This window comes from Tachypleus tridentatus, chromosome 1 (assembly GCF_004210375.1).
Source record: "Tachypleus tridentatus isolate NWPU-2018 chromosome 1, ASM421037v1, whole genome shotgun sequence".
Classification (NCBI taxonomy): Eukaryota; Metazoa; Arthropoda; class Merostomata; order Xiphosura; family Limulidae; genus Tachypleus; species Tachypleus tridentatus.
The window spans coordinates 90,485,021-90,552,541 of NC_134825.1; the positions used below are offsets into that span (position 1 = coordinate 90,485,021).

General features: G+C 33.6%; 1 protein-coding gene across 2 annotated transcripts; it reads right to left on the reverse strand.

Annotated features, from left to right (window-relative positions):
• Positions 1 to 21,771: 21,771 nt before the first annotated feature.
• On the reverse strand, positions 21,772 to 54,220 carry LOC143255348 (zinc transporter ZIP9-like). 2 transcript variants are annotated; one of them, XM_076510863.1, is made up of 7 exons: positions 53,901 to 54,211; positions 51,726 to 51,831; positions 45,280 to 45,489; positions 30,802 to 30,873; positions 26,163 to 26,248; positions 24,206 to 24,340; positions 21,772 to 22,952 (listed from the first exon to the last, which is right to left on the reverse strand). In XM_076510863.1, the coding sequence occupies exons 1-7, from the start codon at positions 53,994 to 53,996 to the stop codon at positions 22,710 to 22,712; spliced, it is 948 nt and encodes a 315-aa protein (XP_076366978.1). In that variant the 5' UTR covers positions 53,997 to 54,211; the 3' UTR covers positions 21,772 to 22,709. The 2 variants fall into 2 exon arrangements, with proteins under 2 accessions (XP_076366978.1, XP_076366985.1); XM_076510870.1 differs by lacking the exon at positions 51,726 to 51,831 and having other exon boundaries at positions 53,901 to 54,220.
• Between the last annotated feature and the right edge of the window lie 13,301 nt (positions 54,221 to 67,521).

Here is a 67,521-nt window from a genome sequence, read left to right on the forward strand (position 1 = left end):
TTTTAGGTCTGACCTATGATTCAAAACTAACTTGGATCAATCATGTGAACGAAATTAAAAATAAAGTCTGGCGAAGAACTAACTATGCTAGGAGTCTAACTGGTAAAAACAGTGGAGCATCTACAGATAACATACTAAAAATCTATAAAACATATATCAAACCTGTAATAGATTATGCAGCTCCAGCATGGATAACTGTAAGCAATAAAATAATGAAAACCAAACTACAAACAATCCAAAACACACTACTCACAACTGCATACAGAGTTCCAAGAACGATATCATCTCAGTTCATTCACAAATACTCGAGCATACAAACCATACCAGATAGACTCCTACATATTACAATAATGTACTTTAATAAGAATTGGATGAAAAACGAATTACTATGCGAAGTAGACATGTACCTCATACATGATGAAGCTAGTCCTAAATATCTTTCCCCAGTTAACTTATATTTTAAATATAAAAATAAATAAAAAATATGTATTAAATAATAAAAAATAATAAAAATATATATACATATACATATATATATATATGTATTAAACAATAAAAAAATGCCACCAACAAACTTGATATTCTGCTGATAGAATAAAATAATCACTATATATGAGCCACAATACATGGACATTGCCCTGAAAATGATCAAAATAATATTCAGTTCTACAATTATAAATACCAATCCGAAAAGAACATAAGTACGGGGAGGAGGAAGAGGTCATAGAGAACCTGACCATCCAGGGTATGAACTTTTCTTACCCAAACACCGACAGAAATTTGATATTCGTCTTACTCTCTATGTCTGTGGTCCTTGAATACATACTACTTAAATTTATTTAGGGGCATTTCGCCTCAAGTGATTCTTTAAATCATGGCCATTGTTTTCAGTATTTTTCAAACGCAACTTCCCTAATTTAGTTGTGACAAACTACAAGGTAAGCAGCTATTCAACAACACCAGCCGCCAACTCTTGGGCTACTCTTTATCAACAAATAGTCTGTTGGTCATCACATTATAACGCCCCCATGGCTGAAAGGATGAAATATTCGGTGATGGGGATTCGAGTTTGTAATCCAAGTCGAGCACTCTAACTACCAGATTAGCCCAGGTTTTAACAAGCTCAAATAATGTGTGTTGATGATTATTTGAAATGGTGTTTATCGTACTCTATAATTACCATCATTTTTATTTTTTTAGTTACTTTGTATTCAAACATGCGACACGTTTTTCATTTCTCTAGGAAGTATTTTCATTAATGTATTCACTCTGTAACCATGGTTATATACGATATGATCTCAGTTGTTGCTTCTCTTTTTACTACTTTTCATTTTCTGTGTTTTCTTAAAACATACAAACAAGGTAAAATGTATCACCATATCATGTAGAAGATAATATATGTGTATGGGGTTGATTAGAATGATATATCTATTAACAAATAAAATGTGTGGAAACTATACGAAAACGTTTATATTTAAAGTTCCGTATGAAACAGATAATTTTTTAATGATTTTCTTGGTATTTAAGTCATATTAATAATATATCTACAACAGTATTGATTTCAGTCCTTTACCGGATGTACAATCTGTGTGAATTACAGGTTTTACTGATATACAGGTTTTAAATGTTTTATCTTTCACAGAACGCTATCCACATGACAAATGACTTTTGTTAAGCAGTATAGTATCATACCTGAAGAACCACAAGCAATCTACAAAACTGCTTGTTCAGACAATCAAAATAATACATATCTTGTAATTATTTCATTGCATGACTAGAGTGCACGTGCAGTCAAGTTTTATTTTACATGACAGCATTAAAAATAATCACAACAAAACAGTAGTTATATTTCCGATCTATAGAAGTATGTATATGGTAAACTTTTAAAACAGTTCCATTAATAAAGAATATGTATGTACTTACAGAAAGCCTATATTTTAATATTTTTACGTATAAGTATAGTGCACTTTTCTTTACATTTAACATTCGTATTTAATAAACAAAACACTGCTTTCAAATAGTAATGTGACCAGAGAACAAATGAATCGCCAGTATGAAAGGTTATTTTACTAGAGAATTGTTAACGTACTAAAATAATAAAGGCATTTTTAATAACTACATGAGCAAAATAGAAAAATTAAATAGTTAGTTCGGGAGCTTTTTATGTCATTTCATTCTAGCCTAGGGACCAGAGGGTTATTGGGGTATTGCACACACCACTCCTTGACCAAGATTCGTATTAAGATTGACGAATAATATCACCTAATAGACGTACAAAAGGATCAGCCAACAGAGGAAGACAAGGTGTGGATGATGTTATGATTTGGTGCTAAAGTTTATCTGAGTGACAGAAATAGAAGAAGTGCGAAAACTTTAAAAAAATAATAATTGTATAGCAATCTAGATAAGTATATTTGTATAAGTTTGGCCTTAGAAAACCTACGATATTAAAATCACCGATTGCAAGTAACATAAAAGTTTATTAAATGATCAATTGGAGAAAACAGATGAACATTCGGAGTAAGAATACCAGAAAAATAGTTCATTTTAATAAAGAAAACATTTTTGAACACATCTGTTGCGACCTTTGCGTATTTTCCTTCAGAAAAGTGATTCGATCATACATCTCCTTACCAGGACTAGGAAGTTTAAAATTAACAGTGAGGTGTGTTGCTCCAAAATTTGAAGTAGAATTAGAAATACAGGCGGCAACGACCATATGCAATACATGGTCTGACAAAAGACTTATATGCAACATAGAATATTTTGTCTGTTTTATTTTCTATCATTAATATAATCTTGTAACATTTTCATTTCTATATGCATTTGAAAACCCACTGATGAGTTTCATCTAAAGTTTCATTCAATTTGGAATAATTGTATTTAAAAAATACGCTTTCCATTAAAGTCGCGATGAGAATAGCACAGAAACGTTCGCAAGAATACTAGTTTTTTACTTAATACTCTTTCAGTCATTTCTTTTTATTTGAATCGCAATTATTTATTTTTATAGAAATTATTTGTCTGTTTGCCTATCCGACTTTTAAATTTTGATTTTTATTCCATTTTAAATATCTTATATAATCTCCGTTAACTTCTTTGTTTTTAATCACAAAACTACACAATGGGCTACGTATGAGCTGTTCGTTGTGATTATCGAAACCCGATTTTTATAGCATTTTAAGCCGTCAGAATTACCGCTGAGTCACCTGGAAGTTTTCATTAATTGTCTTGTTTATTGTCTTTCCATATATTCGTAGTTTATCTAATGTCTACATATTGCTTTGTTTTACTCTTAATCAATTTCACTAATTCGTTGCTGTTCTTTATGTTTTAATTTACTTCGATCGCAGCTCAGACGTATCTAGATTCGTGGTTTGTGTCCAGTTTCTGCAGTATTGCGCTCAGCACTTTGGAGTCATGAAAGCGTTATAAAAGTAACGATAAAATTCCGGATATAATTGAGGAAGAATACTACTGACTAGCCTTTTATCGTCCACTAAAATTTAAATGGTGATTGTAGATAATAATCCTTATGAATCTTTGCGCCAAAACAAAGTAAGCCTCGCTTTTTCGTTCGCGTTTTGAAGATGTGGTTAAATCATTGAAATTTAGTTCTCAGCTAACACTAAACATTGGAGAGTACACTAATATTTTCTATGTAGGAATCACACGTATTAAAGCAACACGAAATACATGTATTTATAAGCCTAAGGCCTGCTAAGAATGACTTTTATGTATGCTTTTAATTTCCGGGTGTCTGTGTTATTAAAATATAATAAAAACGTTTTTTTTTTCAACAAAAGTTTTCAAGACTAGTCTCCATATAACGATGTAGCACTAAAACACGCAATAAACATGTTTGCAAATGTTTCTTTTTGTGTTTTTAATAGGTTTGCTGTGTAACTTTCTAAAATTTCGTTTACAAATTCAGTGTTGTGTTAAGTTGCAATAATTTGTTTAACAACTGCAAAAACATGAATAGCTAATTCGAACTTTTGAAGGTGAGATGTTCTTAAGTTTTTCTGCTGTTAACAAGTGCATAAACATGGATGGCTAAAACCTTTAAAAAGTTGATTAGGTACCAACAGTGTTAACACTGATGGTGATGGTTTTTAAGCTTTAAAAGGTATTTTCGAAAGAGAATATCTTAATGACCAAATATTTCTACACTCTTCATTTCTTCTCTTTCTCTCTAGATAGGTAGGTTGAAAAAGAGAAAGAAAGATTTATACATAAATACACAGAAAGAAATAGGAGAGAAGAAAATTTACACATTTATATATAAATACGCAGAGAAAAAGAGAAGGAAAGAGGAGTGTTGACGACAGACATTTACATATCTATGTATAAATATACAAAGAGGAAGAGAAGGAACGAAAAATGTAGACGGAAAAAGATTTGCGCATTTGGATATAAGTACACAGAAATAAACTGTGTTTTTTATAGCAAAACTACAATAGACTATCCACTTTTAGCATCTTAAATATGAAGGCTTACCGGTGTTCCAACGGCGGAACAGAGTGAAAGGGAAACGCATTATAAATATACCTTGGATTTATTCACTTGCCAGATTAAACAATAGAACAAATAGTGTCAACAAAATCTGTTAAAGTGTATTACTTCTGTGCAAACACCTGAAACTCAATGGGTTTCGCTTATTAATGTTTTTGCTCCCTGGTGGCTCAGTAGCAAGCCTGAACGCTGGTAACGTTAAAAATCGGGTTTCGATACACATAGTAGGTAGTGTTACCACATTATGTAGGTTTATACTAATAAAAAAAAATATTAGTTTCCACCTTCTTGCGAAAAGAGAAAGTATTTCCTCGAGTGTATGACGTCATGTGTTTCTTTGTATACGTGCGTATTGAGCATTGTTTTGTCTTTTGGTCTGCAATAAAAATATCACAGTTGAATCTTGGAAGAAACTGGGATTCTGTGTATATCTTTTTACTTTCAGATTTTACTTTCAAAATTCTATATACAAAAGAATAGAGTTGTTTAGATTCTGTGTGTGAAATAAGCATAGTGGAGACTTCATGATAATGAAGAATAAATGTGTTCAGACATATACGTTCATAACAAAACATCTTTTTTTATTTACACATCAAGAGTCTGAATAGAAAATAGTAATATAAGAAGGTCTTTCCATCTGTTAATTCACTCATAGCTTGAATTAATATGAATATTTAAGTTCGATAGACTGTAATGAACCACAAGTTTGAACTTAAAGCTCTTCAGTGCTAACATTGTATGCCATTGAATATCTTATAATATCATTTTATTCACGATTAAAAGTCTATAGAGTTATAACAAACGTGAAACACATCACTAATGTTTTACGTATCTAACCGATTTCTAACCTTTCAACTTTCTTTCACATTTTATGAGAAGTAATATATTAAAGTAATAAACGTTGTTGGCTCATTGTTTCTTAATTAGGTGATGCCTCGACCGAACGTGAGTTTTAAAAAAAAAAGATTCAATAGATTTCGATCTTTCTTAATTACTTCACTTTGATATTTACTGTTAATTACGCAAAGTATTAATTTATTGTGAAGTAAACTTTTCTTTATTCTTAAGAGTTTTTCTCGCAAACGAACTGTAAACATACAACATTTATTTATAAAAGGCGTGTGCACATTTCACCATTAGGTATAGCATTAAACGAATATATATGTATAGTACGCGTATCTGAATAAGTAGGTAGCATTTTGCAGTATAAACTAAGTCTCTAATGCGATTTTTTTTTTTCGTTTTTATTGCTATAAAAAGATTATTATATTTTTATTAATCATAAAATAGTTTTCAAGTCACGAGTAAAATAGTTTGTGAATTCAATTTACCAATGTATGAAGAACTGAACTAAATGTGTGTATAAATGAAGGTACAGTGTAGTATTAAAATATATATGTAAAGCCGGCTGGTATGGTATTAAATTCTTACCGTAAGTCAGTATTTTTCATTTTTCTCTCTCAATAAATACTTTTATTTCTCTGCCGGTCATTTATGTCGAAGCATACAACCTACGTGAATTACATTTTTATAACTACTATTAATACAAAGCACCAGCATGTACCTACTACGAACATAATGTTTGGTCGTTTCTAATTAGATATGCTTGCCACAAAATGACTTAAGATGCTGTAATGCATCTAGAAATGGTATGTACAAACAGCTTACAGGTGTTCTTGAATATTTAATAATAAACAGTGACATAAGAAAAGCACGTGATATCAAATGATTGTTCGTATTATGTGCGTTTCTATCAAAATAGTTTACTTGAAATATATCGTCTAGGACAAAACATATTAACATATACTTGAAATACGCTGTTTATGATAAAACATTTTATCGTAAACCTAAGATACGTCCAGGATAAAACATGTTAACGTATACCTGAAATACACTGTATAGGATGAAATGTATTAATATACACTTGAAATACACCGTTTAAGATAAAACGTGTAAACATAAGTCTGAAATACTTCATCTAGGATAAGACATATTAATAAACATTTGAAATAGGTCTAGGATAGAACATGTTAACCTATGCCCGAAACACACCGTCTTGAATAAAATATGGTAACGTATTCCTCAAATATAAACATATGTTAACACAACTATATATTTCCCTTTTTTAATGAAACGGAAAATAATTTAAATTAACTAATGACACTTTGGTATAAATAAGTCAATTTTAATTAACATGTATATAAACACTTACCGCTAACAATACGTATGTGAATTTATAACTCCAAAAATCGAGTTTTGATACTCTTTGTGGCCACAGCACAAATAGACCATTGCATAGCTTTCTGCTTAACTACAAACAAACAAACTAATTTTTCTGTCGTAAGATTAAAAAATCTAAAAAAAACGCAGTTCACTGGAATGTATTCAAGAGGTCTGTTCAAATATGTTTTGCTTATTTATTAAATAAACACTGTGATGTTTCGAGTTTATTTTAGCGTAAAAGCACACAATGTAATGTTTGTGCTCTGCCCACTCTGGAGAATCGAATCACATATTTTTAGCGTTGTACGTCTGTAAGCTTACTACTGATGTACAGAAGGACAGGATGCTTGGAACTTGTCATGGTTCTAATTACCATATAATGTGGAATTTTAAATAATTAGGAAGATATGTAACTAACACAATTTGTAGAGTATTTTATACATCGTTTTCAGCATTTCTAATCATGTGACCGGAGCAGTTAGAAATTTATCTATTATTCCAAGTTTATTCTCGTGGGAAATTTTTTTTTCACATCAAACCAAATTGTCCATTGTATGTAATCTCATGTGGTATGACGACTATGGCAACGAATCATTTGAAATCTAGGCTTTCTATTGGTTATAAATTTAATGGGACTTGGCTCAGAAAAATGTATTATCAAATTATAAATTAGAACATGTCATAGGTAGGCGTAGAAAGTGGTTTCATAATTTTCATTGATTACTCTTTAGCCCCATAAGTTGAAGAATATAAACATGTAGTTTCAGAATATGGGTGACGAAATTAGAGAGAATATTTTACGTTACACTTCCTAGTTTGCAAAAAAAGAGAAATCCAGAAGATTCAAGATTCAATACGGTTCAAGAACAAATACCCAAATTCTAACACTAGGGGAATTTGAGGTTGATTTTAAATATTTGCTGATACAACTTAACACTTGCCCACCAGTCACCCAGTGATATGTCTGCGGACTTACAACGCTAGAAACTGGATTTTCATACCCATGATAGGCAAAGTACAGATAGCACATTGTGTAGCTTTGTGTCTAACTACAAACAAACTTAACACTTAATATAATATGGTTTATTATCTGTGGTATACGATGTCAACTTCGTTCATATACTATGATAATTAATTAGTTTAATTAAATCTTAAATGTAACTCATTAAAACGTCGGGCCTTCGTAGTTTGACCAACGCACACACGCACCTATCATCGTGGGAGTCACCAATTTTCCATATTTCATTTTATTGCCGATTTTCATGCTGAGATTCGCTTATCAACTGAAGTGTTAACTCAAAACTACCATATCAAACATTTATGATTCTGTAAAAAACGAAGCTGAAATACAAGAAGAGACATTTGGTTCAAACTCCGAAGAAGGGACATGTAATAACAAACATTATTTTATCAATATATAATATTCTATAAACGAGTATGGGTACTGAAATGTACTGGACGTTCAGCCGAATACTACTGGAACCGGTAGTGACTCCAAACCCTGGTAAGAATTAAGAAAAATGGTTTCTTCTTGATGTTGGTATTCGGAGGGATACAAAATTAACTATAGTGACAAACTGTCTCTTTATTTTTATGTGTCCATTAAAATAGAGGAGTAGATACAGCGCTGAAAGAGATATTGTCATTTCTCCTGGTTTTATAATCTCTATAGTTAGTGTTAACTTAAAAATCACCGTTTATATTTGCTCTGTTCTTAAGTTTCTCTAGAAATATTTGGTTTCTTGTGATATTAAAGATAATTCAGAGAATCCTTGAACTATCTGACGAATTATTCTGATCAACAGAGAGACGTGATTAATATAAATATATTTGATATTATTTTCCTTTTGTTGCCAGGAATTTATACTTTTATTCTTAACTTTAGATAAACATTATTTAGTGCTTTTAGTACGTTCACTCTTATGGATCTGCGTCTCAACAAATCTCGTGAAGACACTCCAATAAAAATTGAAGTTTTACATCAATTAAGTGAACAATGTCTTGACTTGTCATTACCGTATACTAGTTTGGATATTTCAATTAATTTCAATTATGAATATATCAACTTCATTGCATGATATCGATTTATTATAGTTCCAACTGGTCACAAAGTGTCATAAACACTACGTTAATGCGATATTATAGTAAAGATTAACTATTCCAATAAAGGTAATGTATCTGAGCCCTTCATATTGCACTTGCTTATATAAGTCTCTAAAACAAAAAAAAAAAAGTTTTATTTTTATTATTTATTTACACTAAAGGCTAAAATGTTTAAAATGCATAGTTTCCAAATTGAAATTAGTAGATACTTTAGGGTCAATATGTATTTATAAGACATTATGAATGAAAGTAAACAAGAGTGTATGACAACAAGTTAACCACACAATATCTGTTATGTTTTGTCCACTATCAACAGTCAACGGCCCGGCTGGAATACAAGAGAGTCAGTAGCGATTATGTATGTTATCAAATTACATGAAGAACAACAACTGTTATATTTATCTACCAGAAGCTTGGTGTTTTAATAGAATATCAGCTTTCCTTTAGCTAATTTTACAACACTATAACAATTTTAGAATAAAGTAACATTTTACTATAGAAACTTCTATTTCTTTTGCCAGTAACGTAAGGATTTTATTTTTCATGTAAAGTTGAGACAGCTTAGTCTGCTAATGTGATTATTAGCCGATAAAGTGATGTGCTCCCTTCCATCCCTATCTTGTTTAGTTCTATTTGTTCCCAAGTTCAAAAGCCACTTTTCCATAGTTGCTTGCTTATCAATAAATGTTTTACTTATAATTACTTCTTGTTTACTTTTTAAATAGATCATGTGGGTTATTAGGATATAAAGTGTATTATAAATCTTTATTAATTTTGCATAGAATAATAATAAAATAGGTATTCAAAGATCGTGAGGACGGTTTTATTCTATCAAATGATAATAAAATTATAGCTTCTGCTGGAACTGGGTAGTTGTTAGGCCTAAATAAGAAATCTCAGTTTTGGCTATTTACCGGTTTTATACTTTGGGACGTTTTTTATCACTGAAAAGTGGCATATACAATAAGGATAGAGCGAACTTGCCACATAGATCTTCATATTGTCTTCTAACACCTGTAGAGAAAATAATCCAGATGTACATGTACCTTAATACTAGAGACCTATGTTTGAAACTGTAATTTTTCCTTGTATGTTATTTATATTTGGACCATATATATTTTGTTTTATAAGTGCGGCTTGAATTAAAATATATTAATATGGTATAATTTACAATGCGTCTTGACCTTGGACATTGTTTGAGAAAACAGTACCAATTCCTGATATTTCCACACATATGGCGCAAACAAAGGGCCACTCTTGTAACTTCTCACAGTACAATTGCTAGTGCAATAATAGCTCTCACTGTTTCAATTTATTTTAAAAGAAGCAAAAAAACAACAGTTATGGACTACAGGCAAGTATGTAATAGAGAATGAATCATCATTAAATAAAATTTTAATTCATTTGCATTCTATTTTTACACCATTAAACTAATTAGTGTACCAGTTTGAAAAGTTATTGTCTTCACCATTTGTGTTTAACCTTTAATAATAATCGATCAGTTACTGAAACGTCTAACGTTACACTATTTGTTAATGAAACTGTTCTTTGTGAATAACTTATTTCTATGAAGATTAACTCAGAGATAATAACAACAGTTCAGGTTGTACTTATTTAACAAGCTCTATGAGCTTTGACTTGTTTCAGCAGACACCAAAATGAAACGCAAGAGGAACTTTTGTGTGTTTGGGTCTGAATGAATTTTAATTTATTTAAAATATTAAGTATTGCTTTTAAATATATCACACAGGCGCTGTATACAAACTATAGTAGTTGACTGATCATATCACTGTGGTACGAATGAAATAAACAAGGCTGAGATCAGCAAACTACTATACCACTTTTCTAGTACCTCATAAATACTTTGCATTGTTTTTGTCCCACAAATCGTGTACATAAATCTACGAGCATGCTTCAAATTTAAATATATTTATCAATGAATGAATGTTTAGCAAATTTGAAAATATAAGTAATTTATAACAGAATAACAGAACAATAACACAAACGGAGAGTGCTACAAGAACTTATGTGAACTTATGTCCAATAGATCATAAAATTTGTGGAATTACGAAATATTTAAATACCTGGTGAAAATGTTTGATTTAGTTTGGATTAATGCAATTAATTATATGAGATAAGAAATATTAGAAGTATTCGGAATGCTTTTTCTTTTTCATGCAAGTTCTAATTTGTTCTACTGACGTGCCATTAAACTTAAACATGGAAAGCTGATAAAAATGTGCAAACATTGCATTTAACTCCATTAAACTTAGTAGACATAAACATGTAATATTCACACTATGTATGTTTAAACTACAATGCTCGCTCTCATACAGTTTGCTAAATATGACTTACGTCAATAGGCCAAAGTTATTTTTAAATAAAATAGCCTACTAAACTAAGAAACTTTCCGAAAGGGCATATAAATGTTTTATTTATCAACAATCAATCGATTTTAATCTCTACAGGCGTCTTTTCGGTAAAACAAGCAAATATTAAGTTCATTGAATTAAAAGGAAAGTTTTGTGGCTGATTTATAAACATCGAAATTATATATTAAAATATTAAATGGTTATTAAAGCACCTAAATATAACGTTAATATAACAATGCTTAGTTATAAACGCGAATGTATGTTATTCTTTCTTCTTTTAATTCTAGCATTAACAGTGTGTTGCATTAAGATTATTATTTTTACAATTCAATAGTTAAAAGGTGTCTCAACACACTAAAGATCACAAATAAAAATCAACTACTATTGTACAGCAATGACCTTCAAGCGGTGTCGGGGTCGGTGTGTTTTTTCTTTTAGCAAAGCCACATTGGGTTATCTGCTGTGTCCACCGAGGGGAATCAAACCTCTGATTTTATCGTTGTAAATCCGTAGACTTGTCGCTGTCCCAGCGTGGAATGTCTGGATCGGAATTTGGTGCTTTTATCGTAACTTGAGAGGATCAGGCTGATTCAAACCTCTTCCACTCTGTACAATAATAGTTTTGTTTGTTTGTTTGTTTTGCATTTCACACAAAACTACTCAAGAGATACCTGTAATTTAGAAGCGATAGATTAGAGGAAAAGCAGCTAACTAATACCAATCATCGCTAACTCTTTAGATACTATTTACCGATGAAGTAACATCTTCGTGAACACAAAGGAAATACTGCAGATCTTAAGCACCTAAACATGAAGCTAGAATATAATATTTAGAAAATATGTTAAAAGAACATATTAAAACAAAATAATTTGAAACAAAGGTTTCAACGTACGCACACTGTGATTTTTATTACGTGTTATAACACTTTTCTAATTCTGTTTCATTTTCTGTTTTCCACAAAGCGAAGTACCTGGATATATAACTTTCCTTCAATATACAACAAAAACCGCCACAATCTTCATTTACTGAGGTTTTGTACGCAATTATGCTTTAAATAAGATTTATAAAATTACTGATATATATATACCTTAAATTGATGTTGTGTATTTGTTGTTATCGCAAAGTTATAAAAAAAATTGCTATCTGCTGAGACTGAACATCGAATCTGAGCATTGCAAGTCGTTAAAGTCAGTGCTTACCCGCAAGAATACTCTACGTGAAGTAAATGAAATGCATCTGCTAAATCTGCGGACTTACAACGCTCGAAACCCCTTGTGGACAGAGCACAGACAGCCCTGTCAGTAGATTTGTGCTTAACTCCAAACAAACAAAGCATCCACAATAACAAATGGCATAGCTCGAGAAAGAATTCAATTTCCTGTATAATCTCGGCGTCAGAGGCGTGTTACTACTTTTTCCACAGGTGTGAAATAATATAAATTTTAAGCTTTATCCGCACAAATATTTTGAGAAAAAAAAACACTTAGCAGTTAACATTAAATAAATGCAAGCATATTATCCATCCAATAACACTATGTAACAAAATTTTTACTTGCTCTTGTTCCTGTGTAGAAAGTGTTATATCCCAAAATGCTTATGCCTAAAATAAATGGAAAAGACCTATTTTTCTCTTGAAACTTTGCTTTTGTGACCTGGGTAATGAAATTTTCAAATTTACCCATTTTCCAGAACATTCCAGGTAGATGCAGTGCTGAGTGGCTGATAGAAAGTTTTCAAGAACTTTCTAGAATGTTGTAGAACTTACGAGAATTTTCTAGAACTTTCCATAGTAATATATATATACAGAGGCCCACCACTCACCACTTCAGTTCAGTTCTAGCTGCCTAAATGAATGCATAAGACCTATCTGATTTTATCAGAAATGACATAAAGAAGCTGCAAGCATTCTACAGACGTATTTTGCTATGTATGTGGCCAATTTATCAAGAAAAGAGCGAAAAGTACTCTGTGACAGCATCTGCTAATATGTGTGAAGCCTACAAGGTATATTTCTGCATGACTATCGAGGATCAAGACAAACCATAGACACCTCATTTTACCTGAGAACACTGTAAAAAAAAAACTCTAGAAGATAAGACGAACAATTTTTTCTTGCTTGAATAGTAAGATTTTATATTATACAAATTGTAGACCTTTTAAAATTTAAATATCTTTTTTTTAATTTCCAATAGTATAGAAAAAATATCACATATAAAATATTTTGCGTGAGCCTCTTACACATTAGTTCTGGATGAAATAAATCTATACTTCATAATAATTTTATTTTGCTCCTTTGCAGGATGGCACAAGGGGAATAAAAAAGAGGTTTGGTTTGGTTTTTGGAATTTCGCACAAAGCTACTTGAGGGCTATCTGTGCTAGCCGTCCCTAATTAAGCAGTGTAAGACTAGAGGGAAGGCAGCTAGTCATCACCACCCACCGCCAACTCTTGGGCTACTCTTTTACCAACGAATAGTGGGATTGACCGTAACATTATACACCCCCACGGCTGGGAGGGCGAGCATGTTTGGCGCGACTCGGGCGCGAACCCGCGACCCTCAGATTACGAAGCGCACGCCTTAACGCGCTAGGCCATGCCAGGCCCAAATAAAAAAAAAAGAGCCATGAAGTTCGCTTTGTGTATTTGGTGTAAGCCCACTGACCACTCAAGCAATTGCTACTTCTGCATGGTGGACCCTCCCAAACGTCGAGCTGGCAAGAATGCATTTGCTATTATGTATCCGGACCTTTTATCATCCATCGTCCCAGTGCCACACTGCCCTGAGCTCCCTACCCACTTCGCCAGAGAGAAAGCAGCCACCCTTAGAAGAGAGCAGCAAATCAGAAGAGGATATCCAGGTTACAATTTCAGAGGTGCAGCTGGTGAGAGAAACCCATACTACGCCAACCAAAGAGACCTCAATGACTTGATCAGAGATCTTGGTGTAACAAAGTGGAATGCCGAGCTTTTGACATTTAGAGTCAAGGAGTGGGAGTTGTTAGATGAAAGTGTACAATTGCAAGTCAGAGGAAGCGTCACCGACATTTTTCAAGCTTCTTCACTCAACAAGATGGGCTCTACTTCTGCCCCAATGTACCGGTCTGTGCTAAGCAATTGGAATTGCCTGTAACCCGAACAAGTGGCGCCTCTTAATTGATAGCTCATCTAGAAGCCTCAAAATTGTGCTGCTCCATAAAAGAAAAAAAGTATCCTCTTCCCCTGGCTCATTCGGTGCACCTCAAAGAGAAATACAGCAGCGTCAAGATCTTGCTAGAGCCTTGAAGTATGATGAGTATGACTGGGAGGTTATCGGAGACTTCAAAATGGTGGCATTTCTGATGGATCTTCAAGGAGACTTTACCAAGTTCCCTGTTATATTTGCCTTTGGAACAGCAGATACACCACAGCACACCATAACAGGAAGCACTGGCCACAACGGGCCGAGTTCCCTGTAAGGAAGCGCAATGTCAAGTGTGAGCCACTAGTGGACCTCCAGAAGGTGTTGTTCCCACCATTGCACATAAAATTGGGTCTTATGAAACAATTTGTCACAGTTCCTGATAAGGAGTCTGCAGCCTTCAAGTATCTTCGAGACTTCTTCGCAAAGCTGTCTGAGGCAAAGGTCAAAGCTGGCGTCTTCGTTGGATCACAAATAAAGAAGATCCTGGAGTGCATAGAATTCCCCAAGAAGCTCAGTAGGAAGAGAAAAAAAAGCTTGGAGCAGCTTTGTCGCAGTGATTCAGGGCTTCTTGGGCAATCACAAGTCCGAAGATTATGTGGAACTGGTTGAGACTCTGGTGGAGAACTACGACAAAATGGGCTGCAGGATGTCCCTGAAAGTCCATATCCTTGACACTCATCTTGATAAATTCGAGGGGAACATGGAAGTCTACTCAGAAGAGCAAGGCGAGCGTTTCGACCAAGATATATTGGACTTTGAACGCCGCCACCAAGGAGCGTATAACAAAAAGATGATGAGAGACTATATTTGGAGGCTGAAAGTGATTTACATTACAGTTGCAAATCTCTAAACACTACTCACTTCTAAACATTTTTGTATAACTTTAGTACAAATACATATAAATTTTGATTCATGTGTTGTTTTATTTAGACCTTATGTAAATGTGCAAATTTGTCCGTTTTTACATAGAAAATATGTTAATTGTGTGTTTTCTTATAGCAAAGTCACATTAGGCTATCTACTGAGCCCACCAAGGGGAATCGAACCCCTGATTGTAGCGTTGCAAATCCGTAGACTTACCGCTACACTAGCGGGGGCGTATGTTAATTTCTAAAATTCATTATCCAGGTCACAAAAGCAAAGTTTGAAGAGAATAATGGCCATTTTCTATACTTTTACAACATAAGCAATTAAGAAATAACACGTACTATCCAGGAACAAAATTTGTGTTACATAGTGTAATCTATAATCATAAAAATATTTTAACCTTAACAATGAAATTAAATGTTTATATTCATGTATGTGTGTGTTGGTTTTCATAGAGTTTGGAACAAAGTTTTGGTATGTATTATCAAGCAGAGAAGTTTTTTATTTGTGTAATTTAGTTGAAAAACTGGAAAAGAAAGCATCCGTTTTTTTAAACATCCCTGTAAACATGAGGTACGAGAAACATATCAGATGTGTTTTATCTTTCTCTCCCTTTTGTTTGTTTGTTTGTTGTGAATTTCGTGCATAGGTATAAGAGGGTTATCTGCGTTAGCTGTCCCTAATTTAGCAGCGTAAGACTAGAGGAAAGGCAAATAGTCATCACCACCCACCGCCAACTCTTTTATCAACAAATAGTGGGACTGACCGTAACGTTATAACGCCCGTACGGCTGAAAAGTTGATCATATTTAGTGAGACGAGAATTCGAACCTGTGACCCTCGGATTACGAATCGAGTGCCTTAACCACCTGGCTATGCCGGGTCGTTATGCTAGGAGCCATTCAACATTAACACACTGTAAAATCCCCCATTGGTACAGCAGTAAGTTTACGGATTTAAAACGCTAAAATGAGGGGTACATTTCCAGTCGGTAGATTCAATAGATAGTTGTATGTGGCTTTACCATAAGAAAACCAGTTACTGTAAATTTACGTTTTTATCGTTTACGTTATGTCACATTTGAAAACGTGAACAATAATGTGATTAATTCCTATCAACTTAGTGTGGAATATCTTTCTTACCAAATAAATCTAGCATAAACACTGCTCTCCCGTCACTTCAAAAATGAATGTGGAAATGCGATATGTATTTTATTTTTTATTTTCACATGTAAATGATGCTGTTTGCTGGTTATTGTTCATTTGTCTTTTTGATGAACATTTTCCATAAAGCCAATAAGACACTGTAATCGTTCAAAGAGTTTAATAATATTATTTTATTTCTTCACAAAGCATTGTACGATAATAAATTATATAATCTCTAAAATATTGAAGTTTTAACAGTTTCATGGCGGCATGAGAAAAAAAATTAACATAGCTTAAAGGGACTTGTTGGTTTAATAAAGATAAAATCCCACTATTCGTTGGTAAAAAAGTATCCAGAGTTGGCGGTGGGTGGTGATGAATAGCTGCCTTCCCTCTAGCCTTACACTACCAAATTAAGGACAGCTAATTCAGATAGCCCTCGTGTAGCTTTGCGCAAAATTAAAAAACAAACAAAATCTGAATTTAGTTGTTTTTTTCACTGGCATGGAATTGTGTATTTACCTACTACTGTGTTAGAAAATCAAGTTTGCACATAAATCGTACACATTCAATATCTGTGTCTACTGAGAATTAAGTTCCAGGATGGAACTACCGTTGACACTTATCTGATTCACTGACAAAAAAAACAACAAATTCTGTATATGACGTCATGCTATATCTTCCCTGCATGAAAGTTGGTAAATTGTCGACTATCAATCCCATATCTTGTTTGTTTTCATAACAAAGAATGTTAGTGTTACTTGAGCAAATCTCGGCGTTCAAACTGTGAACGGAAAAACACAATAATTTTGAAAAAACATTACATATTAATTGTTTTTTTTGGAATTTCGCACAAAGCTACTCGAGGGCTATCTGTGCTAGCCGTCCCTAATTTAGCAGTGTAAGACTAGAGGGAAGGCAGCTAGTCATCACCACCCACCGCCAACTCTTGGGCTACTCTTTTACCAACGAATAGTGGGATTGACCGTAACATTATACACCCCCACGGCTGGGAGGGCGAGCATGTTTGGCGCGACGCGGGCGCGAACCCGCGACCCTCGGACTACGAGTCGCACGCCTTACGCGCTTGGCCATGCCAGGCCCTACATATTAATTAAGTGGGTAGTAGACATACAGCACCATCCTATGTAAAATATGTTTAAAAGCCTGGGAGTTCTGGCGCTCGATTCTCAATCTGTGAGTCGCGAGTTTGAATCCCTCTTACTGAACATGCATGCCCTTTCAGCGATGAAGGCATTAAAATGTGACAGTCAATACCAATATTCGTTGGTAAAAGAGCAATACAAAATTGACAGTAATGAGTGCTGACTAGCTGCCTTCACTCTAATCTGTCACTGCTAAATTGGGGTCGGCTAGAGCAGATAGCCTTCATTTAGCTTTGCACGAAATTAAAAAACAACAACAAATAAACAAACTGACGTGATACATGGTCTAAATGTTTAGTTCTTAGGATAAGAGTCAATACGTTTCATAATATGAATAGTTGGTTTTGGAAAACAGTATAACTATGTGGTTGGTATTGTTATCCTGAGGTAACCATGGGGATGTAAAAATATTTAGAAAACATTTCAATCGTTGTTGTTGTTTTTGGTCTTGAATTGCAAGATTCATGTTCTATAATATAATAGCAACATAAAGACTGGAATAAGGCACCTTCGCAATTCACAGAGACCCTAATGTACTGATCAAATTCCTCCATTATCCCCAGTTGGATCTGTAGATACCCCCTTGAATGGTCCATACAAGAAAAAAATCAGGACACAGGCCCATGGTACCTGAGTACGTGAGCCAGGTTTGGTCCTGCTAGTTTATGAATGGAGGTATGAACATTTTCAATCACGGCACTCCAAGGATCCAAAGGGAGACAAGAACACAAACTTCCATATCAAATTCGGGTTGGCTAAACAACCCTGAAAAATTACTCAGGAACCCCCGTCATACCCAAGTGAATTTCTTGTACTCCAAATAGACAAGGATTATGCTAGAGGAGTTAGTTTGATATACATACCCGGCTAAAAGATGAATATATAGTTTAATGAACTTTAGGCCTGTGCAGATTCGAAACCCCATCAAAATACTCACCCTTTCAGCCGTAGTGTTGTTGTAATGTGACGATTAATCCCACGATTCTTTGGTAGAAGAATAGGTAAAATGTTTGACAATGAATAGGGATAACTAAGTGCCTTTCCTTTAGTGTGTCACTATTAAATTAGGGACGGCTAGCATACTCAGCCTGCGAGTATTTTTGCCCAAAAAATCAACAAACAATTGTAATCAAGGAACATTTGCTAGCTATGTCATTGTCCGAGCCAATAAATTACCTCAATTTATTACAGTCATATTGCTTATCTGTAGATAAATTACAGTTATTATATAAAAGTTCATTTTTGCTAGCCAAATCTTGTTTTCTAACCTGGTAATATGTCCTGTATTTCGCATTAAAAACATCAAATAGTAATAATTCATATTATTTTAGAAACAGTTAACCAAAGATAAACCAAATAACGTTATTATACTGCCTTATAGCTGTGCACAATTTAATGCACATTATTCTTGTTAATATATTAGGTTGAGGAATAATTCGTGAGCGTTTTTAAATAATTTCATTCAAGCATTACATGCAAGACTATACAATACTTTAATGCATGAACACATTACACCCAAAACATTTATTATGATACTTTATTTCATGTAATACCTAGGTATATAGTATGCATTGTTTTAAACGAAATTGCAAGAAATTAAATGCGAAAAGCAGATGGTGTCGAAAATGCTCGATTTTGTCCACTTGACATTCCATTTAATGAGCTGAAAATAAAAGCAAAAATTAAAGACATATGAAAATCAAACACACCATCCATTAGAGCAAAAAATTATCTACCAAATGACATGAAATATTTTGCGAAAGCGTTTCATTTATGAATATATTTTGTTAACTTGAAAAAAACGCTCACGAATTATTCCTCAACCCAATACAATTATGCTTGATGTTTCAAGTGAACTTATATACTTCTGATGAATGGTAGTTTATATTTCTCGTTTATGGTGTTATAATTTCTGTAATTAGGCCGTTTTTTTCTGTGAATAAATGTAAATTCGAGTCCACTTAACGAAAAATAAAACTTATTCTACCACAAGTTCTACGAGCTCACTATAATAAAAGTAAACAGTCGCACACGTTTTAAATTTTTTCTGTTATTTACATCACGAACTCAAAACTGGTTGACTAACACATTCCACTAAACTCGATAACAAATCAATAATACTGTAACAAGTTTAGTCATCAACAAGTTAATTTTGTTTTTATATTACAGTATTTTCCCCAGTTCTGTAGAAAATACGACACGTCATGTTAACATCACCTGAAGTCTAGACACTCGAGAAATATTTAGGTGTCACATATTATCATTACATCATGCCAAAATTCTCCTTGTGGCAAAATTAGTTTTTCAATGTAGTATTTTTACTACAGATTTGTCAGTAAATATGTCGTCTTTTTTTTCTTTTTTTTTTTACCAGTATGCATGTTAAAATGAGTTTCATGTTAAGACGAAAAATGCTTTTCTTTATCTCAAAAGTCTCAAAGGTCATTCACGTAATCTCTTATATTAATATTAAAATTACGTGAATATATATTAATAGTAATATATGATATATTATTTGATAGATGAAAACCTTGGATTTCTATTGGTTAAAATAAAATAAAATTGGTTTATAATAATATTAAGTGTAAGAGCAAGTCATAAACTCTTTAAATACGAGCTCAGTCCTAACGACCAGCACGTGACCATTCTTACTTGTCTGTACTATATAATAATGGTTACTAACAGTAATGGAGTGGTAAATAAATTACGTAATGTTGCCTTATAAAATTAAAATCTTAAGTACTAAAATATGCATTATTAGGTACGATTTTATAATATACTAATTGGTATAACATGAACAAAAAGTACTTTAATTAAATTTTCAAAGTACCTCGCTACAATTCTTGTGATATACACAGTGAAGGATGCCCGTGACGAGAAGGTCGCCAGGTTAACGTTTCAAACATGAAGTGTTAAGGGTTTGAGATATTATGCTAGTGAGCATACTCTCTATACTTTCAGCTGTAAACTCATTAGAATACTGACAGTTAAACATTCACCGTACTTTGATCAAAATCCTTGTAGCAGAGAGACGGAATTTTCAATATGAACAATATATGTGCGCACTTGCGCAGAATAAAGACTTGTATTTTCAGGTTCATTCGTTTATGTGCCTGGCATTACCAGGTGGTTAAGATACTCGACTCGTAATCTGAGGGTCGCGGGTTCGAATTCCCGTCACATCAAAGATGCTCGCCCTTTCAGCCATGGGAGTGTTATAATATTACGGTCTATCCCACTATTCGTTGGTAAAAGAGTAGCCCAAGAGTTGACGGTGGGTGGTGATAACTAGCTGTCTTCACTAGTGTCTTACACTGCAAAATTTGGGACGACTAGCGCAGATAGCCCTAGTGTAGCTTTGCGCGAAATTCAAAACAAACCAAACCATTCGTTTTTAATTCTGAACTATTGACCAGAGAGAGGTCAACCAGTTCTGGCACCCTTATCTTATGCTGCTACTTTTGATTGGATAGTGGAAATGGCTGTCACAGCTTTAACACCCACATATTTTAAAGTGAAGAGTGTTTTTAAGTGATATACTGCGACTGGAACCTTGGGCCATTCCAAGTTTTGCTTACATTTTTTAAGCTATTTATTTGTGGAGATTGTCATGATAAAGTGAGCATAGTATTTAGTAAGATATATAAATATATTGTAAGTCTATAAGATATTTAAAATTTAGAGTTCTTTAAATTATATTTCGAATTTCGCGCAAATCTGCATGAGGGTTATCTGCGCTTGCCGCTTCTAATTCAGCAGTGAAAGACTAGAGGGAAGGCACCTAGTAATCACCACCCATCGTCAAATCTTTCACCTATTCTTCTATCAAATCGTGGGCCATTTTAATCTAATAGTATGGTAATAGTATCGCTTATATAATGGTAACCACTGGACAGATCCTTGATTCCTAGGTATAATTAATAGCACATGTTACAATATCAACAAACCTTATGACGTCAAATTTATTTTATATTAAATATAAATTTCAACGACTACAGATCAGAGTTTGTTCACTTTTGTCATCAAACTTTATCATCAAAGCAATTAATCTATCCAAATTTGAAATATCTAATGAAAAATAGATCTAATTAATTCAATTGGAAGATTTTTTATCGAGTTGATGATATAATACTGAGAAATTACGTTTTTTTATGGTATATATCTATCATGATTTGGATTTTAAAAAAGTTTAATTACTTGTTTAAATAAAAGGGAAGAAACACAACATCTTGTCTTTTATTAATTTTTTTAAACTCAAGATGTACAAGAATGTTATATGAAATTGAGAGAAGTCAATATGAAAATGTGTATTTTACAAGAATTGGAAAAATCAGCAACCCACATGCCCAAAAGACCTCTTTTCCATGCCGCCATCAAGTAACCAAAAACCAATGTTTTAATTGTTTAAGTTATAACGGGTTATGCCTAACTAGATGGAAAAAATCGTTTGGTTTTTAACTACTGGTTGGCGCTCACAAACAAACTTTTTTTTCCATGAATTCAGTTTTGTCAAGATCTCCTACATTAGGCACAACTCGTTACAATTTAGACCAATAATAAATAGTGTAACAACAATGTTTACACCTTCTTAAAAATGAATTACTTGATATAATTCAAAGAAAAGTTTCAATTTTAATAACTATGCTATTTTCAATAACAAAATAATTTGAATCATTCATTTAAAAGCTTTCACCAAAGAGCTTGTCCCTTAAATTAAAAACAAATATTTAATGTTTTAAAAACTCGTACTATTTCTTATAACAAATACCTATTTAATGCCATAGTCAGGAATCAGCAAATTTCATTTTCTTTAGTTGTCCATCTCCTAGGTAGTTTTTAATCTTACCTTTATATATATCAACACAGATGTAGATAAGCAAAACTCTTGTAACTAGTAAGGCAAACAAACAGGGCAAAATTTCTTTTAAAGTTAAAAATAAATAAACTTAAACTAATACATGTGTCATTTAAATAAAATGTTGTACATTTTTTTATTCTGACAATTATTCAATACACTTATAATCAGTTATTCTAAACCAGCCATTTATTTAACTGATATGTATAAGTATACACACATTAAATGCATATGTACAAAGCTGAAGGACTCAAATTTACATCATCCCCTTTCTTTCATGCACTTAGTGATGATGTCCAACAGACAACAGCATAGGAAAAATTGCACCCCCAACTAGTACAAGCAGTTCCATCTTACGGAATCCTTTATGTTCAGAATGCACAGTGTCTGAACCTACAGCATGGCTGTGGGACTGGCTGACCACCTCTGGCAACACATGGACTGTTGCAACATATAAAAATGTTCCTGCACTGAACAACATGGCAGTCCCAGTGCCACTGAATGTTGACAAAACTTCTTTTGTAGACTGGAAAATAACAAATAGCAGAATGTAATAGTTTCAATAAAGTGGTACATGTATGTTGTAAAAAGAAAACAGGTATATCATACCACAGAAAAATTTAGTTTTAATGGTACACACATATATCATAACAAGGTTTTTGTTAGTTGATAGACAATAATAGAAATGAGCATCAAAATAACACAAGCTTCACTTATACTGCATGTTAACAAGACTTCTTAAAAGACTGAAATAAATAAAAGTTGCATGTCAAAATAATTAAGCAGTTTCATTAACTATATATGTTTGATTACACGTCTTTTTAGTAAAACACTAAACACTGCAGCAATATAGATGCTTTACAAATATTTGAGAAAATCAATTATAATTGTTCAAGTAACAGTTACACAGCTAGACCATTAAACAATCGATTCTTTTTTCAGATTTCTAAACCACATATTTCTACAAATTGCTAGGTTTATCTAAACTTTTCTCTCATTTTTTCCATATACTGTTACAAAGCTGAAAGGTTAGAATAGAATAAATTTTATCAATAATGTTTCTCCACTATAACCGTTCAACTGCAGTAATTCTTAAGCCAATAAAAAAGTGTAGCTTCATATATAACAATACATATACAAAATATATACATACAATGCTGCTACAATCTTTACCAAAAGATAAACAGCTCACTGCTACTACACCTTTTTGTAGCTCTTAACAAACTTTTATTACTTTTCTTCAACTATACAAACAGTAAATGTACATTTTGAAAGACGTTCAGAATATGCTGTTACAATTATGTTGTATGGTCATCTTATCCACACATTAAAATAGAAAAGAATACAACTGATACCTAAATTGACAGGACATTAGGTAAAACACTATTAAAACTTGGCAAAACAAAAATACTAGTAGGTACTAGTCACTTACAAGCTCATTTAAACCAATACTTTTTTAATAAGCAACAATTTAGACTGATGCCTTTTCTGAAGCTTTTACACTTAACAGTAGTGCTGTGTTAAGAAACATCAATTATTATAAATAAAAGATAAATTAACATGTTTGAACTGCATATGTGCTCACTTCTCTTAGCCTAAATGTATTTCACCATACTCAGTCTTACGATTATATATCTTCCACATTTTACAGAACATAAAACACTGTGAGGATTAAGATTATGTCAATACACAATAATCTACAAGGTTACAATATCTCCAATAATGCAAGTAACACAAGTTTAAGAACAACTTTCTAATTTCTTGGTTCTGTTCACTTACTTGACTTATACTAAAGTACGTAATTACAGCTAACAGTGGAGCAGCTAAAGCAAATATAAGAAGATGTTTTCTTATTCTGTTCCTATCCAAGCCTTCATGCAAGAGAAAAGTCACAAGACCAAATGCTGCTGGTGCCTATATAGTAATACAACTCTGTTACATCATACACAGAAAAGATTCAACATTATAATCTTCATAATTGATTTTAACAACAGTGTTCTTTCAAATAATATGGAAATAAAGCAACAAGTGATCTAAATTTACACAACATAATTTTGTTTAAAAGGTTTCAGTAATTTTCAACAAGCACCAAACACAAATGTAATACCATAGATTTTGCATTCCAGTTCTGTTTTAGCATAATCAAAACATACATGTAAAATAATTTCAAACTGCGAGAAGAATGTGAATGTAACAGATTTACTGTTCTACACTTGCTTTAGTACCTACCCTTGTTTTTGTGTAGTTTTCTTTTTGCATGTGACGTACATTCTTAACTGTGTATTGCACAAGTCCAGCCTATTCTAGAAATTTGTAGAAAGTTCTTGAGAGTAAGAATCAACAATGAACTAGAAGTGCATGTAATACTAGTGGTTGACAGTACTGTTGCCAAGCAAACTTTGGTGAATGTTCTAGAGTCTTGTGTGATAGGTACACATAAACCAACACACTGAGAGACAAATAGTATTATTATTATTATTATTGGACAGATACAGTCAGTGTGCTATAGGCCTAGAAAGATATAATTGTGATTAAAGCCTATTATACTGAAACCTACAGAATTTGATAATGAACAAATTAAAGATTTCTAACATTACAAACTGTTCAACTTCAGTGAATTAACTTTAGATGTCAGTACTTCTATGCCAACATCAAACATCATTATCGGTAAAAGTCAGCAGTGTGGGGCCAATCAAGGTAGCAAGCTTAAGCAAGGCACAACAATATCAACTCAGAATTAATTTGCTTATTGTGGACCTGGATCATCAATAAAATATTCAGTTCTAGGCCAGATATAAGACTCAGTATAGTCTGTAAGTTTGTAGAAACTCTTATATATAAACCATCATTTGTAATAACTATGAGTAATAACAATTATATATATATATATATTTTTTTTTTTTTTTTTGTATATTAAAATATATTTGCATGTGTTTGAATCTTGTTGGAAAATATGATACATTTGATACATATTAACATTTAATTAAGTTCTAAATTAAAATTTCCAATTATTTGAAATAGTAATTTATTAACATACATAACATAATATATCAGAGACTCATCCAAAGTAAATTATATAATACATAACAATAAAAATATTAAAATTTGCAAAAATCACAAATAAACCATTTCATTCATGACAGTCTTTTTTCTAATGCTGTCTGCAGAAAACAGTTTATTAAAATAAAAAATTAGAAGTAAGATTTAAATCTATTTACACCTTTTATTTCATTGTTTCATATATCTTGTGATATTACAATAATTGTCTAATATCTGACTTGAAAACGTTTTAGTTTATTCTGAGTTACAGTTTCTTATAGACTTCCATCTATAAATATACCTACTGTAGCACCTGGTAAAAGTGATGTAACCTAAAAGTAATAACAAAGCAAACAACTGGCAATGCTACCTGGCTGTTCTAATATAGCAGCAACAAACAAGGATAAAGGGAAATCAGTTTTGTTTGTGTGCCTGTTGGGCTTTATGCACAAGAAATGCCATCAATTTTAGAATAAAAGTTGGATCTTTTTTCAACTATTGTTAATTCAAACTACTCATAATGAAAAAATGAAATCTATATTCTTTTAATAATCTCATTCAGAAAACAGGAAATATTAAACAACATTTAACAAATACACAAAAACTGCAAATGTAAGCATTTTAAAATTATTTATACATTACGGTTTTTAAAACCACAATATTTTGTAAGCACAAAAAATGAAAACTGTTATCTAACCTTGTGCAGCATAATTGCTAAGAAAACTATCATTTCTATATCTGTATGTGAGGTAGTAACTGCAGCTCCAAGAGCTATCCCATCAGCTAAACAAACAAACAAAATTTTTGTTAGTACAAAAAAATATTCTCTGTCATAGTGTGTAAATATCATCCTTAACCATGTTAAATTATTGATAAAAGTATAAGGCTGAAAACAGTGGTAGCAATAAGACATCTGACAATCATTAACATAGTATGAAACACATCAACTTAGTATGGAATGTTTTTGATACAGTATTGACTCATTTTATATAATTGGTATTTAACATTAATAACATGAAAGGGAGCACAAGATATATTTTTACTTTAGAAGTTTTTTTCACACTAGATACAAACTTCTACAATTTCAAAGAAGAGCTGACTAATGAAAGACTGCTGTATCTTTATTCTACAAATTATATAAAAACTAGTATTTTGTTTTTAAATGCATGGAGTTTTGTTTATATGTGAAATAAGTAATAAATAATCTACTTTATATTCTAGAATCATAAGTCTAATCACTGATAACCTTGCTATCTGTCAAAAAAACAACACATTTTTAATTGATGCCAGAAAAATATTATCCAAAAATTCTATTGAACAGCAGTTTCAATTCTAGACAGTCTAAAATTTTAAATTTTGAAAAGGTATAAATAACCAGAAATTACATCAGTTTTAAATGGCTTATCTTGGCACCCTGAAAGAGCAAGTTTACACATATCAGATATTTGGTATATTACTCAAAATGTTTTTGATAATTATTACCAATTAATAAATCTTTCCAAGTCTATCAACTCAATGCTCAACCAAAGTCCACATCAGTACAATTAATGAAATTATTTTTTTGTTCCTCTTAGAAATTAGAAATAGTAAACCTCCATGCATTTTTAGAGTCAACTTTGGTATATGATTTCCATCAAGGTACTCCTTAAGACCTACTCTTGAAAAATTAAGTTGCACACACATATAAACAGTTCTAAGAAAAAGTTTCAGAGAAATTGTTTCTTTCGGTCAATCCTTGTAGATAGATAATAAACGTTTTACTTCTGGCATTTATTACTTGTTATTTTCTCATTAATGTATTTCTTTTTTAACACCCTAATTTGTTTTTCTTTTATTAACATATTATTTTATAACTGGCTAAGTGGATTGTTTTAAAATATGTTTCAATGATGGTCAAGTCAGTTTGGCAACAACTTGAACACAAAGAGAACTAGATATATAAATGATGACTGATTTAACCCTTTTGAAAAGAGCTTGGTAAAATATATACAAGTTGATATACATATTTGCACACATTAAGTATTTACACTAACTTTTGATACAGTAAGTGTACCTTCACAAAACTTGGCAGACTTAGTATATATTACAAGTTTTTGTCTAAAAAAAATCAATTTTTTTAATGAAACATATTTACTACAGATTTGTTTCTGAAAATATCAAGTCTTTTGGATTACTAGTTTGAGTACAAAGTGATTTCATATTCTGATTCAAAAAATATTCTTCATCCAAAAAATCTCAAATATTATTAGTGTAACCTCTAAAACCTATTAAGTACATTTCAAATGTTTGTTTTTAGTAAGTCTTTATATTTTGTGTAATCTTCTATATCCTCTGTGGAGTATCAATTGACCAACCATGTAACCATCATAAAAAAGTTAGGAAATAAATACAAATTATGTTTTTTTTCATGCTACAATGACTATATATTATAACATGAAAATACAAATGTTTAGTCTAAGTAGCTTAAGTCTCATAACTTTATATATTTATTATTTTTTATTATACTGACCTTATAGTTGTGCCAAGCTAATATTACATAACTTGCATTGACATGGTGCATATGCACTCATGTTACCATATTCAATAACGTAAAAGAGATGTAGTCTTGGCTGTGTTTTAGTGGACAAGTATTTTGTATTACACAGTAACATTTAAATTATTATACATTATATGCAAATAGATTGTTACTATTTAAAAACAAGCTAAGAAATTTATTAATCTTAAAATATAGAGCAATAAATAAATAATTAAACAATTATATCTTGAAACTAAGAATCAACAATAATTGTTTAATCAAAACTCTAGCTCATTTACGAACAATGCTGAAACTTCTAGAAACTTGCGTGATTGATATAAAAGCAGTTAGCCAGGAAACAGTTACAAGATGAATATCAGTCAGCTACAGTCAGTGTGCTATGGGCCTTGGAAGCTAGAACTGTAATGCCTATTAATCTGAAAACTGATGAAATTGACCAAAAACATTTATAGATTTCAAATATTACAAACCTTTCAACTTCTGTGAATTAACCTCAGACATCAGTAGTTTTACAAGGACATTATATATTGTCACCAGCAAAAACGTACAAGTTCTTCAGGCTTGATCAGGTATCAAAAAAGTGTTCAGGTGTATCAACAAAATATTAATTTGCTCTCTGTTAATGTTGATAAGAGATTCAGTTCCAGACCTGATATAAGACTCACTATTGTTTGTAAGTTTGTAAAACTATTGTACATAAACAATCTTTTGTAATAACTATAAGTAATAACCATTATTATAAATTATTTGTTTTTTGTTTATACATTAAAGTATATTTGTGTTAAAAACATTGTGTGTATCAAAATTGTTCACAAATACCATAAATTAATATATATTAACACTTAATTAACTTCTAAATTCAAATTCAAATTTCCAGTTATTTGAAATAGTAATAATGTAAGTATTATAATAAATAAGCATATCATCTGAAGTAAATGATGGTTTATGTCTGCATGTAACAGACATCCCAAACATCTAATTTTAACCAGTGCTGCATTCAACATATCATGACTTACAAAAATCTATATTTAGGTGTGTTCTTTAAATATTTACTTTTAAATTAAGAAATAACTCATACATAATATTAAGGTTTGAATTGTAATCTACAATTTGATTTCAAATGTATTTAGATAAATTTATAAAATAGTAATTCAATAAAATTTTGAATGAAAGTAAACAAATGTAATGACATGGCTTGTCATGAAAGAGTTAATATTAAATTTAAAACATTAGTTAAGACTTAATCTTTGCTAACTTGTGGGAACTACTTCATAAAAGCTCAAAATGACCAATGTACATGTACATAAATTTAAAAAATTTAACTATACATTTTGTGCAATATGAAACTTGCTTGCTCAAACAAGATAAGCATTTTATGTCATGATAAGCAGGCAGCTATATAGTAATAATAAGAAAGCAAATAGTATAAAATTCATAACCCCAGTGACCATTTCAGTAAAATAAATCAAGATGTTCAAAACAAAACAAAAATAAAGGAGTAAATGATTAATGAAAATGAATTTTTTTTATGTATCTAGTAACCATTATCATGTTTTTAGATTTATATCAGAATCTGATCCATACAAAAGTTTTAGATCAATGCTATAGTTAACATAATTAACTTAGTTTGGTTTATATATTAGGGGAATTTAGCACAGGCCAGCACTTCTGCCACTGTGCAGTTCAAACATCAAGGCACTGTCTCTAATACCAAACTACCAATCACACAAAAGTAAAAAGCAGCAAGTAAACATTTTACTTTTAATTTTATTATTATTTGTTACTGTGTATCATTCTTTTTTAACACAAAGTACTCAATATAAAGATCATGCAAAAACTATTAAATCTAATTCTGTTTTACACTTTAGAAGTGGTACCAGCTTTTCAGAGACTTTGTTCTTCTCAGCAATCTCTTAAATGTTCTTATAATAATAGTGACCAATAACTTTAATTTAAGTAGTATCTGTCCTTTCCACTTTCCAAAATACATGGTAAATTCACCAAGCCAAACTTCTTGTCTATATTAACTCATGCTATGTTATACATTAAAATACTGGCTAAAACAAATAACAATTTTTATAATATACAGTACATCTTTAAAAATTTTAAGGATTGTTTAGTTGGTTCATTTCCAATATACATGGAAAATTTATCCAAGCCAAAATTCTTCCCTCTATTAACTCAATACTGTAATAAATAAAAGTTCTATAACATACAGTACATGATAAAAAATTTAAAGATTGTTTAGTTTGTCTGTTTAATGAAGCGACTGTCATTCAAGAAAGCTAAATATATAAAATGTGGAAGTGTTTTTGCATTGCTAGGCCTAATGCTGCCACTTTAGACCTAGGTGTGTCTACTTGGATGTCATAAACCTGGAAACCTTAAAAAAAATGAAATTCAATTTAAATTTGGTCAAAATACTGTGATATACTTATTCCTTTTAAACATATTAAAAATACTTAAGTGTATAAAACTTTATGATATTCCAGGCTTTAGTAATAGCTGAATAAAATACTTTTGTTTTAATGTCCCCTTTCTTTGGTAATTACCACTGAGATCAATTTCAATAAATGCCAGATTAGAATTTAAATTCACTAACATTTTATAGTAATGGTCAAAAAATTAAAAACTGATGTGACTAGTTATATATGAAATTAAAAAAAATTGTCTAATATTTTGATATTTTTTTCACTACATGATATTACATGTTTTAAGATATTTTTTTAAATTTTATTCAAAAGTATTTTTACATGCCAGTAACTTATGTAAGACATGCTAATATCATTAGTTTACTTACCTGCTGCATGTACTACAAGACCAAGTGTGGCTGTTATTTTGTATCTATCTTGCTTAGGTCCTGCTTCTGCATCTACAAAAGAGTAAATTATATTATCATTATTTTTCTATAAAGAAAGCTGTAAACAATAAAGAAGCAAAGATACATTTAATTGACTTAAACAAATTCTCTTAATTTAGTCTCTCTAAATATTTTGAACCTACTCAATCTAATATATAAAGCTAAGTTTGTGTCTATTTGTTTGCACCTTTTGGGCATCTATTAATTAAAAATTTCCACATTTCTTAATCAATCAGCACCAAACTTGACACTACGATATAGAATGGCATGAGGAAGGTCATGAATGAGAGGGAGCTTGGATTGGTGAATGGTTGGTTGATTTGGTGTTTTATGGCACAAAACAGCTAGGCTACCTACACCAAACATTCAGTAAAAAATTAAAGTAAATTTAATAAAATTCATGAAAGCAAATTAAGGTAAAACAAAGCATTAAAGTTTTAAAAAATATAAAAAGCATAAAACCAATGTTTACTTCTAGTCTAAAATGTCAAGAGAAAATCTACAGTAATACAAGTTGTAAAGGACTTTCTGTAGCATAATTGTAATTATCATAACTCACCAGGAAGACTAACAGGTAAGTACAAAAACCACTGTCAGTCACCTGAAGTTGGCCTTTCCAGTCCTGGTTCCGAGTATTTTGACGTTATGGCCATTTTCAAAAAGTAAAGTAATAAAGTTTTAAAAGACTTGTAGCAAAATTTTAATAACTCACCAGAATGAATAACAGGTAAGTTCAAACAGCAGTATTAGTCACCTGAAGTTGGCCTTTTCAGTCCTGGTTTTGAGTCATTTGATGTTACGGCCGTTTTCTAATTTCAAATCAAACTAGATGAACTGTGATTCTTAAAAGGGAATCACATTAAAAAGATCTAATGTATAAATTAAAAAAACTTAAATGGCATTAAAAAGATTAATGGCTTTAAAACACTAAAAACATTTCCAAGGTGGACAGTGTCACCATCACCAATAACACTGTCTAACGTTATGGACAAACCTTGGGACAGAAGATGTTTAAAATGGTGCTGTTCCTGAGAGTCGTAATGACGGAAAAAATGTAGTATATGGCTTATTGTGACCTGAGCGTTATACAGACTACACATTGGTGCATCAGTTCCAGATAAAAGAAAATGATGAGTTAAAAAATTGTGACCAATACATAGTCTAGTTAGAACAACTTCCTCTGTCCAATATAGTTTTATATGGAAAAGCTCACTCCAAGTCAACTGCCAGCTGGCACGGAGATGAGCCTTGAATACATACCCATAGTCCATGTATGGAACAAGCACACCTGTGATAGTGTCAGAGCAGATAGATCTAGCTGCAGTGTTGGCAAGCTCACTCCTGCGAATACCAAGGTTGCTCGGTATCCAGAAAAACTGGAGAAAAGTAGATGTTAAAGAGAAATGGGCCAGTCGATTTTGAGTATCAGCAAGAACAGGGTGTGAACTAACATGAAGTGATTCCAGAACCAGTAGAGAACTAAGCGAGTCAGTATAAATAGTGCAGTTTCAGTACTGCTTAGCTTCTGTGTGATCCAGAGCAGGTGAAATGGCATACAGTTCAGCAGTGAATGCAGAAGGTGTAGAGAAGATTCTGCGCACAACCACCAAACCACAACAAACCATGGCAAACTCGCACATTCACCTGATTTTGAACCATCTGTACAAATAGGAATGGATGAATGGTTCGAAAGATGTTCAGCAAATAACGGACAGTATTTCCAATCGGGAGTGTCTATTTTCTCAGATAACTTAAAGATAGGTGACATTTCGGGACTGTAAGAAGCCATGGTGGGATGGGCTGACCAGTGGACATAGCAATGTTATCCAAGAACAGAACCAATTTATCCAACTGCACCTGGATATGATGGCCATAAGGAGCAATGGCAGATCGTCTGCTCTGAAAAAATATGGCCCACCGAGGAAGGAAAACACAACTCCAGGTGGGATGCTTTGGTAAGGAAAAAAGTTTCAAAACATGTAGAAAAGAAATTTGCAAACAGTGGAGGTGCAAAGAAGGTTCATAAGACTATGTATAAGCTCTGAACTGGGGAAGTGCAGAAAGCCCCAGTGCAAAGCCAAAGTCCTTGATGATGAATGGGGTTCAGCACCTTTAAGGCTGAGGTTCTGGCAGAGCCACAGACCAGTGATCCATAGTCGAATTTCAATCAAATAAGAGCACAATATATCTTTAGTACAGAACGTCGATCAGCTCCCCAAGTGGTGGAACAGAGGACACAGATGATGTTAAGTGCTCTTGTATATTTTACCCGTAGCTGCTTGATGTGTGGTATAAAGGTCAGCATACGGTTATAGATAAGCCCCAAGAACTCTGTCTCAGAGACCACAGGCAGCACAGCTTCACTGATACAGAGTTCAGGATCAGGGTTAATGCTCCGTTGGCTGCAAAAGTACATGCAAATGATTTTTGGGAGAGAAAAGTTAAAGCCATTTGCTGTGGTCCACTTCAGTAAACGATTAACGGCAGTCTGTAGCTGCTGCTGAATATACCTCATGTTCCACGACTGACATGAGATGTGAAAGTCGTCGACATAGAGCCAATTTGCAACAGTGAGATGGAGTTGTTCAGTGATGGCATTAATATTTATACTGAATTGTGTGACACTCAAAACACAGCCCTGATGGACTCCAAGTTCCTGGAGAAAAGAACAGGAAAGTGTTGAGCCCACATGAACTTGGAATCTCCTGTCCATTAACATTTTTAATAAAAATGGGCAAATAGCCATGTAAAACATATATATGGAGATCTTGCAAAATGCCATACCTCCATGTTATATCATAAGTCATCTCAATGTCAAAGAATATTGATGCAAGATGTTGTCCTTTTAGAAAGGCTTTGCTGATTGACATTTAAAGTAAAATAAGGTGGTCCATGCTGGTGCACTGTCTTTGGAACCCACACTGGGTGGGCAAGAGGAGGTTGTTTGATTAGAGGAGCCAAATAAGACAAGCATTAACCATCCTCTCTAAGGTCTTACAGAGACAGCTCTTCAAAGCAATTAGACAGTAATTTCAAGAAATCTTGGGATCTTTCCCAGGCTTAGAGAAAGGTAGGGCATCAGGAAAAACATTCTTCCATCAGATCCATTGAAAACAATCAGAAGAATAGCAAGAGAAGAAGGAGATAGATGGTGCAGCATTCCATAGCGTACATCATCAGGTCCAACTGATGTAGTGCCAGACCGATGAAGGGCTAGTTTGAGTTCCACCAGTGTAAAGAGAAGATTATAGTCATAGAGACAATCAGCTTAAAAGATGGCCAAGAAGTTGGAGGAAGAAGCAGAAGTGCTAAATACCAGGCAAAAGCTTTCACCTAGAGTATCAGCAATGCTCCAGGTATCAGCTACTTACTGACCATCAGAGAGCAAGATCAAGAGGGAGACAGAATTAGATTTCCTACTGACCTTTCAAATCTTGTCCCATATGACTTTGAAACTGGTGGTAAAAGATATGCTGGTTGTGAACTAAATCCAAGATTCCTTCTGGCTTTGACATCTTACCCACTGAGCATCTAACCCACTCAAGAAAGCGATGCAATTCAAGAGTGAGGGATATCTACAGAAAGTATCCCTGGCCTGTTTTTGAGCCTTCCACGCCATGTGACAGGCGGGATTCCACCACGGACGAGGATATCATGTAGAAATTTTAGGAATACACTGAGCAGCTGCTTGTATAATACAGTAAGTTACTGCTGCCACACAGTTGTCTATTGATGGCTTACAGGTGATGGCAGGATCAAGTTCTGCAAGAGCAGTGAAAGAGGGCCAATTTGTGTAATTCAGCTTCCACCAGGGAACATGGGTTGGGTGGCATTGACCATGGCTACTCTCTCTTAAAATTATAGGAAAATAATTTCTGCCTCATGGATTATTGTCAACCCTCCATGAAAAATGGGAGTATTGTGAAGGGGAGCAAACTGAGAGATCATTAACAGTACAAGACTGACTAGGTGCATGAAAATAAGTAGAAGAACCACTGTTGGAAAGAGAAAGGTTGTGATCAGAGAACATACACAAAATGGGGCAACCCCTCCTATCAATATCAGCACTTCCCCAGAGGAGAGGATATCCATTAAAGTCCCCCAGGATTAGAAAGGGAGATGAAAACTGTTCAATGAGAGAGCATCAAGGTCTGATTGATCATACGTTTCTTCAGACAACAGGTTGAGAGAACAAACAGTGATGGTGAGATCAAAGAAAACACAGATGGCAACAGCCTCCAAGGGTGTGTTGAGTGGCAAAGACAGAGTGGGCACATGCTGATAAACCAACAATGCCACCCCTCCCTGCACTCATCCATCACACTGCCTGTCATTTCTGTACAAAGAAAACTGTCAAAAGGTGACTGTGTGAACAGGTTTCAGAAATGTTTTCTGTAAGGAAAGACATACAGGATGGTAAGAAGCAATCAGTGTTTTGATGTCATCCAGATTAGAACGTAAACTTTGACATTTCCATTGTATCAAGGTAGCCATTTTTTTTATGTGTAGGCAAATTGGGTGAAGAACCCTTCTCTTTATGACCATGTCTTTTTCCTTTACTGTCTTTATTCGATGGAGGTCCATCGACCTCCATGGATCCTGCCCTGGGTCGATTTGGCAGATCTTTGCTGTTGAAAAAGGATTTCAGTGAATGAGGATGCACATATATGATCATTTTGCATCTTGGGGTAAGAGAAAAAGATGTATCCGAGGAGATGCCTGTACCAGGAACCAAAAGAAGTAGATCTTGGGATTTGTTGGAATGTACGTAAGGGACAGAGATGGGTGTTGAAGTTTATTCATTAACTTTTTTAACCGTGAAGGTCAAAATACTTTTCATTTGTATTGAGAACGATTCTTTTGAAAGCACAGAGAGATCTGTCTGCATTCTCACTGTAATAATGGAATAAAGTGCAGCAGCATACGTCTGAGATGAAGTGGTGGACAGCAACTTTCAAGCCTCAGGATAAGTAATGTTATGAATCATTTTCAAATGCTGCACCACTTTTTCTTCCAACCCTTTAGAGCAAGAACAAAAGTAGAATGGGTGAAAGCCATTGCAACTGACGCAATGAAAGTCCATTTCACACTTGTAGGCATCATGGTCCTTGCCATCACAATGAGCACATGTCAAGGAACCATGACATGACGTCTTTGAGTGACAGAACCCCTGACACTGGAAACATCTCAGAAGGTTTGGAATGTATAACTGTACCCTGCAATTAAGATAGCCTGCCTTTAAGGTACACCTCACTGCAGAAACTCCTTGAGTGGAGAAACCAGCAAGAATCTCTGACTCAGGGATGTTCTTCAAATCTCTCTCAACAATAACTCCTTGCAACAAATTCAAAGTAGCATGAGGTGTAACCTCAATAGGTATATCCCCAATTGCCTTTGATTGTAAGAGGAGTTCACTGTGTTGAGATGTAGATGTTTCCACCAATATGTCATCAGATCAAAGCTTCTTTACTGACTTTGGAGAGCCAGCAAGTCCCTCTAGTCCCTTCTGAATGAAAAAGGGAGACATTTGCCCTTAAGGTTTATCTGAAAAAGAATGTAGGAGAAGAAAATGAGGTACAACAGATGTTACAGATGTTTAGATTGCTGCTCAGAATCTTCAAGATGTGGTCATTTACCTATGGACTGTTTTTCATTATTATATTTAAGTTTTTATTTGGAGTATCCACAATAAAAAAAGGAAAATTTCGATGCCCACTGACCCCAGCCACAATGGAGCCCTATGCAGGGATGCACTTCAATGTCAAACAAGGAAACTGTAGCTATGCCAAGGTTTCATGAGCACTATACTCAAGCGTCAGCATCAGCTACAATGTCCACAACACCTGTTCAGAACATTCAACACTGGTACTTGGTTGACCCTTCCCCAAGTGGACCAGCCGATTAACCCAAGGGAGCCACACCAAAACTGCCCATGTACAGGAATTCAAGGCTAAAGTTGTGTGTTAGAAGTTGGACCACTCAACCACTCCTCCCCTTCATGGGTCACCTCACACAGCAAACACATGGGTGGATGTTTAGATCCCAGAGGAAGTAAATTGAAAGAACAGAACCTTACCTGGGAAGTCCCCTCACCATGTACAGGAATCCACACTGAGGGGGGGGGGAGCTTGGATCTCCCTGCCCATCATTTTCAAATCTCATTTTGAAAAAACACTACCAAATCAATACAACTTGACATTGAAATGGAATTCTTGAAAACAGTCTTTCTTTTCAGTATTGGAATTTTTATGCATAATTATTGCATTTAACATTTATTATGCTAAGAAAAATACAGAAGTATAATTTCCTATCCTTTATTACCAACACGTTTTTGTTGCACCTGTCCAATGGGCAGGTACTGCAACTAGCAGAATATAACAGACAAACAGAAAAAATAAACAATAGTAAAATTACAGTAGGTTTAAAATAAATGGGATGGGGTTAAAATAGATAAGTCTAAGCTACTAAAATTTATTTTATCTATTATGAAGCATATTTTTACTAAACAAACAAAATTACTATATCAGAAAATACTATAAAAGCATAACTGATTACTTCTGATTTCTGGTCAAATGTAATTATGTGTGTTATTATAACTCATTTTCTAGTCAACACTATTAATATATGTTAATATAACTCAGTGTCTGGTAAATCATATTAGAATGTGATAATAATATTACTCCTGATTTCTAGTTGTTTGCACTACTTTGTTCCACTCAATTTTTGATAATTTAAATAAGCATGCATCAGGAATGAAATTCATACACAAAAAAAGTAGAGTTGAAGTTGACCTTTTCGGGGGGGTGGGGTGTTTAATGGTAAATATAAAAATACATCAAAGTAAGTCACATAAGTTCCAGTATTCAGTATTGGTTAGTACTGGCAGAATTTCACACTTTGCATGTGTTATGTTTATAATTCAATTTATCTGGTTGTTTGAATTAAATTCCTTTGATGAGCTTCAATTATTTATACAGAAAAATCACAATTTTCCACTTTACAGTATTGTTTCATTGTGTCTGAATGACTTCAGTAGCAGCACAAAACTTTTTTATAGCATGAATTTCATGTTGGATAACAAAAAAGTACAAGTTATCCAGCAAATAATGAACATTCTAAGAAACTATGTACTATTCAGAAATTATTCATTACCTGATTTTACAATAATAAAGTCCATAAATATTTTAAATATTGTATCTCCACTAAGCACAACTAACCCACAAAAAATTTAAAATTGCTACATTCAAAACTCTAAATTTGTTCTATTGATGCTGGAAGATGATATACATTGTATAGACTTTTTCTGAATGAAAATGAAACGAAGTTATTTTTCACCATATTAACTTGACCAACCCTGGATGTGTGATGCAATGCATATTAATTGATATTTTAGAATTGAATTCACTAAATTTATCTTTTACAAAACATGACTATATTTCAAGTACATAAAACAAGACTGTTGTATGCAAAAACCCCAAAGTTTCTAATAAAAAGTTCTTACACAAATTTGTCTTTAAATTTCTAGTCTTTACCGAGTCAGTCCGAGTGGAAGGTGATTTTCATGCTAAATAAAAATATTTCTTTTCATCTTACAATTTTCATATTTCATTTACATAACCTCTAGAGCAGGGGTAAGCAACATATTTTTCATAGTGGCCACAACTGTGGCTAATGAAAACAATGTTGGCCACACCATTCAAAAAAAAATTGACAGATGTTAGTTTAATTAAAACAAATTTTAACTAACCTTCAATGTGAAAATTGATGGGATTTTCATCAACAAGTTTTGTGAAATTTGGCTTAATGTCTATGCTCAATGAGCATCTTAGATCTGCCTCTTAATTTACGTCAGTACTCCAAGATCTGTATCTGGACTTGACAAAATCCAGCATGGAAAATGTTGTCTCACACACCTATGTGGATTCAAACATGGAAAATAATTTTGAAATTGCTATCTTTAAATTTGGAAGACTCTCATTTATCAGAATAGTGAGCCACATCTCTTAGATAGAACATTTTTGTTTACCTTTTATGTGTTCTACATTTTGCAGGGCAAGCATCTTGTCTTCAAATCCACACTTATCCAAAGACAAAAATGATGTAATTTCCTTAATGAAAGTCAAATTGAAATGGATCATGCAAAAATTCAAATATCAATTTCAAATTTTTAAATTTGGAGAAACGTGATTCAAATTCTTGAGATAGATTTTTGATCTAGTTTACATACAGATCAACTTTGACATCAGAGAAATCATAGTTGTTATTTTTTTCTAGAATCATTCTTTTATAATTGTTCTGCAAGGAAGTTCAGCCTTAATTGAAATACATGAATAGACTGTGATTGGTCGCTTATTATTTTACATCTTCTCTGAAGCTTCATATTCAAATTATTCAAGTGAGCCATCATGTTGCACAGAAAGTGCAAATCACACTGCCATGACAAAGTTTCAATTTCAGGAAAATTTTCAATCTTACCTTTTCAACAAGATACTCCTTTATTTGAGGAAATAAAGTAAATTGTTCCAAGACTTTTCCTCTACTTAACCATCTTACATTTCCAAAATCAGTAAGATCATCACAAGTATAGTCACTGTGTTTCTTCAAAGACTCAACAAACTGTTGATGGATTAGAGAGCTTCTACTTCTAATATAATTCACAATTTCTACAACAATGTTCATCAAATTTTTCAATTCGTCACTTTCAGACATCTGAACACAAATTTTTCTCATGCAAAATGCAATGAAAAGATGGCAGCGTGGACTTCACATTATTTTCAATTAAATGCTGCTTCAAAAGAGAAACAAATCCTAATTTCTCCCCAGTCATGGCAGAAGCACTATCTGTTGTGACAGAAACCAGTTTTTTTTAAATCCAGATTGAATGTTTTTGAGATTTCAAGAAAGTTTTCAAAAATGTTTTTTCCACATGTTCAACCTCGTAATCCACAAAGGCCAAGCATTTTTCCCTCACTTAAAGATCTGAAGTTACATATAAAACCCAAAATACCAACTGTGCAGTGTCACTAACATCTGTTCACTCATCTAGTGCTAAAGAAAAATACAAATAGTCTTTTAGTTGTCCAAGCAACTGAATTTTATGTCTTTTGCAAACTCTAGCATTCTGCAATTGTTCTTTGACTTAATTGCAAATTATTTACCTTTTGAAAAATATCTTTTATTTTTGAATCATAATTCTCCAACAGAGTTTCAACGACCACAATCAATATTTCGTTTACTAGTTCAGCATCAGAAAATGATTTCTTTTTTTGAGCTAAAATCCAAAATACTTTATAGCTAGCTGATGTAACTAGTTCTATTGATGATAAAAATCTTTTTAAGTCTCCCTTTTTGTTCATGAAGTTGTGCTTCCAGACAGCTAATTTCATTCATATGACTTTTGCTATCAACTGGAAATTTTATATCAAATTCACCTGAAAACTGTTTAAGTGTTGCTTAAGGTTGAATACTTTAGTATTCCTAAAAACTCTGTTACACAAAAGACACACTGACTTATTGTCTGCTTCAATCACTTCAAATTTCAACTCCCAACTTTCATTAAATTCTCGTTTCACATTTTTCCAGTCACGCGCCATTCTCTTTTTGGTAGTAATGCCAGAATCAAATAAATTGCCTTTATTTTCTGAGTGTTCACCATTATCTAGATTCCTTCATTTTCGAATTTTCCACTTATACATATTAATGGATTAAAAACAAAATATATTTAAACACTTGAAAGTTGCACAATAAAAATATGCTTTCAAGTGCATGCAAAACAATACATACTTGATAACAAACATCAAAACCAGAGTGATGTTACAAAATGAGCAGAGTCTGTGGCAGTGATGAAGTGCATGATATTAGCAATGATGTAAGGCAGTTGCAGTTGCTGATTATCAAACTTGCGATAAAAAAAATGATGGAAAAGTTGATTCCTACATTCGAGCTGGCCACAACTGTGCTATCCACTGACCACAGTGGAGTTGCCCACACCTGCTCTTGAGCCTTCTAAATGAATATCAAGTTCTTTTGGTAAAACTTAACATTTTATCTCTTATTTCATCTACCCTAATATTAACAGTTTATTAATGTATAATGAAGCAAAAAGTTAAAAATATTAAGTAAAATTAATTATGCATTTTTTTAAACTCTGCACTGGCTGCAATATTAATTAAAAAGTTCCAAGTTACTTAACAGTTTTAACTTTTAATCTTTTCACATCAATATTCTTTTAATTTGATGGTTTCATTGTTGTACTTTGTACCCACTGGAGCAGTAATCCTGGCATCAGAAGAAATCACATCCAATTAAATTACAATACTTTATAAAGACTATTGCACACAACTGCTACTACAGTTATATTAAAGATTCTTTGTACCCACTGGAGCAGTAATCCTAGCATCACATCCAATTAAATTACAATACTTTATAAAGACTATTGCACACAACTGCTACTACAGTTATATTAAAGATTCTTTGTACCCACTGGAGCAGTAATCCTAGCATCAGAAAAAATCACACCCAATTAAATTACAATACTTTATAAAGACTATTGCACGTAACTACTACTACAGTTACATTAAAGATTCTTTGAAATTTTAAATCCATACAATCACCAGGTGTGTTATGCCAAATTATATTTATATTAAAAATCAGATAAACACAGTAATAATATCAAACTCATTTTCCACACATCTGTTGTTTTATTTGTAACATTTGTGAATAAGAAAAAAGAGTGATAAAAATAGGACACAAGTTGTAAATGTAATCGCATCTGCTACCAGCTGCAATCTACACAAGGTGACATCTATTTTTATCATTGAATTCAACTTTGTAATCAAGTCTAAAAGCAGAATCTCCTAGGTGCAACAAGATAACACCTGGTTTTTGTAGATGACTAAAATCATTTTTATATTACACCATATATTATAAGAACAAAAGTACAGTAGAAGATATGTTGTTAATTAGAGAATGATTTATAACTCTTCTAACTCAAGCTTGACTCTTAAACATTAATTTAAAAATTATATTAACACTGAATACATTTCAGATAATTATAAAACAATATTTTAAACAGTCATTTCATCCTGGAAGGAAAATGTAAATAAACAACATGTTTTGCATCATACCATTAAAAATATTTTTGTTGTTTTCCAAAATTATGACTAAATAAAAATAATACTTTTTCATCATTAGTCTGTAGAATAATTTAGCAAAGTTTCATATAAACTTTATAGGACAGTAGAAGCTATGATTTTTATTTTAAATTGGTGAAGCATAAATGCAAATATCATAATTCCATCTACAAAATATAAAAACTAAAACTCGTAAGATTCATTTTCAAAATTATTGACAACTCTGACAGGCTAGCTGTAGATTAGTTTGGTTTGTTTTGAATTTTGCACAAAGCTACTCGAGGGCTATCTGTGTTAGCCATCCCTAATTTTGCAGTGTAAGACTAGAGAAAAGGCAGCTAGTCATCACCACCCATCGCCAACTCTTGGGCTACTCTTTTACCAACGAACAGTGGGATTGACTGTCATATTATAATGCCCCCAGGGCTGAAAGGGCAAGCATATTTGGTGTGATGGGAATTCAAACCCACAACCCTCAGATTACAAGTTGAGTGCCTTAACCACCTGCCCATGCCAGGTCCCTAAGCTGTAGAAAAAAAGTATATACATGTTTAAATTATGAGTACACTAAACAAGCAGTGCACAATCCAAAATATATGTGCAATAAGTATATTTTTCAAATATTAAGTTGAAAATTTGTATTTAATCAAATATTACTCCTCTCTTAAGATATAATTCTTTCATCAATTTTGATGATGATTTGAATATCTATTATAACCTAAATGTATACTTATTTCTAAAGAAATTTAAAGGTAAACAGTTGCACCAATATTTTTATTTAAATAATGTCAAAATACAGTGGAGCTCTTTTTAAAACAAATCATGTGAGAAAATACACTTTCACATTGAACATGGAAAGAGTAACAAAAGAATGTACTACAGGCATGTGACATTAAAAAGTCTAAACTGTAAGATGCCAGAAAACTGAAAGATGGTTGATATTAGACATATTTGTAAGGGTGAACACAATAATTGCATAATTTCTAACTTGTCAAGAACTTTAAATGGAATTGTAACTTTATGTCACAATATATATATCACAAATTAACAAAATATGTTTAAATGCAAATGGATCAGTTGTTTATTCAAAAGCCTGCCTAATTTCAATAATACCATGATAAGTATTAGCTAAACAGTTTTCTGACCTCCTGTGCTCTGAAGAGAATTTGAAATTTCTAGCTTTTCCTACTATAAAACTGTGAAATTGAACAGAATGCATGATCTTTCAAAACTAACTCTGATATCAACACTTCTGACATTTTTGTTACATTTGCAGTGGTTTTTCACTAACCATGCTACCATAAGAATCATATGTTTTACTACAGTAAGTGAAATTTGTTGAGATCATAATGATACAACAGGTATTAAATCATTACAGTAGAATACTGAATACAAATATTGTAAATATTCGTTTGATTAAACTATTTCCTCTCAAAAAATGAATTACTGAGTAAAATTTCCCCTTTCTTTCACTAACTAGGGACTTATGATTATAAGTCAATTGGTGTTACTTCTGTGCTGGTGAAAAGTTTAGAAAGCCCAATTAAAGATGCTTTGTAAACTCTCCTAAGAAGCCTACAATTTTGTTGGATAGCTAACACTGTTTCACAAAGAGAAAATCTTCTCACAAGTCTTTTGAACTTTTTTTGAAATATGTTTTTGCTCATGTTGATGAGAATAAAGACGTGAATTTTGTGTACCTGGATTTTCATAAGATATTCCACAATATGCCACAAAACATTACGAAAGAAATTATATATGTGGGTAGAACTTGAACATTTACCAGACTAATCAACATAATCATTAATCTACAAGCTTGGATTATATCAATTGGTATCCTATAAAATAACCAATTCATCAAAACTACAATTAAATCTATTAATTATTTTCATTAACAATATTGATTATACTATTTATTATATCAAATGTCATTACTTTTTAATTTTATTGGTATACTGTTTGATCATTAATTACTGATCATTTAAACTATCCAAGTAATCAAAATATCATCAGGCTGATTTCTCACTGCTATTCTCAATTAATTCAGTTATTCAGTTTAATTGACTAGTGGCACAAGCAACTAAAATAACCAACTAATTAATACTACTATTTTAATAATTCCATCTAAGTTTCACATAAGAATAACTGATTCATTAAATGTCATTGATTAACGAGCCTGAAAATTAATTATCAATTGCTCTTAACTGCCCAGCTCTAACTATACGTATGGAAGAAAAGTTGGTTCAATGAATTAACAGAGTTCAGTAAAACTAAACTAGAGTTACAAGTGGAGTACCACAAAACTGAAATGAAAACATTGTTACAAGTGGAGTACCATAAGACTGTAATGAAAACATTGTTACAAGTGGAGTACCATAAGACTGTAATGAAAACATTACTTTTTTTTTTTTTTTATAAAAACATTAATTGCATTAATAAGGGAATAGCCAACAATATGATCAAATGTATTGATGATACTACTGTGTTGGTGTAATTGGATGTGAGGATGCTGCTGCTGTTCTGAAAAGGGGTTTGGATAATTTTGGTCAATTTGATCAACAAACAGTAGATTTCATTTAATTACCTACATGCAAGGTTACTCATGAAAGTTAGCTTAATTTGAACTATAATTATTTCTTTTGATGGAAATCAACTCACTAGTGCAACATTTCTCAAACATTTTCAACTGCAGAACACTTCCAAGCTCAAACTATTGATGGAATCCTTAAGAAACATTCTTATATTAAGAACTTAAATCTTTAAAATTTATTGTCAGATGAACTTATTACTTTTTACTTTATAGTTCTGTCCTTTAGTCATCAAACCATGGCAAAATAGTATCAATAATTGAAATCACTGTAATTTTTTAATGTTATGAAAAATTCAAAAACTCAAAACTATCTTGTTATCTTGAAACACTGTACTCAGCTATCACCAGTGACTTACTTACAGTAAGTCACCAATTAGGCTTCATCCATAAATGAAATGGCCAATGAAAAAGGGAATACATAATTGAACAATTTGCAGGATGACAAACTTTTAAGCCATACCTATGCAAGTTATTGGAGAATCAGGGCTGGATACAGAAAGATATATATTAAAATGAATGGTATGGCAACAGTGCCCTTCATTGTCCCTTATGTTATTTTAAAGAAGACTCAACAAAAGTACAGGTGCTTACTTAATTCACATTAAACCAATATAGTTCTTCCTAATGATATATAATACTGTTATTTTCTGTAATGTATTATTGCAGCTTCCCAACTCAAAATAGTAAAATACTCACCTGAGTTTGAAATTCTTGTGTATGCTGAGCCAATCTGATCTATTAAAAGCATAAATATAAAACCTAAAACTAGCGTTACACCAATGACAGAATGAGTCTCCCCAATATCTGCTAGAAGATGAAGTGAATGTTCTGTCTCAAGACTGCTTGAAAGTCGAGCCTTGTCAGTTGTCATTTGTTGTTCCCTTAGCATCTGATTACGTATTAGTGCTAATGGTAAGAAACAAAAATCAATGCAGGTAAACCAGAAGTACGACCTTTCCAAAGCTCTTAAAACATAGTACCTTTATATGTGTAATTAAGTATATTAATTTTAAAATATATTTACTTAAAAACTATTTAATACAAGAATGTTTAAAAATTAAAAAATGGGTAATTACAGATGTGCAAGAGTAATGAAAATGTATTTCTAATAGGTACTTTCCTCCTTTCACAAGTTTAGCTATTCTTGTTCAGTTCTCTTTATGCATGCCACAAATCTTCTGCTTTCCCCTATTGTAATTAAGTGATTCCAACTTGTCACTCATGTAAATCATCATGCATTACCTCTCCACCAATAGGAGTACAGTATGTATGATCGACGCATGCGACTCCCCCTATATGCTGCTACCAAACTATCACTTTGAAGTTTGGAAGAGAATGGAAGCACTGGAAATGTGTGGAGAAGAAGAGTGGGAAATGTGAGAAAAGGTAAGTACCCATCAAAAATACATTTCCAGGATAGGAAAATTATAACTTCCAATATGGTAATTCCCTCAACTCACAAAATTAGCTAGAATCCTTTATTTATTAGGAGGAGAGACCGATGCAAAGGTGCATTCAAAGGATACCTTTATAGATAAGAGAGTCAGACTGGAAGATCTGAAGAGAGGAACTGCAACACCTATTTGCCGTGTATACTCTTTGCCCATATGTGTAACATGTAAGATATATTAGGGCAGAAAATGAGAAGCACATCCAAGTAGGTAAGAATATGATAGAAAAGTGATCCTAACTAGAAATAGACAATGTACACAATAAGAGAAGTTGGTAAACAAGGATGCATCCCTGAGTGTAGAATAGCTAGGGCATAGCAGACCCTATTCTGTAACTCTACTACATCCAAAACCTCCTCACTTGGTACCTATATCCATGTGAGGGTAGGATGAGAATCATACTCTCTTCACCTCCAACTCGAGAATCACCCCAATTTTCAGGTATGACACAAGAATAAGCTCTGAACTATCAATCTGGAAACTTGACATCTGGTATCAAAAAGATGTCTATCACATACAATCAACTTCCCCAACTGTGAAACAGGCCAGGACCATCTAAATGTCAACAACAGCCCCATGAGAAGAGAGAACAAGGGATGGCTATGAACAGAACAGAAACAATCCCATATATCACTTCTATGACCCAAAACACAGACAGAGAAAACTGAGGGAGTAAGACAGACAACCCAAAAAATTGTGTGAGGAGTTGTGTTGATTTGTTCACTCTAAATCCAAAACCCAGCCACAGAGTACCAACATCCATGCATGAGTACAATGAGGATTTCCAATCAAAGAGGTGAAATGCATATCGACGTCTCACTCCATTGTACTGATTTTCACAAATTGAAGGAATTTAGATCACCTACACCTGCAGAACACCACCATGTTATTCTGCACTGAATGGTACTGATTTTCACAAATTGAAGGAATTTAGGTCACCTACATCTGCAGAACACCACCATGGTACTCTGCACTGAATGGTTACAACACCTCTGTGTGTAACCCATTCTAGAGGGTGCTTTCACAGTCAACTACCACAGCAGCTAAAAACTGGTAAGTAGTAAAGTAAAACTCCCATACTCCATTAAAAAGAAGGAGAGGATGTGTTGGAGAGTCTGAAGAAACATCACCACCTAAGACAGTGCAACAGGTGATTACAAAACCCTATTTTGAAAAGCAGACCATACTAATTTATTGAATCAAGGTATGGTCGGATGAGCAACTATCCCCTTCTGCTTCACTTCATTAAGTTCATGAATGGTACAGCAAATTTATGAACCAAATATCACAAAGTTATTCACCTATAAGCAATCTTGCTGAGCAATCTGTCTCAACAGAGAACACTGCAAAGTCATGAAAGATAAAGTGGGAATCGAAATGGATGCACAGAGCAGATTTAAAGAAAACCTGGTCAGGCATAACTCACCATGGAGTGGGATCCATGTGATAAAAGGTAGATAATGGCCCCTGAAAAAGAAGAATGTATGAATAAAACTTGCCTATTAAAAGTTGCACTGAAGTAAGAAACATGGCCATAGGTGATAGCCAAAACCCCTAGTGAAGAGAAAACCACTATATGATGAAGATAGCAGAAGATGTACATACTGGGAATGGTCCACATGCCAGATTGCAAAACTCTCTCCACTGGATGAAGATGAGAAGCAAGGGTAAGAGTGAGGTGTCACATATGATGGAAGAACAACTGGAACAAAGGCCAGGAAGCAGTGGTAGGGAAGAACAGGCCAATCAAACCACAAGACGGACCCAAATGGTAAGGGTTGAAAGTGACAGATCATTACAGGAGGGGATAAAAAGTGTGAGCATGTACCACAGAAGTGAATAAGACCTTCATTGGTCACAGAAGCATATCCAGATCTAGTCAATGGTAAAGAAAGGAAGTAAAAGGATGGTAAATAGGAGAAAGAAGAAACAGCCAACCCAAATATCTTTGAGAGAAAGGAACAATCCAGATAAAGAAGCACACCTGTAAAATGATAAAACTTAGGTGAAACATCAATAGCAAATGAATCAAACCTTCCATATCTACAGATTAAGAGAAGGAAATATTTTTTACGAGAAAGATGGAACACAAAACACAAGAAACTGGTTCATATAAAAACGAATTAAGGAAATGTTGGACCACACAAATGACTTAATCCAGAAAGGCAGAATGCCAGAAAGGGAGACTTACCTGGAAAGAAAACATGGTGTCAGAAACAAAAGATATTAGATAAAGACTGTCCAAAATCTAGAAAGGCGAAGAGACCCACGACCACAGTCAAAGAACTAGGTAGGAAATTTCCCCCACATGAGGGCACATTAAGACTTGTCAGCAAGAAATCCCCTGGTAGTAGACCAAATGTAAAATATGTTTCCTTTGCATAGGTAAACCTCCACATAAGAGAGACAGACAAAACTAGCTAACAAGGAAGAAACATGGCATGTGAAACTGCATCATCCCACCAAGGACCAAATGAAAACTAGACATAAAGAAGCAGAATGTGAAGGTAAGAACATAGGACACAGAATCAATGTTGACAAAAGAGGAAGAAAGAAGTAGATGAGAGATGGGAAGGGGATAGCAGTCATTGTAGCTTTGGAAACTAAGGCTGAGTTGGATAAGAGGGAGCAATCAGGAAGACTAGAAAATGAGTGGAGTGGACAAGAGTAATTACCCAATGAAGTACTCAAATGGATGGGTGCATATAACAATACTTGTGTGACTAATCCAGGCTGAAAGCATCGACTGCCTGAGCCAGTGAATGAGGTTACAGGTGACTAAAATAGAGGCAGCTTGGTGAAGAAGCTTGGAAAGAACCCCATTCTATACAGTATATCCAGATATAGTGCAAAAGATAATTTGTGGCCAGACTGAAAGCACCCAGCACATGACATGCAAAAACACAAATATGAAGTGTATGGTCCAGTATCAGAGATTCAACTTGAATAAACATATTTCTGGACCAGGTGCCCCCTTGGTCGGTGATATGTGCCACCACTGTAGAACTGTCTCAAAGAACTATCCATAGACAATGTCAGGTGAGAGAAAGGAAATTATGTAACAACTAATGTAACAACAGAAGTTTGAACACAATGATGTGCAAAGCACTTTAATCTGCAGACCACTGGCCTAAAGATTCTTGGTGAGTGACTATATTCCCCATCCCATGAAAAAATGTAGATCCACATATGGGGAAGGAAGAGGCACACCCACCAACATATGGGATTTGTCCATTCACCAATGTAGAACATCTCACAGGGAAGGAGGAAGGGATTTCATATGGGTCAACAAAGAGGGACCAGCAGTGTCATAAAAGATCACATCCCAAATGCGATAGAACCTCATGAACAGTAAATTACTGAGCCTGAAAGGGCATGGTGAACTAAAAGTTCCACTGGACTAAATCGTGAAAGAAAAGGCAGTGCTTGCCTGATAATCATATCAAAAAAGACCCCCAGATGGACAAGATATTGTGTAGGTCTAAGGAAGGACTTCTCCAGTTTGACCAATCACACTGCTATAGAAATAGTTGCTGAGTGTAAGTGGTCACATTCTATTCAGAATGGTCCAAAAAGAAGCCATTGATCCATGTAATACAATAATAAAATCACAGTCACTGAACATGAAGATGACACGCAAAGCTCAGAAAACTCAACAAAACATGTAAGGTATCAAAGCAAGTCCTTTAAAGTGAGGATGAAACTGAGGCAATATCTTTATATATTGGTAAGCACTGGAAACATCCACTTATGTCATCCACATACCTGGAGGAAACACCCATCTCAGAGTGAGAAAAGGTCCCATGATGATCTTGGATATCATGTGGTTGAGGTGAGATAAATCAATTGCCAGCTGCAAATCATTAGTTTTCTAAGGGACACAATATGGCAGGGATATAAAAAAAACCAAAAAAAAAACTCCTAAGTATGAGGAACAAGTTCATTTGCCTGCTGCAATTCCTGAACATCTTCTAACCTACACTGATTGGTCACAGGATCTTGAGTAACATGAAAGGAAAACAGTGAAAGGAGAAGCTAGAGGTGGGGAAAGAATTAGGAACTGCATAACTCTCAAGATTCAACCAAAAACAAAAAAGCTACAACACCTGTAAGAGTGGAATGTTGGTGGATTGATATAAACTGAGACTTGATAATATCTGGAACTGAATCAAATACTTGTCTCAGAAATGAAAATCATGTGCAATCCCTAATAGAAGTCTAAGGTAAACAGACCAAAGCCTATATGGCATAACAATGTATAAAGTCCCAACAACAAAGAAACTATGTACTGAATACCAAAGCCAAAGACAAGATGCAGGCTAAAGAGGAGGAGGGAAGGATAAAGGTAACTCAAAAAAAAACCTACAGGATTTTTGTGAAGAGACACAGAGAGGAAGTGTATTGAAGAAGGATACCTTGAGAGGTTGATAAAAGTAAAAAGTATGCAAGAATACTAGGCATATGGGAGATAAACATATGATTTGGGAGCCACTCCCCAAAAGAGGTAATAAGTAACCTAACAACACTGCACTGATCTAAAAGTGGATAGATAGCAGTAGAAGATAGATATTCTTTGGGGGCATGACATGCTAGCCCCCTCACACAATTGGGGGGGGGGGGTGCAACAGATCACCAAGAGCTCAAATATCAGGAGAGAGAGGAAAAACCAAACAGATTGAGAATATTATGCATATAGGAAAGGAAGATGAGGAAAGTAAGAAAAAGGTGACAGGGATAAAATATCACAAACATGAAACATAAAATCTACAATGACAAATTACGCCTACGAGACTCTCCAGGTTGGGAACAAGAATGATCATCAAACTTGGAAGCAGAAAAGATTATCAATGTCCAAGTTAACCAATAAAGGCTCAGCAATTTTTATAAGAACCTTGGCAATGTCAGTAGTTAAAGATTGGCCCAGGTAATGTTCAATCTCCCAATGTGTAGAACCAGATAAATTCATTGCCAGGTTGCCTGTACCTGAAGACTGAGAAAAATCCCAATCATTGACGTAAGCCCCAAAGTGAAAAAGTGATTTTCATAAATTAAAGCACAGAAAGCTTTCACCAAATTCAAGTGCAGAAATAAGCAACTTGAATTAATTGATAAATACTAATATAAGAATCGGTTGAATAAATGGAATTAAAGTGAAAAATAACCATTTTTGAGGAAAATCCAAGTTGAACATGGATTGAACAACAAACAACAAAAGAGCATGTCTAAACTTAAGTGCTGCCAAAAAAAAAAAAAAGAAGAGGAACAAAGAGAGAGTTGCATGCATCACGTGAGTGTACTATACTCCTACTGGTGGACAAGTAATGCAAGACAGTTTACATGAGACAAACACTGGAATCAGTTGATTCTAAAAAAAATTCAACATTCACTGAATAAAAATAGCTAATCCTGCAAGTAAAGGGAAGTACCATATCAAAAAGGTCATTACTTAAAAAAATTATCTATTTTGAAGCCTTTTGCAAAATTTCTGAGATTTTCAGAGCAAATTTAAATTTTGTTGCCATGTTAAAAACTGTTATAAGCAAAATAACTGTATTTAAAAGCACCTCATTTAAAGTACCTTTGTAAACAATTGTACAGAAATTTCAAAAATAATGAATTTCATTAAATGCATGTACAGTCATTCATGTGAAAGTTGCTCCATATCCAGAATCATATGAAAATAAAATTTACCTAAATGTGATGAGTAAAGCATGTTGACACCCTCTGGAATGATCACTGATAATGCTGTTCCAACTAGCATTCCTGCACCAAGCACTGTAACTAACTGTAGTTTATCCTAAAATTCATATTAAAACAATGCTCTTGAAAAGTTTGTCTTTTTCAAAGTACAGAAGATGGCAACTAAAAATTGAATATATTCATAGCTTCTAGAATATTAATAACGATTAGGAAAATTTAAATGGAAACAAGGAAATTAGGCAGTTAAAACACACATTATACAGAGAAAACTCCTCAATGAACTAAGAAGGTAGCCACTGCTTTATAATGAATGTATAAAGAAATGTAAACCACTGCAAAAGTATCAAGAAAAAATATGATGAAGTATACACACACATGAACATATTTCTGATTATAAATATGTTCATCTGTGTGTATACTCTATGATTATAAATAGCTTATATAAGTTACTAATCTAAAAATAGTGTTTCGCTTCTAATTATTGCAATTATCCATGTACTTTCTCAAATTTTCTTCATTATTTAGAAATTTTAGTTTTAAAAGTAGCAACTCATAAGCTGATTTGATTCTGTTGACTACTACGTTCAAAATATCCTGCCTATTAACAAAACCAGATAAATAGTTTCTTTGCAACTGAGGGTTTGGAGGCATATACAACGAAAAACCCTCTTTATTATCCAAAAATTTAAAAAACCTCAAAATTTTAACAAACAAAATAAATACATATAAGAGTCATGTTATTATCACATACAGCACTCTCATAAATAAGTTAAGAAAACTAACACTTGAAATGCACAATAAACTTTTACCTTTATCAAATAGTCAGTATGTATATAAGCTACTCAATATAGAAGACAGAAAATGAAAATAACTTCACAAGAACACATAAATATGCAAGCTTTTCACATATGAATGCCTTCTCGAAAACACATATTTAACAAATGTATATAATGCACTTTTGTGTTTAAACAATACTTCCATTAAGCTAAATATATACACTGAGCAATGAAGAAAATTGTAATTTGCATTTTACATTTCACTCATTTTTAGAAGAAACAATCATAAAAACACATTTAAAAATAGGTTTTATAAAGTAAATTATACAACTAAAGTCAACCTGGTTCTATATTACAGTAAAAGAAAGATAATGAATGATGAATTTTATTTCTTCATGAACACAAGTTTGTGTAATCGTTGTTTAAATTTCAAGATTTTTGTTCTTTGGTCTTCATGTCCAATGTCAACAAGTTTGATAATTGTAAATGTACAACACTGGACACAAATTTCAAGCTATTCCTCCCATCACTTTCCTATTTCAATTACAGCTAGCTATATAGTATTAATATATATATAATAAACATATTTTTGAAACTTTTTTGGTTTTAAAAGTAAGCTGTAAGTGAATTTGTATTATTACTCAATAACAACAGTACTAACATTTTAACAATAGTAACAAACTGTAGCATAGTGAAAATTCAGGTTTTGTTTTTTGTAAATATCTGTCACTAAATGATTTAGAAAGAATTGATGCATTTTAATTCAAGGTCAATCCCTTAACACAAAACTTGCCTATGTTTTACAAAAATTAAGAAAAGTATCTTCCTACCACTGTTAACATAAAAACAAGTGAAATAACTCCTGCTAGCACTATGTAACATTCCATGGGCATGTTTATGAAGAAAACATTGCACTAAAAAAAAAAAAACACTTTATGCATAACAATGGTTGCCTTAACTTTTTCCAAATTGTACAGTCTTCAGAACTCATTTTATAAAACTAAATCTTCTCTATGAAGTGAAAGTAAAAACCAGTATGTTAGCATTCCCACTGATCAATGAAAATATAACTTATAAGAGACACTTGGACACAAATTCCATGCCACATCCAAGCACCTTGCTATTTCAGTGGTAGCTAATTTGGTAGTAATACTATTAGTGATACTTTAACTTATAAGCATCAATAAACACTGTAATAAATAACTAAACGTACTTTAAAGTCTGGAGTAAGCTTCAACATTCAAATTCAAGCACTTTGGGTTTTGGTGATACTATTCATTTATTAATATTACTGCTCAATAATATGAATACTTAGTACTTGTAGTCTTAGCGTTATAGCAATAGTATCGAACTGCCTACAGTTAAGAATAATTTAAAAATAAAATCCTACCCCTGATAATGTAACAACAAGTGGAATAACACCTGCCATGTAACATCCCATGAACATGGTTACAGAGAGAAGTAGCAGAACTATCACTTCATCCATGACAATGGCTGTTAAGAGTTTTATTTATCTTTCCAAAGTTCAAATAGTTTACGAGGTAAATGTCATAAATTTAAATTTCCTCTGCGAAGTACGAACCAATATGTTAACAAACAGTCCACACTACTGCCATAACTATCAGAACGAGAAGCACGAGACAGCACGTTGAATAAACTACAACAAATGATACGTTGAATACTTGTCACACAGCTTTGAATACTCACTGTGTGGCGCTAAGCCAACTTGTTGATTCTATAAGAAATAAAAACTTAACGACCTCCTTACTTATTACTTCGAAAATACTATCTGGTAAAATATTAATCATCATCACGTGTGTGTGTGATTTTCTTATTGCAAAGCCACACCAGGCTATCTGCTGTGTCCACCAAGGGGGATCGAATCCCTGATTTCAGAGTTGTAAATCCCAAGACTTACCGCTTTACCAGCGGGAGACTAGTTATCATGTATTAATTATATATATGACTGTAAACTAACACAATATGCTAATATATGTTACAAATTACAACATGGTATCTTCTCCACACTCTATTACATAGCCTTTTTTTGAAGTTTAAAGTTTTTGGACACATCAGGCTAATGAAAAGCTTGAAAGAAATCTGTTTATGTAAATTCACGATAAAATTGAAATATACAAAACGAGGGAAGGCAGCTAGTCATCACTACACACCGCCAACTCTTGGGCTACTCTTTTACCAACGAATAGTGGGATTGACTGTAACAATATAACGTCCCCACGGCTGAAAGGGCAAGCATGTTTGGTGTGACGGGGATTCAAACCCGCGACCCTCAGATTACAAGTTGAGTGCTTTACCACCTGGCCATGCCGGGCCTAAAGAAAGAAAACAAATTATAAGAATTGCAAAAAAAAAAAAAAGTATGATGTTGGAATGGCTTTGCTAAAAAGTACAGAAACAAGTACAAAAAGTAATACAAAAATCACTACGTAAGTAGTTAAATCTTTACAAGAAGAAACTTTAACAACTAAATGCTAGATTCCTGTCAGTTGTACGATTCAGATTCGAAATAAAAGCATTGAACTGAATATCACTGTACAAGGTTACAGTTCCTAATAATCATAAACTTGTATATTTGATTCATTATTTACTAGCTACTTATAGGGATTGTTGTACTGTTTTGTTAATTCATCTTTGCCCTTTTCTGTATTTTTTTGGTACAGTCATTCTTGAATCATTTTTGTATTTTTTTTATTATTTATTCTACTCCACAACAACTTATACTGGAAGAAAAAGCATTTATCACCAAAGAGAAATGTGTGTTTTCTTTGAGCAAAGCCACACTAGGCTATCTGTTGAGTCCACCGAGGGAATCAAACCCCATGTTTTTTGCATTGTAAATCCGTAGACTTACCGCTGTACCATTGAGGGACCCGTAGAGATATGACCAAGAAGAAACGTTAGCTTGAGCAAAAGGAGCTTTGCTACACTTTTCAGCCAATGTTTTTGTTAAAATTATACAAACGTTCATGTGTGGAAAAGTTTGTAGAGTTTTGGTGATTTTTGAGTAAAAAGAGCTAAAAATACAAAATATATGTTTGCATATGATACCACATCTCAATCCACTGAGATAGTAGTTACCACATATCAACGTTTTGGTACGTGTGCATACCATGCATTTTATAGATTTTTATTTCAGTGATGAAATTTTCAACATACTTCATTTGTTCTGAATATACACAGTTTTCACAAAACACGTAATATAAAAAACTGTTTGGTTGACTAAATTTTAACTGTCTTTGTTCATTTATTGTTTACTATAGATAATATCTGTTCTGCTTCAGGTAAGGTATTATTTTGTTTGTTTGTTTAGAATTTCACGCAAACCTACACAAGGGCTATCTGCGCTAGCCATCCTAAATTAGCCGTGTAAGACTAGAGGGAAGGTAGCTAGTCAACACCACCCACCGCCAACTCTTGGGCTACTCTTTTACCAACAAATAGTGGGATTGACCGTCACATTATAACGCCCCCACGGCTGAAAGGGCGAGCATGTTTGGTGCGATGGGAATTCGAACCTGTGACCCTCGGATTACGAGTCGAACGCCTTAACCCACCTGGCCATGCCGGGCCGTAAGGTATTGCACTAATGGTGTATATTTGAACAAAAATATCGATGACAGTGGTGTCCTTCACTTGTAAGATAGATGATGTATTGAGGTTAAGGCTTCTTATATGTCAAATGAGAATGACCAGTCACGTAGAAAGTGATAGTTGCTAAATGAAAACATAAAATTTCATGTTATATAAGAAATATTAAACTTAAACAGTATACAGTATTTGAATTAAGTTGGTTTATGAGAATACATTTTTAGGGAAGAAACTCTGTTAATCAATTCACAAGTACAGTAAACGTAAAAGTCGATTATTCAATGTCCAACAAATATTCACCATGTGCTTTATGTCTAAATAAATAAAGATTGTTCTCATTTTGTTTTATTCATCGTATTCAGTCTATTTAATTCTTAGCTTAACACTCAGTCAGTTTAGAAATTTAGCATCTCTTTGTAATTTATCCTGCTGTTCTTTATTTAATAAAGTTAAATTCTCTTACACATTTTAACAAAATCATGTAAACCTGAAAATACCACAGAATAAATATGAACGAACATTTCAGTGCATTAACTATATAATTTTATTGCAGCATTTTCTCTTTCTCCTAATAGGCACATGACTTATTTGAACTCTTGAGTTATATACTGTTAATGGATTGCTATTCACCAAAGGAATGAAAATTTTTGTGTGTAGAAGTACTTATGACTGAAAGGGAGATTTTGCCAGTAAAGAGAAATAGCTTTAGGCGAGATAGTTTGAGTTTAGGAGTAGTCTAATGTTGCAAAGGTTCTTGACAGCAGTCTTTATGCAACCAAAGATTCAATAATACAAGTCAATATCTTATGTGTGGGCATTGCTCTTGCGAATGAACCTTAGAATAAGGGTTAACACAGATGGCTAAAGATTACTGAGGTGGAATGGAAACTGTGAGTCTAAGATAATATAAAACAGTCTTGCAGGAACCCTATGCATTATCAGCCAGAATAACGTAACTCCAGCTCTGGTTAAGATAACCCTAGATAAGGTAAAGATAAATTATATCAGTCAAAATTATTTCCCTGGCAGGTAATACAGAAGGTAAAGGCAGGAAAGACCTTGGACCAAGGGGAAGTTCTGAACCTCTCTGGGCCAGAGGATATCCTGTATAGGTAACCACTGAACCTGAAGAAGCCTTTGATTATATCGAACTTTATGATTAATTGCTGAGAATAACTCTTTAGTATTCAGCTATGTTGAAGTAATGAGTGCCTAAGAACCTGCAAAGGAAAGGCTTTGATCTACAATACTGGTTCCTATTAGCAAAATCTAGTTGGTATTGCTCCCAGTGTTCAAAGGAACATCTGGACCATTTTTGAAACATTCCAGGCAAATACTATTTCGTATGGTTGTATTTAGGAGTAGGCAGGCCAATACCTAAGTCCAAGCTTAAAGGGCGCAGCACTGAATTCTATCAAGAATTAGGACAAAATACGACAAGAAACAAGAACCCAGTCGTGGCTGAATTGCGCTACTGATTCAGTCCAGTAAAGAATCAACTGAGATGAGTTTAAGGCTTGGAAGAAGAGTGCCACTAATAATCTGGATGCTTATATGAATGATCTTGCTGTCTGCATAGCAAAGTTTAGACTATAATGGCTACAACAGATTGTGAAGACATTTTCAAAAGACATTACAGTGAGACAACGAAACACCACTTGGGCGTAAAGTATGTTCATACCCTAACAGATGCAAAATTTATTGTGAAGAATTATGAAGTGGTAATTTTGAACTGTTGGGTGGAGAAGAAGTATGCAGTAACAACAACTGTGACTGGACCTCAGATGAAATGTCCTACCTGTGCACCTTTACCATATCAAGCTCAAGTCATGCTGAGGGTTAACCAATTACCCACATGTTATGGCATTGCGATGTAATAATATTGGTTTAAAGTGAACAGGCGAGGCAAAGTTATCCATTTTTTAAAATTTTTTACACGCTGCAACCTATGCCAATGATGTTTTTACCTGAACATTATCTAAGTCAAGAGAAGCAAAACATCTGCTTTATTGTTATATGTTGATTCACTGGCAAAAGAACTGTCCATCCTTTGCTTATGAGCAAAAATTGCAATGCAGTAAGTTTCAACCAGTAACTCAACATGTACCAGAGAACCAGCAGCACTCGTACTTAACTAAGCAACAAATAAGGCAATGCTACTGGTTTGGGCCAATGGCTCAGTAGGTCCAGGATATCCAATAACAAGAAGCAAATACTGGCATTACAGCTCTGGAAAACTAAAACTCCCAAGTTCAGTCTGGCTACTGACTTTGTGAAAGGTATATCATACAATTTACGCCAAAATATTTAGTGGTCAGTCCAGATCTCTTTTATGGAAGGGTAGATTTTGATACATACCTGCAAGAGACTGAATTCCTAACTCATAAATGATCAGTGAGAATACTGAAATATCTTACAATATATCAGGCCTTCCAAGTGAAATCGCTCTCTGACAAGTGGATAACAGCTTCACTCTATTGAATAGTGATAGATTAAACATAGACGTTTAACTGTGTCTAGGAAGAGCCACTAACAGAGTGAAGACGGTCACTTCCAGCCTTCGATCTGACATTGACATCCTCAGAAAATTATCACAACTAATGTGCTAACAACTTAAGAACTAATAGCCCATTATAAAATTATCCATTGTTGGCTAGATCAAACCCAGAAATAATAGAATGCACAAGTGTATGTAACAGAGGGAATAACGGTACTTTTCTTTAAACAAATGATGTTCATTGTTTTATAACAGGTGAAGTCTATTGCCTAGGTACTATGTGGCTATAGCAACCACTTATGAAATTAACTGCTTTTTTTCTAGAAAGCATATAGCATTAATTTGGGAAGTTATTTGTCTGAAAAGAGATGAAGTCCCAGTGTTGCTTTGTAATTCCAGTTGTAAGCTGGAATTGTAATAAACATAGTACGTAAAGTGAAAGTACTTGAGACTAATGTTAATGTTGCATCTATTGTACCATCTCCAAAAGCTACCAATACTTTTGAGACTGGTGATTAAATACTGTGCAAACAATTTAAATCTGGCGTTAGAAAAGTAAATACAATATTATTGTTTATTTGTATCAATGTATCTGTGCAACCACATGGCTGATAGAGTTGAATAACATTGACTTGCAACAACATAGACAGATAATACATATTCAATAAAGCAACTAGTGAGCTGGCTTTCTCAGAGTGTTAGGTGCATAGATATTGCTGAAACACGTCATATGTTGAAGGATGGAAAGTGCAGTAGTGGTTGTCAGAAAGAAGGAAGTATATAAATATACTATGCTCATTTTATGTGTTAACGCAGTAACTTGTGCTGATGCTTTTCTCGTGTAAAAAAACAGATAAATGTGCAGATGCACTGAAATGTTCCCATTTTTCAATAATTTAGATCTTATATCCAGTTACTGGAAAGTCGATCTGGATGACGAGAACATGTCTAAGTTCCATTTAGCATAAGATATGGCTTGTACGAGTTTTGTATCATGCCATTCAGACTATGTAATGCATCAGTCGCCTTTTAAAAGCTAATGTAACATACGCAGAAGATGGTACCATAGAATAGATGCCTCTGCTATTTTGATGATGTTTAGTTACACATTCGAGCCTCTGGTCGAAAACGTGAGAAACCAGGAAAGCGCAAACAGAAGTGTTATTTTGCAGTCACATTCTAGGTAGAGATGGAGTTTCTACAAGCCCTGCTATGATAGCAATGGTAAAAAGCTAGCCTCAAGTTGTGACAAAATGAGAAGTCTGTAGTTTCTACAGTTTTACATTATACTGTTAACTATTTGTGGCCAAGTCTTCTAGGACAGTAGCATAATTGCCTACTATGACTAAAACTGATATACACTTTGGATGGAATGAGGAATATGACCGAACATTATGATCCATAAAGCTTACTTGAGTGGTATTTCTGGTACTGGCATATGTATGACAAGATAGAAAATTCCTGTTGAAAACCAACATCAATAACAATGGAATCAGAACGGTGTTATCATACTTGCAAGATGGAATATAATGTATACTTATGCATGCCAGTTGTACATTCACAATTCCAGATTGCAGATACTGTACATTAAAAAATGAATTACTTACAGTTCTAATCTTTATGAAACATTTGCCTCAATGTCTCAGCAGTTTATCTGTAGGGTTATAATATTGAAAATTGGGTTTTTATACCCGTGATGAGAACAATACAGATAATCTGTTGAGTGACTTGATATTTAACTACTAAAAAATGAAAAACTGTTTGACCAACACAAATAAAAGAACATAGCATAGAAAACATAACCTGTGACACTTGTTTGTTCAGTTACAATTATTTTCAATTTATACACCTAGACAAACTTTTGACCAATTGGAATTCACTTGATATATAATTTTGAGTCCAGACTTTTGTTATTTAATATTTAATTCTTGACCGTTCTGGCTATCTCTTTCTTCAAACAGCCAGGGTTTTTCCACACCTTGCTACTAATATATCCTTGCATTCTCGAAATTGCATTATAGAATGCGAGTACAATAAAAGCAGTATGTCCAGGACTTCCACCTATGAGTCTGTGAGCTGGCCAGACGATCACTGTAGCTTAACCTATAGACGATGATTCGTGGTTGGCCAATACACCAGATATGGGAGAGCTTAGTACATAAGTATTCAGGTTGGCTCTGCACCCCCTCAAAAGCTAGCACTGATCCTTTCATTCACCAAAGGAGTGATGGTAATGACCTCTTTGACGACTCGAGAAGAATCGAGCCTTCAAGCAGCCAATCATCAATCTACACAAAGTCATTTGGTGCAATCCAGGAAGGATCTAGTTTTGACTACAAAAAATTGTGCTTTATGGAGAAATTCACTTTCAAAATGTACAACATCACCACACATTAATTTCACCAGATGTTATTGCGTTTTGGATGAACACATTAATCCCCTAAGCTGAAAAGCTATTGCCAAAAGAGAGTCCTCTTGAGAATTTACCAGTCTTTAAAAAGGTTGGGGTTTGCCCTGATCTCAGATGAAAATGGCCTCCTGTCAGGTCTCAATTGTCAGATCTGATGACAGCAAGTAAGTACCCAGCTTGTGGGTCATCTCCACCACCACCAGCGAGGGTTTATGCCAACAATAAGAAAGTATCAGAATTGATGACAGGACCTACTGTTGTTCACATAATGAAGTCAAAATGAGGTACATCTACCTTGCTAGATAGAAAAGGCACCACTAGCTAAACTGTCCTGAGAATAGGTCTAAAGAGAGGCGAAGTTGGAGCTACCACCAAAGTCATCTATGTTGATTCATAATTGGCTCACTCCCAGGCAATGACTGCCTTGTGAATTAAAGTTTAAATCCTGGAGAACTACATGTTGGCTTTGTTACTCGTCAAAATCAACATGGTCACTATGGTTATCGAAGCGTGTCCTGATGGTTTATATTTGCTTGTTTTGAATTTCGCTCAAAGCTACACGAGGGGTATATGTGCTAGCCATCCCTAATTTAGCAGTGTAAGACTAGAAGGAAAGCAGCTAGTCATCACCACCTATCGCCAGTTCTTGGGCAACTCTTTTATCAACAAATAGTGGGATTGTTTGTCAAATAATAACATCCCCACGGCTTAAAGGGTGAGCATGGTTAGTGTGACAGGGATTCGAACACGAGTCCCTCAGATTAGGAGTCAAGCGCCCTGACCATTTGGCCAGGTCGTGTGTCCTGATATACTTTACACCATACTTCTTTTTGAGGTATATGTATTGTCTTTTTTTATTTTTAAGCCTTCCTAAATATAAATATCTGTATGTGTGAATTTATTTCTCTATTATACTTTCCCCCAGTGGCACAGCACTATGTCTGCAAACTCACACTGCTAGAAACCGAATTTGGGCAGAGGACATATATTTCATTTGTAGAGTTCCTTAATCCCCAAAACAAACAAATCTTTAATGTGATTTGTTAGAAATTTTATACGTAATTTTTCTTATATAGTTTATTCTATTTTAAGTAGTAAATTAGATTTACTGACACATAATTGCTCTGTTTTGAATTTCGTGCAAAGCTACTCAAGGGTTATCTGCGCTAGCTGTTCCTAATTTAGCAGTGCTACTTGGGCTACTCTTTTATCAACGAATAGTGGGATTGACTGTCACATTATAATGCCTCCACAGCTGAAAGGGAGAGCATGTTTGGTTTGATGGGGATTCGAACCCGCGGCCCTCAGATTACGAGTCGAACGCCTTAACCCACCTGGCCATACCGCGCCCATATAATTGCAATTGTGTTATTACATACGGAAGTAAAACTATGGTCTGCGATATATTATTTATCTTGTGAAGTACTTAATTAACTAATGTTAAAATATATTTTTCTAAAATAACTTTGACTAATTTATTCTATTTTAAAGGCTATTTTAATATATTCGACTGCAGTTCAACACGATCTTTGCTTCTGATATATCTGTGTTAATATATAAATATTGTTTTTCTTTGTTTTGTGAGATCCATTTTTATTTTTAATTTCTATATTTTATGAAAAGTCTGAAGCACCATAAAATAACTGTATAGTTCAACAATACTTTCTCATGGACTAACTACAGTCTTTGAGCTTATTTTCGTGTTCCGAAACGTTAAACAAACGTTTCAGCTTTCTTTCTCACGAGCTGACTAGAGTTCATGATACCCTGAACTCAAATTATGAGAGTGGGTTAATTAGCAATATAACCACACCTGATGCTACATCATTAGATCTGATAGCAGTAGCAGCCAGAGAAGGATTACGAGAAGAACTAATATATAAGAAGCATCATTCAGATATAAAAATGTTTAGATGGCAGAAGTTTAATAAATCTAACTGTCAAAATGCTTTAACTGCAATAAATCAAGGTATTTAGCTAAAAATTGTTATCAGAAAAAACATACGCAGATATCATGCTTTAACCGAAGAAACCTTGTTCATAGGGCATGAAATTGCAAGATAATAAAGAAAACGAATAAGCAAGAAGCTAAAAGGCTGTAACTTATTCACGAAAGTTACAAGAAAATGTTATATCAGTAATTAGCCAAATACATCCAAAAAACGTGTATTGTGCTGGAATTACATATCAGAAGTAATTCTAGTAGTATGGAACAAACTATCAACCATGAGAAACATTGATGAAGTATCCCTAGTAGTAGTAATAGAAATAGAAAACAGCATTACTGTTATTAGTGGACATAGGGGCTCATTCTTCTCTGCTAAGTGCAGATTTGGTCAAAATAATTTTAACAGTATTTGGTAATATCCGGGAAGAAGTAACTAATAGTATGTTAACTTCTATCACAAGACATCCAGTGAAAACATCAAGTAAGAATAAGGTGGAGTTGAAAACAGGAAAAATTAAAACTGAATACCCTTTTTCATCTGCAAGACAAAGATGGTATTTTTGGACAATATTTCTTGTACACTATAGTACATTTACGTCAGATATGTTGTGTGTTCAGAAATGTGTCTTATTTTTGAAGGATATACACTGCTGGTCAAAATCTTAAGGCGAACGAACATAAAGAAAAAATATACATTTTGCATTGTTAGACTCAACCACTTATTTGAGTAGAGCTTCGAAAGATGAAAATAAGGAAAGGAAAAATAAAAGTAAAAACACTTTTAGCATTTAATAGAGAAAATGTGAACACTATGAAATTAGCCTAAATACTAGCTGGTCAAAATTTAAGACCATACCAAAGTAAAGTCCTAAACAGGGTAGGAAATGCCCAACAAGATGTTTCAGTAGTGAGTTGCACGGCCGTCATTGCAAATAACTTTAAACATTCGCTTTGGCAAGGTCGATATAAGCGTTTGCAAAAGGCTGGATGGAATGTTATTCCAAGTGGTGAAAATGGCTTTACCAAGATCATGCACCGTTTGGAACTGATGTCCATTTCTAAAGACTTCCTTTGCCATCCACCCCAACATTTTCAATGGGGTTCAGTTCGGGCGAACATGCTAGATGTTCCAAAAGAATCACGTTATTCCTCATGAAAAAGTAATTTGTCTTGCGGGCATTGTGGATTGCAGCGTTGTCCTGCTGAAAAATCCAGTCCTTTCCACACAAGCGAGGGCCTTCAGTCAATAAGGATGCTCCCTTCAACATGCCAATGTAGCCAGCTGCTGTTTGACGCCCCTGTAAAACCTGAAACTTCATTGTTCCATGGAAGGAGAAAGCATCCCAGATCATGATGGAACCTCCTTCACTGTGTCGTGTAGAAAATGTCTCCGGTGGGATATCATTATCGTGCCAGTAACGTTGGAACCCATCTTGACTATCCAGGTTAAATTTTTTCTCATCAGAGAACAAAACCTTCTTTCACTTTTCTACGTTCCATGTTTGGTGCTTCTCAGCAAAGTTTAAATGAGTTGTTTTGCGGTGTATAAAAAGGCGTGGCCTTTGAAGACGTTTACGTTTTTAAAGCCTTTCTCTAGTAGATGCCGTCTTATTGTTCTTGAGCTGCATTCTGCGTCCGTAAGGGCGTTAATCTGGTTCGACGATCGGCGGGTGTCTTGCCGGACAATCCGTTGAATCCTTCTGCTCAACGCCGGCGAAATTTTCTTCAAATTCTCGTTCCGTATCCCTCAGAGTCTTTTAAAAAATTTGCAACAGCAGTTTTACTACGCCCAATCTACGCCAGCGATGGCACGTTGAGAGATACCTTGCTTTTGCAGCTCCACAATTCTGCCACGTCCAAACTCTGTCAACTTTATAGCATTTGCCAAGTTTTTACCCATGTAACACAGGAGATATCAGTGGGAGATGTTGACAACGCTAATGCTTGAACAAAATGACTAAATTTCCTTATGTTTTTACCGATTAACACTTCGTTTCAGTGTGGTCTTAAATACTTTTGACCAGCTGGTATTTATGTTAATTTCATAGTGTTCACATTTTCCCTATTAAATGCTAAAAAAAGTTTTTTATTTTCATTTTCCCTTTTGTTATTTTCATCTTTCGAAGCTCTACTCAAATAAGTGGTTGAGTCTAATGACGCAAAATGCATATTTTTTCTTTATGTTCATTGGCCTTAAGATATTGGCCAGCAGTGTATGTACTGAAACTGAAGCAATAAATCATTGCTGACTGCAGATAGTCGGATACTAATTAATTGTAGCAAGTAAAGTAGCTGACGCTCTTTCATGCAGTGATATGTGACAAAGTCGAGAAGATAAAAGGATAAAGAGAAAATCGAGAAATCTAGGCAAAAAAGACGGTAATATTGAGAAAACTAAGAGTTTTCAGAAGAATCAAATTAGTAGAGTGGAACTAAACTAAAGTTAAAATAATAACTTGACAGGAAATGAATTCAAATCCTTCAGATGACTCTACCCTTAGTAAATAACTAAGTAACCGAGCATCCAGCAGGAGAGTTTGAATCATAGAGTACATATATACTTAGCTAAAATTACGGAAATACCTTCTACAACTCAAATAACTAAGTAACCGAGCATCCAGTAGGAGAGTTTGAATCATAGAGTACATATATACTCAGCTAAAATTACGGAAATACCTTTTACAACTCAAATTGTTATGGTTGCTAAAGCAGAAACGTTTAAAAAAGATAAAGATATTTTAATAGAGCCTGTAAGGATAGAAGAGACAGGCGTATATGTAGCTTCTTGTATAAGTAAAGTGTCTAAGATATACACATTACATATAAATATTTTAAATGTAAATGAAGAAAAAGTAGTACTAGCAAAACACTTAGCAGTAGGTAATGCTCGTAATAGAAATACGATTGCAACAGTGAGGCAAACTAATAAGATGAAGGCCCGAACCCATAGAATAGACTGGGATTCTATGTTTGCAGATGTAGAAGCTGAGAAACAATAATTATTGATACAGTTCTTAGATGAATATAGAGGCAAATTTGTTGGATAAAGATATTTTAATGGGTGTACAAATAATGTAAAATATTAAGTGTTAGTGGATAATAAACCTATAGCATATAGAGCCTATAGAATGCCAGAGAAGCACAGAGTTGAATTAAAAGCATATGTGAAAGGCATGCTTAATCAAGGTATAATGGAGGATAGTAGTAGTCCTTATGTATCACCAGTGACACTAGTACCTTATAAAGACGGTGGTTTGAGTTTTTCCGTGGACTTTTGTAAATATAACTCTACTACTGTCAAAGAACGGTATTTGTTAACCAATATCCAGGAGACGAAGAGCAGGTTAAGTAACAATAAATTTTTTTGTCTATGGACTTGCAAAACGGTTATTGGCAAATGGAGATATGGGATGAAGACAAGGCAAATACAGCTTTTGTATGATTTTCAAGTAAATACCAGTTAAACTGTATGCCATTTAATTTATACAATGCTCCCTCCACATTTCAGAGATTGATTGACAAAGTGTTAACAGGATTGCAGGATTCAAAATGTTTCTGTTATTTAGACTATGTCAATGCTTTCGCAGCAACATCTGAAGACCATTTAGGGAAACTGAAAAACATATTCAATTGGATCCATAACTTTAATTTAAAGCTTAAACAAAGCATATGCCACTTTAAAGAAAAGATGTAGATACTTGGGTCACGTGGTAACCGAAAAGGAGTAAAAGCTGATCTAAAGAAATTGGAAGCATGCAAAAAGTATCCAGTGCTGAAAACAGTATAATATATCCATGCTGTAACAGATTCAATGTTATACGTTCATTTTAATACCTACGTTTGTTTCAGCTTGATGCATGTGACGTATACTGTTCGATTTGTATTGCGCAAGTCCCGCCTGTTTCCTAAATTTTTAGAAGATTCTCGAAAGTAAGAATCAACAATATTTGTTTAACGAAAACGCTAGCGGGTTTTCGAACATTGTTGAACGTTCGGGAATTTTTCATAATTGGTTTATAAAACCGACGCGTTGAGAGATAAATGTTATTACTGGTCAGCTACCGTCAGTATACTATAAGCCTCGGAAGGTGTTATTGGGATTAACGCTTATTAATAAAAAAAACTGCAGAATGTATCCAAAAACATGTATAGATTTCGAGCCTTACGAGCCGTGAAACTTCAGATAATTAATTTTAAAATAAATAAATAAAAGTCAGCTTTTAAATAAAAGTCAGCTTGTAAAAATGTGAGACCAACCGAGAAAAGACAGAGCTAGTTTGAGCAAGGTGTAACAATATAAACTCGGAATTAATCTTCTCGTTGTAAACCTGAACCGTCGACAAAATATTCTGTTCAAGACAAAATAAAAGACTCAGTGTGGTTCATAAGCTTGTCAGTACAGTTTGTAAATTTGTAAAACTCATGTATATAAACCAATATTTGTAATAAACGTTATATAAATTGTATTGTTGTTTTTATATTAAAACATATTTGTGTTAAGAACGAAAATTGTTGTATCATTCTTTTTAGCAAATATCTTAAATGTG

Excerpts from the sequence above, each read along its gene's own strand:
- LOC143255348 (XM_076510863.1), bottom strand. The coding sequence starts at position 53,996 with ATGGATGAAGTGATAGTTCTGCTACTTCTCTCTGTAACCATGTTCATG. Across the intron at positions 45,490-51,725 it reads GCTTTACTCATCACATTTAG|CACTAATACGTAATCAGATG; the intron begins GTAAATTTTATT and ends TCTTACCATTAG. Across the intron at positions 30,874-45,279 it reads CACAAGAATTTCAAACTCAG|ATGCAGAAGCAGGACCTAAG; the intron begins GTGAGTATTTTA and ends ACTCTTTTGTAG.